This window comes from Podarcis gaigeae, assembly GCF_964106915.1.
Source record: "Podarcis gaigeae genome assembly, chromosome: 3".
NCBI classification, from domain to species: domain Eukaryota; kingdom Metazoa; phylum Chordata; class Lepidosauria; order Squamata; family Lacertidae; genus Podarcis; species Podarcis gaigeae.
In genome coordinates, this window is record NC_139680.1 from 30,247,257 (window position 1) to 30,319,345 (window position 72,089).

The window sequence follows — 72,089 nt, forward strand, 5'->3', positions numbered from 1 at the left end:
ATTGCTTTTATTCCTTGACTAGGGTCTGCCCCACTGCTTACTCTGCTCACCAATTCCCTCCCCTGCCCACTCTACACTTGTGGGGTCCTGTGTGCCTTCTGCCAAGAAAACTCAAGAAAGTAGCTTATTTCTCTCCTTTGTCCTCCCTGCCACTGTGGAAACCAAGGGAAGGATGCAAGCTTTTTCCTCTTGCTCCCACAGCAGCAGGATGGGCTGGGGAGGGGGAGACTTCCTCCCTTCGTTCCCCTCCTTCCACAAGTGGCAGCAGTGATAGGGGCTTGAAGGGCTGCTTAAGCCTCCCCCTTTTTGTCTCATGCCGCCACGACTGCTGTGCATCTAGAGGCCAGCCAACACTTCTGTGTGCCTATCTCATCTCTGGCCACTTGAGGCTGTCCATTCACCACCTCTGGCCATGCTGTAGTTCATAGCACCACCTGTTGGTGACCAAGAAAACTGCACCATGACAACACAAACACATTGTTATTATAAAGTAAGATCATTTTTATAACTTTTTTTTTTAAAAAAAAAAGCTGAAAAAAGTGAAGGATAATTAATGGTTTCTCCCTCCCTCACCTTCAGGGTGGCTCACTACTTTTAAAGGGCTAAGCCAGAGTGGTTAGTAGAAAACATCCTGAGCTCTTTTCCTTTAAGTTGCTGGGTGCTGATGGATTCTGCCACAGAGTAAGACTACAACTTAAACCCCACTTAACCGGGAATTCACCCCAATGAATTTGGTAGGGCTTCGGAATAAACATGGTAAAGGTTGTGTTGTAAGCCCATTTATTCCAGAAAAAACAGGGCTTTTACAGCTATTCTAATATGATGTGCCAAGTTGTTGTTGTTGTTGTTATTGTTTAGCAGTGCTCCTGTGCGTGTAGTGGAGAGGGAAAGCAGAGGAGCACATTCAGAAAGGGAACCAGGTGTGCCTGGGTGATTAATGGACCCTCCTTGCTGTGGCAAGTGAATGAGAAGGCCTTGAAGTTTGTTTAAGGGAAATTATCATAGATGGAGCCAGAGAATGAGAAAAATAATCAAGCAGAGACTGGGTTTTCTTTTCTTTGATGGGGTAGCTATGTACAGCACTGCAGTCATGCTGATCACATTAAACTGTGTTGTTTAGGGGCAGAAGGTGCTGGCTGCATTTTTCTTTAGGGGTGCCATATTTCAAAAAGTACAATCCCTGACACCTGCAAAGTTGTTGAGCTTTTGAGCAAACTCCCCCTATGGCATTTTTACACCCCAAAGCCATGACATTTTCTGGCATATGGCGAGCCTGAATTTTGGGGACTCTCCTCCCTGGTGCTTCGATCCTGGGTAGGTGGACTGCCTGGAAGTGCCCTTACATTTCAAAGAGTGTCGTTCATCCACTAGCTCTCCAAGTGTAAAATAGCTCAATTGGTAGGGCATGAGACTCTGAATCTCAGGCTCACGGGTTTGAGCCTCACATCGGGCAAAGGATTCCTGCACTGCAAGTGGATGGACCAGATCACCTTTCCAACTCGGTGATTCTATGAGAGAAGCAGCTGAGCATCCCATCTCTATGGGTTTGTGTGGAAGTAGGAGCGCCAGTTTGGCCCCACCAGCATGGCTGCCCGGGGCTGTGTGCATGATCCTGGCGCCAAAATGTGTGGGTGCCCGGCCCCTTCACGGGGAATTTGGTGGGTGCTTGGACACATAGGGAGCAGCCACTTATGTGTGCAAGCTTCCCTGAGTGAACGTCCCCTTACCATGCAACTGCGACTGGGAAATTTTATGTCAAGTGTTGCATTGCAGTATACTTGGCACGGATTGTTGCATTCCGACGATCATTTCGGGTGAGGAAGCCAGGCTTTTCATTATAACATTTCGACGTTTATATAACCAAGTTCTTCATTAAAAAAAAAGAAGGAAACCCTCGATGTAGAGATGCACGAGGATGCCGGGAGGAGAGAGAAAGAGAAAATCCCCTCCAAACACACTGCAAACTGAGGCTTAAACGGAAACAACCAGAGGTCAGTGCAACGCCACAACTTGTCACTAGCTGTAGTAGCAGCCGCCGCCACGGCTCACAAAAGCTCCTATTTCACAGCTCGCGCTGCGGAAGGATATTTTACCTTGTTTACCCTGCAGCCGGCTCATTGAATGAGTGGAAAGAGGGAAGGGGAGGGAGAGGCTTGGGCAGGCTTTGCTCGTGTGATTGGCGCTTCGCCGGCTCAATGGGGAGGCACCTCGGGGCTCGGGGCGGGCCCTCTCCGCGGAGCCAGTCGGCTCTGCGGCGGCGGGGACTGGGCAGGCAGTCAGTCTCTTAGCCAGCCAGCCAGCCTGCTCGCTTGCCTGTGCGCTCCGGTTCGGCGTAAATGCGCTGGAGCTGCTGCAGCCGCCGCCGTTTGTGACACCCAGTAAGTAGAGACGCAGCGAGAGAATTCCCAGCGCACGTAAGTAGCTATTAATACATGGTGGGGAAGATGATGCCTTGCTGAAAGGGATTGGCTCGGCCATCCCTTTCCCTCCCTACCTCCTCCTCCTACCTCCAGGAATTAAGAGAGATCGACGCCTGAAATAACTGAGTATATATACATATATATATATTCTACACACACGCACATATTCAACGTGCATCTTTAAAGTAGCAGCATCTCCTCCGCATCTCAGGACTCTCAAAAGGAGGGACAAAGAGGAAACCGGCGAAAGGAGGTCTCCTCTCTTGCAGAGCTACTATTGTTAAGTATTCGCCTTTCATGCTGCTGCTGCTTTTGCATCATCACCACCATCATCATCATCGCCGCTGCAGGCGCGTCGCGCTCCAGGATTTGCTGAAAAGCGAAGGGATTTTCTCCCCCCACTCTTGTTGGAGATAAATAAGCAAATCAGCCCCACGCGAAATGGAAGAGCATTGATCCGCGCCTGTCCTTGATTGCACTTTTTGTCTGATCAAAGGAAACACACGCGAGGGCGCGCGCACACGAGAGCCGTCGTCTCGGGCGCGTGGATCTTCGCGCACCTCTCTCTTTCCCGGTGGTGACGGTGCCTTTCAATTTAGGAACATTTTCCCTCCCGCAAAAGAAAAAAAGAGAGAGAGAGAGTAAAGAAATCGATGACCAAATAGCGTCTTTCTATTTTTCTCTGTGTGTATTTGTATATACATATATATTTATATCTATATATATTATATTTTTCATCTTTTTGTTGTTGTTGGAGCTCCTTGCTGACCCTCTGAAGTTAAATGCTCCCTCGTCGTGGTTTTGGTTTTTTTTGCATATCTGGATAGTCCTTGCTATCAGGGAAAAAGCTTCAGACGCCATCTACAGTTAAAACGTAGGGGAAAAAATTGATTGGGGGGGAACCCAGTCGTCTGGCTGGTTGCTGCACGTTACCTGAACTTAACACTTTTCCAGCCGTGCGAGGATTTTGCAGGAGCGCAGAGGAAGCCAAATACTAATAACGATTCTCACCTCTCTCCGTTCTCGACTTGTTCATTCCATTGTTATTTCTTTAAACAACAACAACAACACAGTTGCATTTCCTGAGAGGCCACGTTTTTGGAAAGACTCACGCTTTGGCTTTGTTTGTGTCACTTTGTTCTCTTGCGCAAAAGCTCCCCGACGTGCCGGGCTTCTCCGGGAGAGGGGAACCCTTCGGCTTGGCCATCCGCTCTCCAGTTTCCGCGCCCCCTACCTCCTGTTTCCTCTCTCGGCGACATAAACTGGACACTAACCCCACGGAAACTTGCCCTCCGAAATCCCCCTCTTTTCTTCCGGCGACAGCACAAAGGCATCGTTGCGGCCGGCCTGATCTTCACAATAAACCCCCCTCTCCAAAACGGTTGTGTGTGTGTGCGCGCGCGCGCTCTGCTGCTGCTGCTCGCTCCCGCCTGCATCTGTGCGTGTTGTGTGATTTTTTTGGGGGGGACCTTTTTTTGGAGGGCTTGCTCTCTCCATCCCCATGAACATACAAAGGTCAACCCCAATCACAATCGCACGCTATGGAAGACCTCGGAATAAAACCCAGGATTTTGAAGAGCTTTCTTCTGTAAGGCCCACCGAGTCCAGCCAGAGTTTCAGCCCCAATCTCGGCTCACCCAGCCCGCCAGAGACTCCCAACTTGCCGCATTGCGTTTCTTGCATCGGGAAATACTTACTGCTGGAGCCTCTGGAAGGAGATCACATTTTTCGAGCCGTGCATCTGCACAGTGAGGAGGAGCTGGTTTGCAAGGTAACAACTTTCCTGCCTCTCTTCTCTTCTCCCACCCCCTGGGATTTTTATTTTTTTAAAAGCCTTTCTCTGTCTAGCGAGTTTATTTTTAGAAAGTGTACTCCGGAGTGGGGGCTGTGTGTGCTGGGGGCGGCGGCGAGCCATTGATTTAAGCACTGGGAGAAGTTTAATTAAAACAAACAGGGAGGAAAAAAAATCCTTGCATAATTTAAACGGCTCTCAGCAACTTTCCAGACAATGGCCACGTTATAACGGTGGCCTGGAGCCAAAGACTTGGGGAGGGGAGGAGGAGGGGAGTTAGGCTCTGAAGGCCACATAGGTAGAAGTACGTATAATCTAATTTCCCTCCTCTCTTTCCTTTCTGACTTCCCAAAAGGGAATCCCTTGCTAATTTTCAACCGGTCCTCCGAGGATATTTCACTTCCCTTGCGTGGTGCTGGATGCAAACTTGGCAAGTTGGCAGCTTTGCCTCTGTGTAAGACTGCAGTCCTGTGTAGGCTTACTTGAGAGGAAGCCTGATTCCTCAGAGAGGGAGTTTTACTTGCAAGTCGACATGTGTGGGATTGGAATGTGGATCCGAGTTCTTTTTTTAAAAAAAAAATGCACACGAGCACCAAGCCTCCTTGCTATGGATTGTTTGCAAACACAATCGCCCACGTTTCAGCAGGAAACAATAATAATAATAATAAAAAATCCTTGCACACTTGCATGCTTATTTTGTTCGAAGGGCATGCAGAAAACAACAACAGGGCTCAGACTTGGTAGGTTGCTGGCTTCTCCGGTCTCTTCAGCTCCCCAGTGAAGGTAAACTGTGGAGAAAGGAAGTCCACATGCTTCTCCTATGGAGGGAAGTGGCGTCCATTCACTCAGAGGCGATACTATTTCCTTTGTTCCTAAACTGCTGTGGTTACTCTTGCTTTCGCTCTCCCTGGTGCCCTCTTGGAGCTCTGCTCCTGGAGCAGCCCCTGGAAAGGCTGTGTGGGAAGATTGCCACACTACACCACCTTTGTAATTACAGAACATTTCACCCAAAATGTGTATTTTTATAGGATTGAGAACAAAACCCAAACAAGCTGCAATCCTAGTGTTGAATCGGTAGGCTGTGATATAGACACATGGACTACCCTTTAAATAATCCAAGCTTTTTGGTCACTGTAGACCAGGTGGATGTTTTTATTTAGATTCATATGTGGTGGCAAAATTAAACTGCAGCCCCTGGTTCGTCCCAAAGAGCTCTCTGTTCAGGGCAGTAAAAAATGTACTGGCCACCCGTGAGTCATGAACCTTAAATCTTAATAAAGATTTAGTTCTGTGCAGTTTATACCTGATTATGGAAAGTAGAGCCTCTCTGACCTTGCAAGGACTTCCACTGCACAAGGAACCAGAAAGTGGAGCGATGGTGCAGATCATTTAAAATGCATGCATTAGTTTGTCCAAAATAGATGCAGATCAAAATATTATCAGCCTCCTCTTGTGGGAGGTGCAGATGAAAGCCAAAGAACGAGCAGCTGAAATGCAAAGAATGACATCTTTATGAAGATGCACAAATCTCACAAGGCTGCCTTATCTGCTTGAAGATTTTCAGGAGCTAGTAACTTCTTTTTACACATCTAGTAGTTAAATTCGATCCAAAACCACCTGTGATTGAGTTCTAAAGGTATAGGAAACTACTGTGCTACAGAAGCAGAACTCCTGTATGAAAGAGCATCTTTGTCCATTATAATGTCTTTGAGGAAATGTTAGGAATTTTCATGTTTTGAGGACACTGGCAACCATTTTTCGTAACTGAACGCCTCCCTAAACAAACAAACAAAAACATTTCAGTTCCCCTCGCTTGCAAAATTGTAACCCTTCATGTTTGCCTTTAAAAAAACAAAACAAAATCTGCCTCTTTGGCTGCTCCTGAAAAAATAGTGCCCTTGCATATACAGCTAATAATAATAATAATAATAATCAACCGACTTGTCTAAGTAAAAACAGGCTTGTGGATTCCCCCCCCCCGCCCCACCCCCATTAAGAGCCAGATAACAAAGGGGGGCTGATGAGGCATAATTTAATTTGGCTGGAACCCCCTGAGTATGCAAAATGCCATTCTAGAATCCAAATGAGCTCTTTTCTTTACACTCGCTGCTGGAAAGAGCTAAACTGGACTACCTATAAAGTCACATGTCCTGACTTTGCATTATAAAGAAGAACAAAGATAAGCTTTGGGGGAGCCAGTCAAAATGACATCTTAAAAAAAGGCTCTTAGGGGGAGATTTGGCTGTTAAGGGGAAACGTTTTGCTTGCATGAGGGCCACATGTTTTTATAGTACTTAGAAGGTGGTCATGCCTGCGATCCTGATCCTGGTTACCTAGGAGTCAGCCTCAATGGATTCATCAGGACTTCAGAGTAGACAAATAATATCATGCAGACGATGTGCTGCAAGATTTCACAAGGAGACTGCAGTTGTGGTGGGAATGTATATCTGTTCCCACAGCTTCTGGTATCATTGATGGGTTCCCCTGAAAGGAAGACATCTGGAGGACACAAAAACAAACACCACCTGCAGTGGTCTTCCCTTTTACAGATATGTAGTTAACCGGTCACCAGCCCCAAGTAAAAGATCTTTTCTCTTTCCACGCATCAGGAATAACAGGAAGAGCTATGGCGAATGCAGTTCATGGAATTGCCGAAGCTTGCACTTATTTATAGAAACTTGCTAGAGAGTTTCTCAACCTGCTGCAGTCCTCTGCATGTTTACCTAGGAGCAAAACCCATTGAATTGGGTGAGACTTAGTTCTGAATGGACATGCATAGGATGTTGCTAGTAGGTATCTCAAAGGTAAGCGCTGTTCCGCTTCAGAGCATTACAGAAGATAATGGCTTCAAGACAGGTTTTGCATGCCTTAAATTAATTTCTGAATTGCTAAGCTACAAGCTATAGAAAGAGCAAGTGGTGAGCCACAGTCATTTATCCTTACGTTGCGCAATATGGTTGGCCTGCGTTCTTCAGCATTAATCTGACTTTGTAACTTCCTGACCTTCATTACCAAGGGACAAATGCATGAGAATCCCGCAGCCTTTGCGAATAATGAAAGCCTTTGTGTCACGCACTGGTTATGCCTTCTTACTGCAGTGCACCCGTTATTCTCAATGAAACGTTTCCATTGCCTGGAATCCAAATGTCTCAAGCACTGATTCATTCATAATCGCTGGATTAGTGGAACATTTTTTTATATCTATATTTGAGTTTCCCAGCATGCTTGGCGATTCCTTGCCATTTCATTCACGAGAACACAAGGTGGATGTGCTTGCAAGGTTAGAGAGCCACTCGTTCTGCTTAAAAAAGATGCACTAAAAATCTCCATAAGGCAAATACAAGTTTGCAAGTCCATTCGAACATTTCCCTAGTCTTAGTAGGGAACTCGCAACCCAGGGGGCCCAACCCCAAAGTGACGTCTCATATGTTTGCCATCATTGCGTTTGCACCTAAGCTCCCCTGTTGCACATCTCCCAGAATTTTCTCCTATGCAAGCCATCACAAGCGAAGGGCTATCCATTTTGCCTCATCTTACAACCGCCCGCCCTGTCACCGTGTGAACAGCAACCGAAACCTTGTGTTTTCTGTTGCTTAGCAACGGAAACACAGCAGAGTCCTTCCCTTGTTTTTTAGCATTTCAGACACAACTCTGAGACGTCACCAAAGGCCTCTTTAACTCCTTCCTTTTGTGAAACAGCAAGGGAGGTGTTTTCTATATCTCCGCTCCAAATTCCTATGTGGCGGTCAACCTTGGGTGCTTTGCTGTTGTTGGACTACAACGCTTATCCTCCTCAGCCAGCTTAGCCAATTGTCATGGAAGATGGGAAGTGTAGCCCAAGAACTGTTGGGAACCTAGGGTTGAAGAGCATGGGGATAGACAAGGAGTGGGGAATGGGATAGACTCTGCCAACCTCTGTTGGTGCTTGGGGATGGAAGAGGCCATTGCCTGTATATTGGAGAGGGGAGGAAGGAATTTGAGAGCCTTCAGCTTCCATATGAGTTGCGGACCGTGGCACTATTTGTATTGCCCAACAAGAATTTTGACTTCCCTCATTCCTTCCACTGCCAGAGAATAGAATCATAGAATTGTAGAGTAGGAAGGGACCCTGAGGACCTTCTACTGCAACCCCCTGCGATGCAGGAATACACAGCTGCCCCACCAGGGAATCAAACCTGCAACCTCAGATGCATTATCAGCACCATGTTCTTTAACCGACCGAGCTATCCAGGCTGTGGAAAAGGAAGGTGGTGTGTAGAAATGGGAAACAAGGCTGTGCCCTCCAGAACTACAACTTTCGCCAACCCTAGGCAGCATGGCCAGTGGTCAGGCATGATGGGAATTGAAGTCTGAAGGGCACCATGTTGACTTACCCCTCTGATAACCAGAAGAAGGCGGTGATAGTAGCACAACTTGGTTTGAAAGATGGGTGGGTAAGGGGGAACCTGTGGTCCTCCAGGTGTTGCTAGATTACAATTCCCATAATTTTTGACGATTTAGACCATGGTGGCTGGGCCTGATGGGAGATGGAGACCAACAATGTATGGTGCTTCAACCCTGGTTTTTAAAAAAATAAAATGGGAATACAGAGGTAAGGGGGAAACTGGGAGACAACTGAGAGTGCAATTATCACATATAAGAAGAGAAAGGTAAATTATGTCAGTAACCAATTTGTGTGAATGGTAAAAATGTTAATAAAAGTTTTAGTTGTTTTTTTAACAAAACAACAACAGCCCTGGTTTACCAGAGAGTATGGTCCTTTTAAAGAAATGTAGCATGCTCTGCTTACTCTTTAAAACCCATGGCAGAGTTTTCATTCAGATACGGAGCCAGTGTGGTATAGTAGCGAGATGGTTGGACTAGGGCCTGGGAGGCAAGGGTTCAAATCCTCTCTTGGCCTTGAAAGCTCACTGGGTAACCTTGGACCGATCACTGCCTCTCAGCCTAACCTACCTTGTAGGATTCTTGGGATTAAATGAGGAGCGGGAGAACTATGGTTGCCACCTTGAGCTCCTTGGGAGGTAAAAAGAAAAAGGTGGGATGTACCAACAACCTGCAATGCAGGAATCACAGCTAAATGAGTGCCTGGGTGCTGGATCCATTGGTGATATGGGTGGACGGACAGATTGGACAGCCCCTCAGAGGCAATGCATAAAAGCAAAACAAGAGTGGGGGAACCCTAAATGTTTTGAAGCATGATACAGTGGTACCTCGGGTTACATATGCTTCAGGTTACAGACTCTGCTAACCCAGAAATAGTACCTTGCGTTTAGAACTTGGCTTCAAGATGAGAACATAAATCGTGCTCCGGTGGTGCGGCAGCAGCAGGAGGCCCCATTAGCTAAAGTGGTGCTTCAGGTTAAGAACAGTTTCAGGTTAAGAATGGACCTCCAGAACGAATTAAGTACTTAACCCGAGGTACCACTATACAGTGGAACCTTGGGTTGCAAACGTGATCTGTGCGGGAGGCACGTTCACAACCTGCAGTGCTGTATCTGCGCACGCGTGTGATGCGATTCAGCTCTTCTGTGCATGCGTAAAGCGCGATTTAGTGGTTCTGCGCATGTGTGAGTGCCGAAACCCAGAAGTAACCCATTCTGGTACTTCCGGGTTCGGCGCAGTCCGTAACCTGAAAACATGGAACCCGCAGTGTTCCCAACCCAAGGTATGACTGTACTTCCCTCCCCTCCCCTTTGCTGTAACTTTATTGGCCATCCAGAATCAGAATTTTCATAGATTCTGAGCTGTCGTCGAATTTTCTTGATGCTTTTGTTTGCAAAGAACCGGATGTTCCTTTTCAAAACAAGCCTATTTATGTTTCTCCCCTCTTATCAGCCGGGAAAATTAGGCCATTCATTTTCCTTTCTCTCGCGGATATAATTTACGTAGGCCGGTTGGAGTGTGTGTTGGGGTGAAAACCCTCGTTTAGTTTTCGTAAGGAAGAAAGCACTTCCAGACTGCTCAGGGCATAGTCTGCTGAAACAGAAGCGCCAGTTTGCAATTTGGACATCTTTGCTTTTGTAATATGCAGAGGGGTTTTTATTCGTTTTTAAATCGGTGTGCCTTTGCTACAGCCTATTTCCTTTCTATCTCTAACCCTTTTGTTTTTATTGCCAATTGCATCTCTAGGTGTTTGATATCGGCTGCTACCAAGAGTTGCTCGCGCCCTGCTTCTGCCTGCCCCCTCACGACAACATCAACCAAATCACTGAAATCATTCTCGGGGAGACGAAAGCCTATGTGTTCTTTGAGAGGAGCTATGGGGACATGCATTCCTTTGTTCGTACCTGCAAGAAGCTGAAGGAGGAGGAAGCAGCCAAGCTGTTCTACCAGATAGCGTCTGCTGTGGCGCACTGTCACGACGGCGGGCTGGTGCTGCGAGATCTCAAGCTGCGGAAATTCATCTTCAAGGATGAAGAAAGGTAAGGGATTTCTCTCCCTTCCTCCTGGCCCTTTGGAATCCACCAAGGAGTGTGTCAGGGATGCAGTTTTGAAAGGGGTTGTTTTCTGAAGGCTCGTACTGTTAGCCCCATATGGAAGTAGAGGAAACATTCCTGCCAGTTTTGATGGAGGATCTCAGAGAGCAGGTGGTGGTTATTCCACCTTGTTTCCTTCTGGTCCCTGGGGTGAAACCACTGCCGCCATGTAGCTGAAGCTAAGCAGGTTTAGGTTGGGTGAGTGTCTGGATGGGAGACCTCGTGAGAATCTGTACGGCGATGAGTTACATGAGAGAAACATGGGATTAAGATGTAATGAAATTACACGCATGCATGCATACACACAGACACACACACACACACACACACACAGTGTTCCTCATAAACTAGAATCTGTACAAGTTAACTTGTGATTTTCCTCTTAAAACCAAAGTTAATATTCCTTCCGCACACACACACACATACAATCTACACTCACAAACATATCTTTTGAACAGTGGATTTCTATTTTCCATTCATTTGATTCCTGGGAAAAAGTGGGTTGTTGTTCTTTGGCAGTTACTGTGAGAGATTGCTTTGTGGTAGAAAAGCGACGGATGGGTTTATAAGATAAATAAAAAGAAGAAGGGATGAATAAAGTGTGTACCGCCCCCAACCCCACCCCAGTTTGGCGACTGCTTAATCTATATTCTGCTTTTTGGATCAATAAGCCCTTGTTGCCACAGTGTTGTAAACCCCAACCTACCCTACCCACTGAACGGTTTGGCCGGGATTCACTTCTGCCTTACGGAGAATCTTGCACCAAGTGACCCAAAGGGCTGCCTCTGTTGATGACAGGTGGGAACATGGCAAAGAGTGTGCCTTCTCATTCAGGTAAAAATGTGTGAATCGCTTAACAGACCTTTTACTGGCCTGTAAAGCTAGGACAGGTGTCGCTGCTGCTTTTCTAAGCGGGGCAAGCATGGGGACGTCTGGGTTGTTTTAGTACAGAAAACTCTCCTCTTAAACGAGTGTTTGGTTCCTGGGGTCCACTCGTAAAACCCAAAAACGTGCAAAGCCAGGAACCCTCCGAACTGCCGCCCACCCCTGTGCAAGGTGTGGGGAGCTGCTTACCTGTCTTGGGGCTGCTTACCTGCCTCCTTCCCAAAGCTGAGTAACACTGCAATAATAGCTGTGTAAGGTGGAAATAAATAAATCAAGAGAGGGTTTCCTCCTCTTTCCATTTATTTATTTTCTCCTCACCTGCAGAAAGCTGTGATCGTGTAAGTAAAAGAAGCATAAGATGTGAGTTACCTGTGTGATGTTTGTTGTTTTCTCTCTTTTTAAGAGAGATGTCATTTTTTAAAGAGAGATGTACTTTTGGAGCAGGGGTTCTAACACACACACACAAACACACACGTTTGCAATGCATTAAGCTTGACTTGAAGGGACCTTTTGTAATTCTTTGTTAATGTAATGAATTAACACATGCTAAGCTGGTGTCTTAAGCTTGCTAATAATATCCACAGAGGTAAGGAGACTGGAGGAGGCAGTGGAAGGGAAAAAAGACATGTTGCCTGTGTGATGTCCCGTAAATACAGCAGGATTCTTAGATGTTTGGGATGACTGGATAAGGCAAAGGGGTGTTTTACCTTTTCATCTTGGCACCATAAGCATGCAAGAGTGAGTGTTTGCTAATCAGTGCTGATGATTAGAATTCCTTCCCTGTGCTTATCAGTTTTCTAGGGTACTTACATCAAGTAAGGTAAATGCCATGGCTGGAGTTGACAGGCACAAGAGGGAATGGTGCTAGAACAATGAGGACCAGAAACAAAAAGTTGCTCAGTCTTCAGGGTGACCTGCAAAACATTTTTTTCCTGCATTACTTGAAATCTCCTTAGCATGTTTCATAAAGTCTTCTTCAAATGCAAAGCGTGAAACAGTACATTCCTGAAACCACAATACAGTGGTACCTCAGGTTAAGTACTTAATTTGTTCCGGAGGTCCGTTCTTAACCTGAAACTGTTCTTAACCTGAAGCACCACTTTAGCTAATGGGGCCCCCTGCCGCTGCCGCGCCGCCGTAGCACAATTTCTGTTCTCATCCTGAAGCAAAGTTCTTAACCTGAAGCACTATTTCTGGGTTAGCAGAGTCTGTAACCTGAAGCGTATGTAACCTGAAGCATATGTAACCCGAGGTATACCACTGTAATTGGTATCTACAAAGAAAAAACTGGCCAGTGCGTTTGACTGACTGGTGAGAGTGTTCAGCTTTCCTTTCCTTTTGCCATCGCTGGATGAATGTTAAAAATGCTCTCACACTTTTTGACTGTTTCCCCACCTACCAAGGAAACCAGGAAAGCTTTTAAGAGTAGACAGAGCATTTGCCTGTTGTGTTATATACACACACACTATGCACGCACCTGTGCTCACACAGGCAAGTCTTTCTCCTTCGCTTCCCATTTTCCAAATACTGGAAAATGCCCAATTCCTAGCTGGCAATATGGATTTGGCAGAATAAAATTGGTGGTGGTTGGTGATAGGAAATGTTAACTGCAAACTTGATTAGTTGGACCGCCTTCTCAAGCTGTGATGTTCAAACTTCCCTAGCATAATTCCTGGGTGACGTGGAATGAACCTTTGATTGTATTCAAACTACTATTGATTTAGAATTCAAACATCTGTAAAGATTTTTTTTTTGGGGGGGGGGATATTTTGTGTTTCTGCTGTCAGGCAACAGTATTTGTTGTCAGGTTCTGTAAATTGATGCAGTTTGAATGGAGTGTTGTTAGAGAGGAAGGGAAAAGACATTGCTTGGTAAAGGTAAAGGACCCCTGGATTTTTAAGACTGGTCAAATTTGACTGTGAGGTTGAGGTGCACATCTTGCTTTCAGGCCAAGGGAGCTGGCGTTTGTCCCCAGATGACTTTTCCAGGTCATGTGGCCAGCATGACTAAACCGCTTCTGGCGCAACGGGACACCATGACGGAAGCCAGAGCACACGGAAACTTGGTGTACCTTCCCACCATAGCGGTACCTTTTTATCTACTCACACTGGTGTGTTTTCGAACTGCTAGGCTGGCAGGAGCTGGGACAGAGCAATGGTAGCTCTCCCCATCACACAGATTCGAACTGCTGACCTTGCGATCAGGAAGCCCAAGAGAATCGGTGGTTTAGACCACAGTGCCACCTGCGTCCCCCATCCCCCCATTGCTTGTAATGTGTTGGTTTCTCCCCCTAACCACCCACCCTGGGCCTACAATAGAGTAACTGGAGTCTTGGTTGAAATGAGAAGTATTTTGAACACAGTTCCCCTGTAGTGGAACATGGAACTTAAATTTAACTTAGGAGACTTAGATCAGTTGATTTGCAGCTACTTTCATGCAACGGCTTTGGGGTCTTTTTCCTTGCACACCTTGTCACAACTATGACTTTGGGAAGCCTGGTTGGGGCGTGTGCCCAAAAGCCTGAACTGGAATACTTATGTGAAAACAAAAAAGCCCCCTTCCATTTAAACACGCACACCCATTTTCGTCCAATGAATCTTTTAGGTCAGTGTGTGTAGAGAGCATGCTCCCTTTTGTGACTGGCATTTGGTTTGCTTTCCCTGTTGTTACACATTCCTTATTTCCTTTCTATACGCCTGTGATCTTGTACTCTCATGGTTGCTTGTTGGCGGGACTTTGTCTCCCTTGATTCTCCTTAGTTCTTAGCTGTTGTGTGGCTCAGGGGGGCTGTTATCAACTGCTGCTGCCCAACTCAGTACTGATGCTCTATTCCGACATTGCAGTTATGTGTGTCCTTGACTCTGATGCCAGTGTGGTGTAGTGGTTAAGAATGGTCTCCGCTCCTCCACATGCAGCTGCTGGGTGACCTTGAGCTAGTCCCACTTCTTTGAAGTCTCTCAGCCTCACTCACCTTACAGAGTGTTTGTTTTGGGGGAGGAAGGGAAAGGAGATTATCAGCCGCTTTGAGACTCCTTCGGGTAGTGATAAAGCGGGATATCAAATCCAAACTTCTCTTCTTCTTCATTAGTTGCCTTGCAAATGCAGCCTTGTGCAGGTGCTTAGGTGAGTCCCAACCTTATTGAACAAGATGCTCATAGACTCTCCTTGTACAAGTGTATACTGTAAATTGTGATCCTTAATGCTTGGAGGTGCAGTTCCCCAGCTTTACATATTCTGCTCTGTGGGTAAGACTGAGTACTTCATGATGCAAGAATTAAGGTCTCTTTATTACCTGAATGGAAGCTTCAATAGGCTGCTATTCAGCAAATGTGTCCTAGATGCTTTGAGTCATTCCGTTGTTTGTTTGCCTGAGAAGCCAATGGGCAGTGCATACAACTTTGCCTACGATATTGTTTGCTTGAAATGGCAACACCTAGATCTCTTGTGTGGATGGAGTTGTCGGAGCAAAATGGATGCAAATAATTTGATGTTGGGGCCAAAGCACAAAGGCATGGTCCCATCTATCTTTCAAGTCTGTTGATAAGGATCGATCTGTGGGTCTTGCATAAAATAACTTTTATGCTCTTTTAAATTATAAGAGTCTAGAGCTAAAACACTGCCTAGGTACAGAGCTTGCTTTGAGTGATAGATTTATTTTTCTTGCCAGCAAATTATTAATGTTTGGAGGGTATTAAATCTTCAATTATATTCAAATATTAGCTGTCACAATATTTGACGCTGAAAAAGTTTGTGCACGTTAATCAGTCTTGTTAACAAGGTTGGGATCATTTTTAAAATATTGAGACTTAAGGCATTCTGTTTACTTATGAATTTCCTTGCATAAAAAGAGATTTGTCTCTAGGTGAGAGTTGAGAAAGAACCTGACTTGCCTTTGTGTTTTGTGCTAATATAAACATCAGTCCCAATAGTTTAAAAAGCCAGTGTGGTACATGAATGCCTACTAGGTCTGTATGTAGTTATGTTGGTCTGTATGCTTTCATTATCTAATCCCACCTGCTCACCTTGTTTAGCTAGGATTTGCATTACAACCAAAATCTGCAAAGGCCAGAGTCAGTCCTAGCAAGACCTAAGCTGATCAATTAGCATAACACTGTAGAAGCAGCATAGGAGTTCCTTCCTCATGGCAGTCATACCTAGATGGAATAATAGTGTAGGTATGATTCCTTCCTATGCCCCTTGTACCTGGACCTCGAGGGAAGACAGCAGCCAGACACAACTGGCTTGCAGGAAAGTAGGTATTGTGCCACTGTGGCGCATAGGAAGTGACCTTGTAACAAGTCATACCATTGCTCCGTCTAGTGGTGCATTGTCTGCACTGGACTGGTAGCAAGTTTCCAGGCAGGATTCCAGGCACGGGACAGTCCCACCTCCTTGGGGATGCTCGGGACTAAACCTGCAAAGCTCTCCCACTGCCCTTCTCCTTAGGAGCTGGACCTAAGGCATAGCCCTATGGAACGCCCTCCCACCAGATGTCAAAGAGAAAAACAACTGGGAGTGGCCGCCGAGACCACATAACACCAGTCTTGAAAGACCTACATTCGCTCCCATTACGTTTCTGAGCACAATTCAAAGTGTTGGTACTGACCTTTAAAGCCCTAAACAGCCTCGGTCCAGTATACCTGAAGGAGCGTCTCTGCCCCCATCGTTCTGCCCGGACACTGAGGTCCAATGCCGAGGGCCTTCTGGCAGTTCCCTCGCTGCGAGAAGCCAAGTTATAGGGAACCAGGCAGAGGGCCTACTCGGTAGTGGCACCCGCCCTGTGGAACGCCCTCCCACCAGATGTCAAAGAGAACAACAACTACCAGACTTGTAGAAGACATCTGAAGGCAGCCCTGCTTAGGGAAGCTTTTAATGTTTGATACATTATTGTATTTTAATATTTTGTTGGAAGCCGCCCAGAGTGGCTGGGGAAACCCAGCCAGATGGGCGGGGTATAAATATATTATTATTATTATTATTATTATTATTATTATTATTATTATTATTATTATTATTGCTAATGGGGTATGCACAGTTCTACTGCATTGCTTTCTAGTTATACCTTCCTGTAGATGCTTGGGTAAATCATTTCAGGTTTTTGCTCTGCTCTGCTCTGTTTTGTTTTATTTAACAATTCAGCGAAAGGAAACTCAGCCCACAAAAATGTGACCAGAGACACAAGCTGTTACATTCCTTACCGGTTGCCAAGTAGTAAGATTTCTCAGAGCAATGAATGACTCTGGTTTTTTAACCGCCTGTCACCCTTTATTGCAGCCAGCTGATTTACTGTGATTTACAGTTGGAGCTAGTAACCTTTTGAGCAATGCTTTGGGTAAGGGGGGGGGGGTGAAGCCATGGAGGAATTATGGGAGGCCCCTGTTTTAAGACTCATCTTAAGGCTGAGCTTATGAATTTATTGGTTCCGGAACGATCACGACATCGGTGATGGGTTTCTGCAGTCATGCTAGGTCACAAAATGCTTTGCAGCTTTCGTAGCATGCTTCATCTCAGAAACCCTGTGTGGTAGGCTGTTGCTTTTTCCATTTGAGAAACTGAGGCTGTAGAGTTTGGGATTTGACAGACTCCTGGTTGCAGAGGTTATGGGGTGGGGTGGGGGGAGTCCCATACTTTTCCCCACACTGAATTTGTCCTAGTTGTCAACATCAAGTGGCAGCACTGATCTGTTAAGTGTCGGCCCAACACAGACAGGACTGAGCATATATTCCAGATTCTTAGATCAGGGTAGCAGATGTGCTGCTCTCCAGAGGTTGTTGGACTAAAATTTCCATCATTGTTGACCATTGGACCCTTGCCAGCTTGGTTTGACAATATCTGGGACCCACCGTGTTGTGTATCCCTGCCTTAGATGCCAATATGAAATTTCCAGGGATCTGTGCACCAAGCTACACGTTGCACTTGATTACAGATAGGTAGCCGTGTTGGTCTGCCATAGTCAAAACAAAAAAATTCCTTCCAGTAGCACCTTAAAGACCAACTATGTTAGTTCTTGGTATGAGCTTTCGTGTGCATGCACACTTCTTCAGATACACTGAAACAGAAGTTTCCAGACCCTTCTATATAGTGAGAAGGTGGGGAGGGGTATTACTCAGAAGCGTGGTGGGAATGGGTGATTGGCAGATAGCTGTGATGAGCCTGTTGACGACTCTTAACGACTGCAATAGGTCTTACAGGAAAAAGCAAGGGGTGAGAAGGTGAAAAGTGGCTTTGTCATGTATAATGAGATAAGAATCCAATGTCTTTGTTCAGACCAGGTCTCTCCATGGTTTTAAGTTTGGTGATAAGTTGCAATTCAGGAGCTTCTCTTTCCAGTCTATTGCAGGTTGGTTTTGAGCTGGAATTGTGTGTATGTGGGGTATCAACCAGAATGATATTTTGCTGAATTTCCTCCCAATAGGTTTTGCCGCCTGCACCCGATTTTGCTGCTCCCTGATCCGCTGTTTCTACCAGCACTCTTTGCCTGGTTTGTGGGTCTGGCTGACTCGGCATAGGAAAGGATATTCATCATTTGGAAGACCAGCCAAAAGCACGCTTAGAGCTTGGGTAGAATGTTGGAGGAGGGGAAAATAAAGATCTGCATTTAGCTTTAAATTGAATTGCATGCTTTTACGGCTATGTCATATGTGACCCCATCCTCTGCAAGACGACGTCAGTTGGTTTTATGGTACTGCAGATCTCGCTGGTAAAAATTGAGTGGTGTTCCATTTTCCTTTGTATTCCGGATTCTTTCCTTTATCCACTTTGATATCTGTGCCATTCCCTCTTGCTTTCTTGTGTAACTCTCCCCCCTTGAGGTGCACACATGCTGAGAAGCCATGTTTATGTAACTATGGAGGATGATAGTCCTTATTAACTCAGAACCGAGAAGAAAGTCACAAGGTCAAATGAAGGGTCATCTTTGCTGTGGCAGGTGAAAGAAGAGATCAGTTTTCATCCCAGAAGCACCCCGCTTTTTTCTCATGATTTTGGAACTTGTCCATGTGTAGAAAGACTGTGGGAGGGGTTTTTTGTTTGTATTTTCGTCCCCTTTGGGCAATAACTCTCATTTATCAAATAACAGAAAGGGAATAGTTATGCAACTTCCTTTGGCATCAGAGTTTAGACTACTCTTTTTGGATTTCAACATCTACTCATGTTGTTGTTGTTTAGTCGTTTAGTCGTGTCCGACTCTTCGTGACCCCATGAACCAGAGCATGCCAGGCACTCCTGTCTTCCACTGCCTCCCGCAGTTTGGTCAAACTCATGCTGGTAGCTTCGAGAACACTGTCCAACCATCTCATCCTCTGTCGTCCCCTTCTCCTTGTGCCCTCCATCTTTCCCAACATCAGGGTCTTTTCCAGGGAGTCTTCTCTTCTCATGAGGTGGCCAAAGTATTGGAGCCTCAGCTTCAGGATCTGTCCTTCCAGTGAGCACTCAGGGCTAATTTCTTTAAGAATGGATGTGTTTGATCTTCTTGCAGTCCATGGGACTCTCAAGAGTCTCCTCCAGCACCATAACTCAAAAGCATCAATTCTTCGGCGATCAGCCTTCTTTATGGTCCAGCTCTCACATTATTCGCTTATATTGTGTAACAAAAGATTCAGCAGTGGAATTGATAATCCTGATGAATGTTGGTGCCTGGAATCTTGAGAAATGGTACATGTAAGGGTTTGACAAATCAAGTCTTGCATCTGCTCCTGATTTTTTACTCCTCCTTTCCAAAGTGCCACATCGCCAAAGACCCAGCAGGTCTACAGGACTGTGAATGCACATAGTGGCAAGGATGTTGTAGTTCCATGCTCTAGAACTCGATGTGATTGCATATACCCCTTGTGACATGCTCCAATTGACTCCTTTGTTTGAATCCTACCCTCCCATTGTGATGGCCCCCACTGACTTGCTTTGGGGTTTGTAAAGTCATGTTGCTTCATTCTGAAAACATAACATTCCACCATCCCTGGTCGGGTCCCAGTCATGAAGCACCATCAGATCCTGACTAACTTCAGCTCCAGGGTTGAAGGGACCTGTGGTTCTCCAAATGTGTTGTTGGACCACAGTTCCCCTCATCCTTGACCATGCTGACGGGGGGTGATGGGAGGTGGAATCCAATAACATCTAAAGAGCTGCAAGTTCTCAACCCATCCTGTTCCTTCCTTATTGTGCCAGCAGGGTCACCGTGTTGTCTCCTTAGCCCTGGCAGAGACTCAAGGCGTAGGCTCTTTCCAGATCAAGTGTATTCTGCTTGCGCGGTTACCCACTACTAGTGTTGCATAGTGCTCTGCCAGCATGCTGGGCGAGTGGAGCGATGACATTGTGCTCAGTGGGTTTCATTTCAAGGATAGGATTTCCCTGTGCATCAGAATCTCCTTTGTTACCCTCGGATTCATCAGGGAAGAATAATGTGAACCGCTGTAGAGGGGGGAAACGTGTAGGACAGGCTGATTGTTTGCCAGAAACGGATGCTAACTCAGGAGTTTTCTTTGAAGGTCCTTCTGGAAAAGGCTTAATTGATCAGGTTTTGTTACATTGCAAAAGGGCCAAGTCTGAATGTACTCGAGTAATGAATGGCATATTGATAAGAAATTCAGAATGGTATTGTTTTTCATGGGCTTCCCTGACGGTTTCTATGGGGACAAAGACGCATTTCCCGTCTGAGTGCTATTTGCTGCCCTCTGATTGCACTTCTGTGGTTTCATTCACCAGTAATGGGAAAGCATTCACAGGCAGAATAGCTTCCCCTTTTTAAATAGCAATGATTCAAGCTTGCTTTTTTTTTTTTTAAGCATTAGACTAATGCAGGGTTCTGTCAGTGATCTGAGAGCTGCATAATGCTGTCTGCCCAAGTGCTTCTTCTATCTCCTCTTCCGAACTGAAATGATATACTCTAATTACACTGGCTCTGACAGAAGGCTTTGCATTATATAGTAAGTTTTATAAAGCGGATCTTATCTAGCTGTGTGGAAGCCCCTATTTATCTAACTAATTTCAGCGCAACCATTCCCATGGCTAAGGGAAACAGCAAAACAATTGGTTCACAGGATGTCTTTAAAAATGGAAGCTCGTGTTAGGAGAATATTTTTCCCCCCTTCATTCCGACTCTAAATCTAGATTCTAATCTAAAACGTGATGCTGGCAACTTGCTGCTTGAAATATCCATTGGAGTTTTGTGTCCGTTCTGCCTGTGGCACTTTGTTTAGCAGCTGGGTTCAAAAAAAAGAATTGCAGGCGATGCCATAAATACAACCCTAGTCATAAATGTAACCCTAGTCACTGTTGTCTGCGCCTACCCTGCATGCATGACACAATGTGGCTTATTCTTTATACATTGCAGATAATTTGGAAATGACGTGTTTCTCTCTCTCCCTCCCCCCACCCCCCATTTCCTACCATGTGCTAGAGGCAAAGAACCACCCTCTGGCATTCACTTCTACAGACTTGGGAGAGAGGTGACAATTCATTGTCCTGGGCTGTCATGCAGGTAGTCTCTCTTTCCCTGCATTTGAGATTGTGCTGCCAAGCCAACCAAAATTATGGACAATACCGCTGTTCCTAATCATAATGTGTCATGCTTTTGTTTCTCTTACTCTTCGGATGCACTAGGGTAGCAATTGCCTATGCTAAATAATTTTAGGGTTCTTGTACTTTCCCCGTAATCAGTTTTATGAACAAATGAAGCGCCTCTCTCTCTCTCTCTCTCTCTCTCTCTGTGTGTGTGTGTGTATAAAAAGCTACCCAGACATTGATCCACGGTGTATTTGCTCTGGTCCAATCCATTCAGCAGGATGAAAGCATGGCTCCTCCTCCTCCTCCTCCTTTTTTCTTTATCCTGCGAGAGATTATAGTGGAACATGCAGATAAAGGCCAGCTGTTGTTCAGTGGCCTGGTTTAAACAAAATCTGCTTTGCTGTGACTGCAGGTCCTTGATTCTTCAGTACAGTATAGAAAGGGTTGGTTTGTGCGCGTGTACTGAGAATCAAACGAAGCCAAGATTGGTATTTGTGGCAGTCTTTGTGGCAGGAGTCAGACATGTAACAAAAGGACACCCTTTTGTTCAGAAAAACCCCGGAGTCCATTAAGCAACAGATATCTCAGGAAGGGAGACGAGAGTTGAGGTGGGGAGGGTTCCTGACCCTCCAATGTCAGATTTTCTGCTAAAGAATAAACAGAAGAATAGAGAGAGAGAGACATGGGATGTGCATAAATCTTTTGGAAAGGTAACCAAGGCAAGGACAAAAAGCACGCTGCTTTCTGGTTTCTTATCTGTGGCAGTTATGGGCATTGCATGTTGACTGACACAACAGCAGAGATAATTGAGGGAAAGCAGGGTTGGCAAAAGGGTGGGGATGATGATTACATAAATTGCCAGGAGATGAACAGAATAAAGCAAATACCCTGTATGCATATTCAGCATGACACATGCTTAAGCTAACAGGGTGTACAAAGGAAAGGCAGCTTCTATATTCTTCAGAATTTCTGTGTTTTCTAATTCTCATTCCGGAGACCCAAACCAACCAACCAACCCTCCTAAGTTGATAATAGATCTGTTGCTGGGGTAGTTCTGACTATGATAAAGCTAGCAACACTTTGGTGGTAGGGATTTCACATACGCTGAACTTGTGCTAGAACTGTATGGGAACGTCATTTGTGGGGACTGGGAAACAAATATGCTTCCACAGGTCTCAGGCATGGAGAAGAAGTATAGCTCAGTGATACAGCACAGGACCTTTCCCCCGTCCCCTCAGATTGTACGTGAAATATAAATGGTATGTGCTTCTGAGAAAAATCACCTCAAGTGTCATTGTTTTGTATTCGGCATTCAAAATTCGCCAGGTGCCAGGGTGCATTTTGCACCTGGTTATCAACCATTTTGTGACCAAGCGCCAAGATGGCGCCTGACGTCTCCCACCATCTGGCGGTGCATGTTTTCACACATCAGCAACATATCCTGTAGTATTCTATCCATTGTATTTAATTAGCACAATCAGAAATAATTTCAGGAAATGAAAGGTTGTGTTGAAAAATACAACTTTCAAGCCGTCTGGCCCCAAAACAGCAAACAGGTGTTCCTTTTTGGTGACTGTAACCCTGGTTTAAGGAGCCATTTGGCGCCTAGCTTATATATCTGAGTTTCTAGCTCTTATTTGTTTGCTAGTTATTTGCATCTGTAAACCTCCCCATATCAAGGAAGATCTCAGGGAGGAGAGCATACATAATAAAAAGCATAAAGCAATTAATTTAAGGATCGTTAAAATCACATTAGATCAATAAAAACTATCCGGAACAATTCAGCTGCAGCATCTGAAATGGTCATATTCACTCCCAAAGCTCCGCCAAATGCCTCTGTAAGCAGATGTGTCCTAAGCTGTTATCTGCAAAACAATCAGTGAGGGAGGCTGACTTAAAAGAGAAGCTGCGAGCAAGTTTTTAAGTATGCCTTGATTAAGAATTGGAAGGGTCAGGGCTATATGCTTCAGATCTTCCTTGCATCCAGTTGCTCATCCTTCGGGCAAGAAGTGCCTGACTGCAGCTAAAGAGATAGTGGCTGTGCCCCGTAATAGTTTATTTCTGTGTTTGTTCCCGGGTTTCACTTAAAGCTGGTCTGTGTGTTGCCCATTTGGAAATGGGTGCATGTGCAGTACTCTGGCAGCACCTCCATTGTACATCGAGCGAAACGTGCGACTCAACGTGCGGCTACAGCTGCGCTTACGTTGGCCTGGATTTCTGCAAACCTTCCACCTATTTTTGGAAGCGGACAAACAATGGAAATAGGCCATATATCTCACATTGTGTGTTGCTGGGTAACACACACACACATAAGGTTAGGTGTCTGTTGTGCACATAGTATTTCTAGATTGTAAACGTGAACCGGCCCTCCAAGAGAGACAAAGCAGTCAAGGGCAGCTTTTGCTGCTGCTTTTTAAAAAGCAAACAGTTGTTTCTGGAAGTAGTCACGTTATATAAGAATGGCATGGAAGTGAAAGCAAAGTACAGTGGTACCTTTGGTTATGAACTGAATTCATTCCGGAGGTCCATTCTTAACCTGAAACAGTTCTTAACCTGATGTACCAATTTAGCTAATGGAGCTTGCTCCGCCGCCACTGCACAATTTCTGTTCCCAACCTGAGGTACTACATCTGGGTTAGAGGAGTTTGTAACCTGAAGCGTTTGTAACCCGAGGTGTTTGTAACCCGAGGTACCACTGATGATTATGATTATTTATGAAAGGAGTCCAGGGTTGCAAATGTAATAAGGGCCCTGCTGGATCCAGGATTAACAATATACCAATATATCACTATGTCTGAAATAAGGATGGAACTACGCAGAGGCATTGTCTAGCTTCACGGTTTTCCCCGTACACACACATATTCAGTCATACCTCATGTTACGTTTGCTTCAGGTTGTGCTTTTTCAGGTTGCGTCCTGCGGTGACCCGGAAGTACTGGAAAGGGTTACTTCTGGGTTTTGCCGCATGTGCAGACGTGCAAAATGATGGATCCCGTTCGCAACCAGAGGTATCATGTATCATGATTCATTATATATTGCCAGGTCAAAAATTATGAAACCGATATCACAATATGGACTCCAAATCGGCTTGGGTCAATATATCACCCAGCCCTACTTTTGCTCAACATTGCACCTGGGATTTAGTTCTCAATGATGTAGCATAATTTTTGTTTGGGCTGTATGTACCACTTCAGATGGTTTGGTGGGCAGAGAGCTCCTCATGGGGCAATGCTCCTTCATTAATTATTTTTCATATCCTTCTACATGGGCAACTACCAGGTTAGGGAGAAAGTTTCTAGTCTAGTTGACTCAGTGGCATACTGTATATTAGTTTTCTATGTAGAATAAGTTTTGTTTAATGAATAAGAATTCAATCTCACAATCCACATCTGAAGTGGTATAGTCCAGACACAGGTTTATCACCTCAGTTAGGCCTTGGACAACATCAGCAATGCACATGTGTACCTGAAGGTTTTCCAAATACTGTTTTGTTGCATTCCCACACTGGTTTCTTAAATTACCGGTATAAAAGATCCCCTTTGTGATTTGATAGGATAAGAAGCATATAGTATGTCACTAGGGCTTTTGAAAGCTGGTGAGTAGCATCCCTTAGCAATGGCTTTTCCCACATTTTATTATTATTGACTAGCTGGGACATTATCAAATCAAATTTTACTACTTCCTTACTGACACTGAGAACTGGAAGTTGACTTCCAGTGGCATGCAATGGCTGCTTTTGAGAAGATTTTGGAATATAGAGGATGCACTGAGGGAGAAATCAACAATAGCTTTTTAGCCGTGGTGAAAGGCTAGCTTCTGTCCTGTTAGGTAAGAGCTAGTGAATTAAACAATTTATGACTTCCTTGTCCAAAGGGTCTTTGTCAAAAGGACTTGCTGGTAAATATGGTTGGATGCTTTTAGTTTTTTTATTGGCTATCTGTTTTCTAAACTAGAACCTAACAAGCTGGTGGTAGAATATTGAGCTAAGCGCTCGGTTGTCTGTGAATATGAGTGGGTGTGGGTGAAACCTTGAGGAAAGGAAGATTCAGTGAATAAATGAACCCTTTTGGGGTGCTAGATTTCTGGGAAACTTCCAGAGCTCACGAGGCTACTGCAGAGGCCACTTGCAATACTAAACAAACACATGACTTTGCATCACTTGTGTTCATTTTCTGTACTTAAGTGTGAGAGTCTGGTTGACTTCTAAGGCATGTCTATATACTATTTTTCTTACACAAGTGAAAATGCTCCTGTGAGTCACCATGATCTGAAGTTACTGGGGTTTTTTTTGCCCTTGTTACTGTTTTCTTCTTTTTATTTTAGGGGTAGTCTTATAACTGTTTGAGTTAATAATAATAAAAAAATCACTTTCTGTCAATTTTTAAACAAATACCTTAAGCAAAATGAAACAAATACCTTAAACTTGAGAAATGGGGATTGTGTCTAATGGGAAAACCATGCCTTGGAGGGAAAACTTACTGGGTTACATTGGTATCTTTTCAGTGTAGTCTTTAGCTGTGTTTATGAAGCATCTCAAGTGTTGTTCTTTTTTTAAAAAAATAATGGAGACGATAGGCTTTGGTTTGGCTTATGTAGTTCTCTGCAAGCCGTCGGTTTTCTAAACTAAAAACCACTGGTGTTCTGCTTTCCAACAAGTCCAATGAAATGTGTGAAAGGAAACTTCTGAAATAGTCAGTGCCTATCTTAAACTCCCTGGATATTCATTTGCCGGACCAGCTTCTGGCATTTTGGGAAATACCTGGGTCGTTTCCCAGTTTTGTGAGCATTCTTGAATGTCCTTTGTCTTGGCGCAACAAGGCAACAGCGTGGGTATTTGTCAATGAGTCTAACTGTGGCCTGTCTCTTCTTGCCCTACAGGACTCGAGTAAAATTGGAGAGCCTTGAAGACGCTTACATTTTGCGAGGGAACGACGACTCCCTTTCCGATAAGCATGGATGCCCCGCCTACGTGAGCCCAGAGATCTTGAACACAAACGGCAGCTACTCTGGCAAGGCGGCCGACGTGTGGAGTCTAGGAGTCATGCTGTACACCATGCTTGTTGGACGCTATCCCTTTCATGACATTGAGCCTAGCTCTCTCTTCAGCAAGATCCGCCGCGGGCAGTTCAGCATTCCAGAGACTCTATCCCCCAAGGCGAAATGCCTTATACGTAGCATTCTGCGCCGGGAGCCCTCAGAAAGGCTGACTTCGCAGGAAATTCTGGACCACCCTTGGTTTTCTACAGATTTTAATGTGTCTAATTCAGGATATGGTGCTAAGGAAGCAACGGATCAGCTGGTGCCTGATGTCAACATGGAAGAGGACTCGGACCCGTTCTTCAACTGAGCGTCGGGGACTAGTGTTTTGGGTGCTGCATGGCCAGGAAGGGACAACATGAAGGGAGTCCTTTCTGGCCGTGCAGAATTATATCTGTGTCTCAGCCTGGCTTGATAGCAAGAGAGAGAGTGAGAGAGACAACCTGGAGTTCTTTTTTTTCCTGGTTGGAGAAGGAACGCCCAATAAGTGAGCTAACACCACAGATGTAGCATGTGGATGGTTTAGATGGGAGGAATCGTTGCTATTCAGTTAGATTGACATAGAAAATAACGGAGGCGGCAGCACACAGAGAGACTGTAGCTTCTCATCTTTATGGAGCCAAGGACACTACGCATCCCAAGTTCCAGTGCAGCCACTAATCCACTCCTGATTCCGTTTCGTTTCCTGTATTTACAGTTCCCAGTAAATAGAAACTTTTGCCTCAACTTGCATCTTGGCATCGCACTGTTAGATATTTAACTTCAGCCATTATTCAGGGAAGGTACAACTAGCTATTATTTTATTCTTTGTTTTCCTGGATTATTCACCCCCCCCCCCTCCAAAAAATCTGATGTTTAATAGTTACAAGTGGGATTCATTTTCGGCGGGCGGGGTAGCGCACAAAAAGGAACACACGAGAAGTGGGTGCTAAACCATGCCTTTTGATAGGTTGTTCTAAAGTTGACATTTCTCCTTATTTTATTTTGGGCCAGGAGGAATTAACATTTAAAATGTTCTTTTCCACGTCGCTTGAAGGAATGAAAACTCACAAGTTGTTCAGGGTTAGTTTGATTATTGTTATTATTATTGGTCAAATGGCTTTGTGGCAGGAAGCAGTTACAATTCAGACGTATTTGACTGTTTTATTAGCAAAACTGACAACAACGAAAAAGGATAATTGTCCATATTTGGGGTTATGTGTTTTTCTTCTTAACCGGGATTGAAAACACTAGCTTCCACTATACTGCACATGAATTTTGACCACAATATTTGGGGAAGGCCACCTTTGCATCACCTAAAGAAGAAAAAGGGGGAAAGCCCTAATCCTGTAAACAAATTTTCATCTGACACCCCTGAACATGATCAGAAGAGCTCTTTTTATTTGAAGGGAAAAAGGCACCCCTACACTTACTTTGTGGAAAGGCAGTGACTTGGGTTTTCTTGTTTTCGTTTTAATTTTCTTCTCATTGATCTATTAATAAGCTGAATATTACCACAACACAGATCTGTCTTCTAAAAAGTACACGGTAATATGCACCTTTTTGTATTGTCAAGACTTATTTATTGATTAAACTGTCACAGTTGTGATGAATTAAGCCAGTACTTAATTACGGGTTGACTTGGGGGTGACATGTTACATGCTGTAGTTAACACACTTCTGTTTTGCTCTTCAGGTATTCCTGTCCCTAAATGATAATACTTTATTTTTTACTCTTATTTTAGCCCACCCACCCAACGCCACCACCTTCCTTAGAGAGCTTTCATTTTGATTTAGACTGGCAAATGATTTTTATTACTGCTTTTTATATTGCTGTATGATATTGAGGGGGTGTTGGGGTGGGTGGGGACACAAGAAAACAAACAAAACAGAGATCTCTTGGCATAAATATTTGTGTTTCCAGTACCTCAGTTGTTCTGATGTTACTGCCTGTATGCGTTTTTTGTGAAGTGGTCATGTTTTTTGGATAGGTACACGTGGACTCTGTAGTATGTAAATGTTACTTGAATTTCGTGCTTAATTATAGTTATGTGGCATGTGCGTACTTGGCATTTGACGTATGGATGCTATACACCTGCTCTTGCAGGGAAGGTTTCAATCCCACTCTCAAGTTGATAGTTCCACAGTTCCTTATCAAGAGACAAAGCTGCAGCTGACCTGCCTAGGTTCTATTTTGGTATCTTAAGAATATAAAGGAGTAATGTTTTTACACTCTGAAGATGGTGCTGTGTTGAGGGATTTCTTCTTTTTTAAAAACAAACAAAACAACAATGTTTATTATTTTATAAACTTGTAGGAGGAAAGATTGGTGATGTGCATGGTGGGATTTTACTGCCTCTGGTGCTTTGTCTTGTATTTGGTTTAATGTTTTTTGTCCTAATCTCTTCAATAAACAAAATTGTGCATATTTAACTAAATTCAACTTGTGAAGGCTTTATTATTATTATTATTATTATTATTATTATTAGTTTACTGCCCTATATACACGGGTCTCATTATTAACCCAGGTAAATGTAAAGGACCCCTGGATGATTGAATCCAGTCAAAGGCGACTATGGGGTTGCAGCGCTCATCTCGCTTTCAGGCCAAGGGAGCCGATGTTTGTCCACAGACAGCTTTCCGGGTCATGTGGCCAGCATGACTAAACCGCTTCTGGCGCAACAGAACACTGTGATGGAAACCAGAGCGCACGGAAACTCTGTTTACCTTCCCGCCACAGCAGTACCTATTTATCTACTTGCACTGGTGTGCTTTTGAACTGCTAGGTTGGCAGGAGCTGGGACAGAGCAACAGGAATTTACTCCGTCACAGGAATTCAAACCGCCGACCTTCCGATCGGCAAGCCCAAAAGGCTCAGTGGTTTAGACCACAGCGCCACCCATGTCCCTTCTTAACCCATGGCTAGAGGCATGCAAGCACAAGATTCTGAAAATATAAAGGGGGAAGGCCCATAGGAGTAGGGCACATGTTTTGCATGCAGGAAGACCAAGATATAACCCCTGGAGTCTTACAAGGACTCCTTGCCTGAAGAGTCACTGCCTGCCAATGTAGACAATGGATAATCTGATTCTGTATAATGCAGCTTCCTGTGAATTTTTCTTTCTTTCAAAAAAACAATCTTAGTTCTGAAGTCAGACTTGAATACTAGACATAAAGACTTGGAATATTTTACTGAATCTGCATTAGTGTCCGAATTAAAAACGTTGGATTTTAACTCTTTGCTACATACAAGCTTGATTTGCTTAGAGATGCTGATTTTAAAATGCTTTCCTTTTATTTTAGAGCATATTTGCTGCATTTCAAAACAACACAGTCCTGTTTATGAAAGGTGCAATTTAGAATTACACACAGAGACCTTTCCTCACGAGATGGCTATTAGGTTAAAATTAGCCAGACACATTGTAGTTGTGTGTCGAATATTTTGGCAATAACTGTTGATGCAGAGATTCATTCATTAATTTAATTTATTAGTCACTTCTTACTGGGTAATCCCTAGGCAACCGACAAATAAGTTAAAAAATTTCTCAAATGTCATCACTTCCGCCCTTCACTCCAAGGACAGATTGTTGTAAGCACACAATAGCTACCATTCCTCAGGTAATGACTTTTTAATTTTAAAAAAGTGTATAAAGTCTCACTTTCAGAGGTGCATTCTGCATCCAAGAGAAACTGACAAGATGAGATTCCTCCCAGAGTGTTTCCTTGTGGCTTTTGGCACAATTACTGCTGCCTCTGCAGCGGCCGTCTTGCAGTTTCATATTGTTCCTCAGAACGGCAACAGGGGGGGGGGAAATCATTAATATGTAAACTTGGAGAGAAATTGGTTTTTAAATGCAGCCAGAGTTTAAATTACCAGAAACTCTTTCCAATTAAACTCCTACAATAAATGTGCTTTAGAAAAAGCCCTTAGAAAAAGCAGGCTGCGATTCCTTCCTTTTAAGAAAAAAGGCAGCTTGGGCAAGAGGAGTTGAATTTCACCGCCACCTCTTTCCAACTTCTCTTACTTCAGCCCACCTCCCTTTGGAGCCTCTGTGAGCAGCTTCTGTTCTGTTTGGGTGGAAATAGTTAGAGGTGTGCCTGTTTCCTTTGCACTGCCAATAATTATATAAAAATGTGGCTGACTAATGGTTGCTCATTTGCAGGGAATTATATTAAACACGGAGGCCTGCTTCGTGCTGGTGTGAGGGAAACCTTTTGGCTGAAGGAGCCAGTTTCCAAATAAGAGGCAGGTTTATTAATGCCTTGGCCTTATGTAGGCCTGAACTTTCCTACGTTGAGATCTGAGTTGCCACCTCTTTTTATTTTCAAAGGTCCTGTGAGGACATGCATCATACATAACTAATGCTGATTTTCTTCCAGGATTTTTCCAGAAATTCTCATCACCACTAGGTTTCCCAAACTTGAGTCTCCAGCTGTTTTTGGACTGCAGCTCCCATTATCCATAGCTAGAAAGACCAGTGGTCAGGAATAATGGGAATTATAGTCTGAAAACAGCTGAAGGCCTAAGTTTGGGAAATGCCACATTCACAGGCAAACAGTAAAGTTTACAGGAGCCTGATGCAATAAGTGTCTTCAACTGCAAGTTAATGGATGCATACCTGCCCTAGTCCTCAGCACTGTAAATTGAAGCAGAAGAGAAGATTTGGTAGGGCTCAAGAATCTTGAAAAAAGCATAGGCTAAGGTGCCCTTCTCAGTACTGCAATGGCATGATTTTTGCCACAGGAAAGCAGGAGACTTTATCAGAGACCAAGGACCTCAGTGCTTTTTCTTTTTTTTTTTTAAGAACAGATGAGGTTCTGGTACTCATATCTTCATAAAAGTGCTGTCAGAACATGATGGGCAACAAAAAAAAGAGAGAGGTGACGAAATTGTGTACTATCACAAAAGCACCTTCTGTATATATGTGTAGACCGACATAACACACTATTTAAGCCTGCAACCCTTTTTTGTTAGTTTATTTTTTTTTAAAAAAAATTAAACAATTTTAACAAAACCAATTATCAATCAAAATAACCAATTACATTTTTGCCCCTTTACCCCCCCTTCCCTCCCTCTCCCACCCACTAAGGACTGCCCTCAGCTCCCCTCTCTGATTTGTTTGCACATATTATTCTCTGCATGTTAAAAATGGTACATATCATTACCTTATCTATCATATATTGTATTAATAAATTTGTGGGTGTTTATTCAAAACCTGCCAAGGAGTCCAAATCATTTTGCTTTTTTTTAGATACTTTGTAAAAAGATCCCATTCTTCATTGAAGTCACGACTGTCCTTCTCACGTAATTTAAAAGTTAACTTTTCCAACTCCCCATAACTCATCAATTTTCCTTTCCACTGTTCTTTCATTGGAGTTTCTCATTTTTTGTATGTTTCAGTCAATATTGCTTATGCTCTGCTGGCTCATGGCAGGTTGCAGATGACTTACAGTAATCCATTCAGCATGACGGCCATTTAAAAGGCATCAGGACACAGCTGAGTTGACTTTATACATAGAAATACATGCCACTAAATAAACTGAAAGAAACGATGGGCTACTTCCAAACCCACACCCCATATTTTCCAGGCAGATGGCAGAAAGGGGAAAGTATTGGGCAAGGAAGCAAAATAATCTTCAAAATCTTGAAATGATTCTGCACAAACTCTAAAACGGCTGAGTGAAACTCCATGACTAACAGCAAATACCAAAGACGTTACTGGACATCAGTGTTTTTCTTAACCTTTTGTTGAAGTCTATGAAACATTCTAGCAAACTCAAGTATTCCAGCAGCTCTTGACTCATCTGTGCTTTCCTTGTCCCCCATTGCAGCAGCTGTGAGGGGATGTTGTTAAATCCACATCCTTAGAGATGGCCAGGAAAATGAGAGGCAGATATATGTGATTAGCAGGTACAAGATGGATTGTATGTTGATCTAATGAAACCCAACCCTGCACCCTGATGATCTGTACTGGACACAAATATTAATTCTAGAGTCCACAGGTGGGCAAGACCTTTATTAGGACCAACCAAAATTTCACAAAAATGTGACAAGCTTCTGAGATCTCTAGGAGTCTTCATCGGGAATGAAGTTTCACAAGTTTGAGTGTGGATGGAAGAGGAAAAATAGTAAGGCTGGATGTTAACAGCCATGATGTCTGCTTACAGATTAAACAAGGCAGAGATTGCAGTCTGTTTACGCATCTGCCTAAAATGGAGATTACAGGCGAAAGTGAACCTAGAAAATGCCCAGGTGCTGAGATATCAGGGTACGCACTCGGGATTCTGGGATAAAGAATGGCTACTCCACCCATTTCTTCAAGAAAGCAAAGCCCAAGTTGTAAGTTAAAATTCCACACCTCATATGAGACCCGAAGTTCTTGGCAGGTAGAATGTGAGTATGCCACATAAAGCCTATTTTACCTCTAATCCTATGCAGAGTTGACACTGGGTTCCATATCAGGTTGCCCCTGAGCCAGAATTTCTCATTAGAGTCTGGATAAAGGAAAAGGTAAAGGGACCCCTGACCATTGTGTCCAGTCGTGGCCGACTCTGGGGTTGCAGTGCTCATCTCGCTTTATTGGCCGAGGGAGCCAGCGTACAGCTTCCAGGTAACATGGCCAGCATGCCTAAGCTGCTTCTGGCGAACCAGAGCAGCGCACGGAAATGCCATTTACCTTCCCGCAGGAACGGTACCTATTTATCTACTTGCACTTTGAGGTGCTTTCGAACTGCTAGGTTGGCAGGAGCAGGGACCAAGCAACGGGAGCTCACCCCGTTGCAGGGATTTGAACCGCTGACCTTCTGATCGGCAAGTCCTAGGCTCTGTGGTTTAACCCACAGTGCCACCTGCGTCCCTCCACAGGTCAATATTGGTGACTATTGGTGATTATATTGGGAATAGTCTGGATAGTACTTTTCTAAAACCTCTGGATCCAGGAAGGACTTTGGCTGTCTGTGTGTTTAAGCTGTGCCACCCACCTACGCTCAACCTGTAAAACAACAACAGCAACAACTCCTGCAAATATTACAAAGCACCAATAAACCTCCAGCAACAAAGGAAAGGAAAGCTAGAAAAGTGCTGCCGTTCCCCCTCAAAAACATAACTATGAAACTCTTCACTGCTTGTAGAAGTGCCATGAAGAAAGCACAATATTCTCGTTGCTTAATGTTTGGGAGTTCAGCCAGTGGTGGAGCTAGCCGCTTGAGCACTCGGAGTGGCACACATGCCGTGCAGCCAGGGGGCAGGGCAAGCCGCCCAGGGGGAGCGATTGGCACAGCGATTGGCTTCCAGGGGGGTGGTTCGGTGATCCGGAAATACCTTTGAAAGTGACCCGGAAACTTCAACTAATCCAGAATGCGGCAGCTAGACTGGTGACTGGGAGCAGCCACCGAGACCATATAACACCGGTCTTGAAAGACCTACATTGGCTCCCTGTACGTTTCCGAGCACAATTCAAAGTGTTGATGCTGACCTTTAAAGCCCTAAATGGCCTCAGTCCAGTGCCAAGGGCCTTCTGGTGGTTCCCTCGCTGCGAGAAGGCAAGTTACAGGGAACCAGGGAGAGGGCTTTCTCGGTAGTGGCACCCGCCCTGTGGAACGCCCTCCCACCAGATGTCAAAGAGAAAAACAACTACCAGACTTTTAGAAGACATCTGAAGGCAGCCCTGCTTAGGGAAGCTTTGAATGTTTAATAGACTATTGTATTTTAATATTCTGTTGGAAGCTGCCCAGAGTGGCTGGGGAAACTCAGCTAGATGGGCGGGCCATAAATAATAAATTATTATAATATTATTATTATCCTCCCAGGGGAGATTTTGTCACCCCCCCCCCCAGGGATGACAAACCAGGGTGGACAACCCCCGCCCCCTTCCCCCTTCCTACGCCCCTGAGTTCAGCAGATTAGATGCTTTTTGTGAGGCTAAACAGTCTGGATACTGCTACTGTGTGTTAGTTTTTTGAAAAACAAACAACAACACAGCAGCATGAAATAGTACTTTTACATTATTTATCCTAACCTTTGAATTATAATTTACTTTTAGTGTACCACTGGGTCGCTTGACACGCATGCATTTATAGCAGTTTTCCAAATTGTTAGAATTAATGTTGCAATACATCATTTATATTGCACTGCTCTGTGCTTCTGGTTTTATTCATCTTCTTAACAATCATGTGAAGCCAGTCCTACTTTTTTTCCTGATCTGGGGCTGAGACAGAGGTGAGTTGCTTAAAGATCATTCCCCGGTGTTTTGCAAGTCTCTCCCTGCTTCGTTCAACTCATGAGCCAGACCTAGTTCACTTTGCCCTTGGTCCTAAGTTTAAACTTGGCACGTTGAACTTGGGTACCAAATGCATTCATATTTCAGTGGCAAAGCACATGTGTAATTGCTGACCCCAACTGTGAAGGATGTGCACGCATTCACATTTCCTTGCAATAAACAAAGTGCCCTAGATAGTTTCACAATTTCCATATTCATTGCAGGGAAACATGACTGTAAAACACTGATGTGCTGTTCACAATTCTTACCATTGTGCATGGATTTTACCATTTAAACTTGAGACCTTTTTATGACTCAGCTAAAAATACAAGGTATGAAACAGCCTTACAGATGCTAGGCCAAGAATCTGGTAGCGGTTTAAGTATAACTGTTTCTGACTCACAGGTAGGCACTTTCCATTTTATTATTTTTCTGACTTACATGTCAACACTTCCCATTTTATTATTTTTGCCCTGGGAGCAATTTGCCAAAACATTCTAATGTGTGAAAATTAAAATATGGAAATCACCTCTCATTACGTGGCAGGTTTCACATTTGGAGAAAGAACCAAACTCAGTCATGTAGCTTGTATGTGCTTTTGTAACACAGGAGAAAAAGTGATTTTAAAAAAAGTTTTCTCCCATATTAGTTCAAATGAAGTTTTCTCTTTGGTTTTTTAAAAACTGTTTCATGGAGTTTGGTACAATCTAAATGGTGCAATAAAGGATGCTTTTTGTTCCATAAACTCATACACAGGTGAGAAAGAAACAAGGAATGGAAACAAAGATGGCATCACATTAGTTCAGAGGTCGGCAACCTAAGGCCCATGGGCCAGAAGGGTCAAGGGTCGCTTAACTGGCCCATGAGCTTCCCTCGAACTGAGCCGCCCGCTCAGTGAGTCCCCGTGTGCTGCACTAAATCGGCACAGCACAGCACGGGGACTCTCTTCCGCAGCTCCGGAAATCACTTCTGCGCATGCCTAGATGCTGGAAATCATGTCTGTATATGTCTGCGGTGTCAGAAATCACTTCTGCGCATGCTCCTGTGCAGAAGCGATTTCCAGCGCCGCGGACATGCGCAGACATGATTTCTGGTGTCGCACTGCACGGGATCTCCGCGGGAGTGATCGAGCCCATGTCCGGTAAGCCTTGTCGACCCCTGCACTAGTTTATCAAATCTCTTTAGAAATATTGTTCTGTTTGTGACTAATCTGAAGGGAGCACATAGCCAGGAATGGAAGGAAGCAAGTGCTCCTTCAATGAACTTTTTCTTGCATCACATGACCCCTTCAGAGAACATGTGAGCAGGAAGTGGATCCATGACAGTCAGCTATGAACCTAATGGTACACCCTTCAAGCCATGACCCCAATGCATGCACATCCAACAAAACACATGAAAGGGACTTGTACGCACATACCACTGCACCTACACCATGGAGCATCTACACCATTGGGAACCTACTTCACACAAGGTGTCTGATTGTGTAGAACCAACGATGTGTGTGCAGCTGTACATGCTGATGTTCGAGGTGTGGCTAGGCAGCATGATCCCAGACATGCGTTCTCAGAATGGCCATTTTCACACGTCACATCAAGCAATGGTCACTGGCCAGCTTTAAACTAATGCTTGCTGTTTGCTTACAAATCCTGTTTTGTTAGGCAGCAACAAGCCATGTCCTGGAGTTTGGACACAACAGAAAGCCAAGTTTATTGGTGGCTTCCTGGCTTGTTCCTCCCATTTGTGCCATAGGAGGAGCAAATTGGAGTGCGCCAGCACACTGCTCGTGCATCATAAACCATACTAAGCCATCAGCCACTTTTTATGGAGACATATAAAGGTGGGCACTGTGTGTGAGAGTGAGTGCTTCATATGAAGAGGTCTACTGCCTGGAATAAAAGCATTTTGAAAAGGTCACCTCTAGCTGACTACCTCTTCATCATTTGGCCAGAAGAGACTTCAAAACGCACTCCATGCTCTTATATATTTCGCAGGTCAGAATCCTCCTGCTAAGGACGGTATTGACTGAAAAGGATTGTTGTCGAATGAGAGGAATTAATGATTTTCCTCTTTCACAGTGAACAGGAAGCTTTCAAAGGGCTTTGGCTCAGCTCATTGACTGCTGAACCTCTGTGGAAAACAAAAAGGTTATGGTTTCAGTAAGAAAACCACGCTCTTCCTCTCACGAGTTTGCTGACTTGGTTTTCTTAAATTTTATAATGATGAAGGAGCAGTGTTTCTTTTCCAAAAAGTCCTGGATCCAGCCCCTAAGAACATGGAATATAACTACCTCAGTTCATACGGTGGTTTTTGGGCTAATACGTGCCAGTTGTTCCAAGCCCCAGTATTTTCTCTTTTGAAGAGATTTGGGAAGGAGCTTAAACAAAAATTTAATAATGTCCACATGCACAAACTTCTTCATGTGCCTCCTCCATGGGAGGGTGGCAACACGAGTACAGGTCTTTTCTATAGGGGCTCCCTGTTAATAATAATAATAATAATAATAATAATAATAATAATAATAATAATAATTTATTATTTATACCCCGTCCATCTGGCTGGATGGGTTTCCCCAGCCACTCTGGGTGGCTTCTAACAGAATATTAAAATACTATTAAGCATTAAAAGTTTGTGGAATGCTCTCCCCTGTGAGGTTTGTCTGGCTCCTTCAGTATAGATATATTAGGTGAAAACGTTCCCCTTCCACCAGGCCTTGGGCTGATTGATATCCTACAGTCTTTTAAATTGTATCTGTGGAAGGGGTGGGGTGGGGTATTGTTTTGCTGTTTTGGTTTAATTATTTACTTGTGTTTTATCTTGTATTTTATTCCGTGAACCGCCCTGGGATCTCTTGATGAAAGGTGGTCTATAAATTAAACAAGCAAACAAGCTGAGTAAGTCCTCTTGCTAGAACATGTCTCACATCATCACTATATAAAGCAACATGGGAAAAGCTTAATGTTACATGACAGAAAGGATTAATGAGTTGCAAAAGTTGAGGCTCTTTTAGGTTTCAGCCCAGGCATCTCTAGGACTTTAGTCTGCAATCCTATACGCTTACTTCAGAGTAAGCCTCGCTCAGCTCTGTGGGACTTACACCAGGAACATTGGAAGTTCCCTTATAGAGTCAGGTCATAAGTCCATATAGCTCAGAATTGTCCAAAGAGACTGGCATTGACTGTCCAGCATTTCAGATAGGGAACATGACCAGGCGTATCTGGAGATCCAGAATACAGTGGTACCTCAGGTTAAGAACTTAATTCATTCTGGAGGTCTGTTCTTAACCTGAAACTGTTCTTAACCTGAAGCACCACTTTAGCTAATGGGGCCTCCCTCTGCCTCTATGCCACCGCCATGAGATTTCTGTTCTCATCCTGAAGCAAAGTTCTTAACCTGAGGTACTATTTCTGGGTTAGCGGAGTCTGTACCCTGAAGCGTCTGTAACCCGAGGTACCACTGTAATGGGTTGTAGCCAACGAAAAATGGCTCAGAGTAGCTTTTAAAGCTGCATCATACCACTTGTCATGGCTTCCTCCAAAGAACCCTGGGAAATGTAGTTTATAAAGGATGCTGGGAGTGGCTGGGTGACCCCTCTAGCCTTCACAGAACCGCAATTCCCAGAGTTCCCTGTGAAGAGGGATTGACAGTTAAACCACGCTGAGACTTTAACAATGACAGCAACAGAGTGAACCACCTCCTCCCCTTACTAAATTATACTGCTGAACTGAAGAAAGTGGGGAGGCAGGGCTTTTTTTCAGCTGGAACTTGTCGGAACTCTGTTTTGGCACCTCTCAGTTGGGCACCATTGCCATTATAAGAGGACAAGGGAGGCGTTCATGTTGAGTTCTGGCACCTCTTTTTCTAGAAAAATAGCATTGAGGACTGTTGGAGGACTGGCCGTGAGAGTTTGGGTTTCATTTCTGCATGGATGTACTTTGGACCCAAATCAGTTGTGGTACTGAAAACAAATCCCGGGGTCTGGAATTATTTAACGCCCAAGTCTATGTCTTTTGTACCTGGGTCTGGTTGGTGGGGCCTAAAAAAAGCAAAGGAAATCCCACAAGGCCTGTGCATGCCTGCCCTATGACATGTTGCCAACTCTGCAATGTTGCCCTGGGGCTTCATGACAGATTCTCCAGACTTCCACAACAAATAAATCAAATGAAATGATGGAGGTGGAAGGTTTGGGCATCACCGAAACCATACTTAGCAAGAAGGAAAACCATGTTGTACGCTGTACAGATTGCCATCTACCTAAATAAATGACTTCACTGCGTGGATGCCTATTGCTTTGATAACTTGGAGGCCCGTGACTCAACATGTCTGAGAGGTGAGAGTTACTCAGGTGTCTGGTTTGTCAGATGTGTTAAAACATGCATTAAGTGATTTTGATCAAAGAACAGATCCATGGTGCATACTCAGCATAGATTTGCATCTGGGATATTATATCGACTCTCCGATAGTTTTAATAAAGAGCAGGTTTGATTTTTAATAGCCTGAAAACGTAGGATTGGCACCCTGAGCTTCTTGGAGCTGAGAAGAATCCCGACTGAATATTGTTACAGATTTGAGAGGGGGGGACCCCATAATCCAAAATTTAATAAATGGTAGGTTTTTGATTATTTGGGATGTGAAGGGAGAAATACAAGCTGCAGAGGAATTCCTAGATTAGCCTATGCAAAACAACTTTGCCAAGCCAGAACCATTAAGAAACAATACAGGGTTATTGAGGGCCATCAGCCATGCAAGAGAACTGTCCTTCCCTGCTGCCCTGAGCTATGAACAGAGGAGTTTGGAAGGTTGCCAGAGTAACTGTGTGTTTGAGGCGATAGGAAAAGGAAGTCTGGTAGCAAGGGATTCTGGGAAGAAGAAATGAGGTAGAGAGACTGGGATCCATTTCTGGGCAGGCTGGCTGCAGAACTGAGTGGGAGAGATGTCTGGGACTCCATAGCTATGGCAGACAAGCCCCTCTTGAATTGACCATGCTGTAAGATCTGGATGCCCTCCATGCAGACTGAGGGTGTAAATAGGTGTATAAACCATATTTCTTAAAGCTACGGCTGTCTCTGCTGTGTCTCAATTCTCTAAAGGACCACAGACCCTGGAACCCCATGAGCTCTTGCCACCACTTGGAGGAGGCACCCAACATTTGTAACAGCATTACAGTGGTACCTCGGGTTAAGTACTTAATTCATTCTGGAGGTCCGTTCTTAACCTGAAACTGTTCTTAACCTGAAGCACCACTTTAGCTAATGGGGCCTCCTGCTGCCGCTGCACCGCCGGAGCACGATTTCTGTTCTCATCCTGAAGCAAAGTTCTTAACCCGAAGTAATATTTCTGGGTTAGCGGAGTCTGTAACCTGAAGCGTCTGTAACCTGAAGTGTATGTAACCCGAGGTACCACTGTAATAGCTAGGAATTAGCAGAGCTTGAAACTTGAAGGAAGCTAGAAATTCTTTCCTCATTAGTCTAGTCCTTCTTTCCTACATTCAATTGGTAAAAAAAACACAAACCACTTCAGAGGACTGATTCACACATGCAACCTTACCTTTTTATGACTACAGCACTGAGTATCATTTGCATGTGCTAAAACAACCAACACAGGTCAAAGACAGAACTTGTATAATGTTTCATTTAAAACTTAAGTGGGAAGGAGCTGCTGATTCAATGATTCAGGATGGGGTCAATTGCATGTGTTCTTTTTTATGCATTCGGCCATTCTTGGTAGTGCCGTGAGTTCATGGTTATTTGTGCAATTGCTTCCCAATTGGTATGAGTGAGAAATTTGATTTGGTTCACATTTAAAGGTGAGTTGATCAAACATGCACTTTCTTTTTCTTTTCTTTTTTTGAATATTTTATTTGTTGAATATAAGAACAACATATAATCAAATACAAGCAATCGAATACAGTTTTCTTCTAACGCCCCCCAAAACAGACCTAACTTTCTAAAACAACGTAAGAACCAAAACACAACCATCCTTTGAAATTCACACTTATCTGAATTTTGCAATGAAGTTCTTCAACTAAATAATGTTTGCAAAAATGTACATATTAGGGGGGAAAGTGCATAAAAATTAACACATTAGTGGGAAAACATGAGAAAACGCATTGTATTCGGGGAAAAAGATTGCAAAAGTGTGCAATTAATCAAAGCTGCATGCAAAAATGTGTTTATTAGGTGAGATTACCAATAAAATGCTGAAGTTGATTTTTTTTTTTTTTAAGTTCCAGATTGCTGCAGAGATATGGAGAGCTGCATCTGAGATTGGAAAGATGAGAAAATGGAGGAACCAAACTTGCGAGCGTCTTCCCACCCAAATGACTGGATCATTTTAAAAGAGGCCCCTAAAGGAAAAGCTGCTTTCATGTGACTGAGGCAGTATTTAAAAGGCTCCTCAATGAAACCACTTCACTCATTCAGCAAATCACTCATATCTCACTGTGGGATGAACCATTTTGTGGCTAAAGCACACCTATATGAGTCAGCCCTCTCTGAACCATTCTGTTTTTGTTTTTTTAAAAAATATTTTTATTAATTTTAAGAAATACAGAAAAAAGAATAAAGGATAGTTATAAAAAAATAGAATAGAAGAATAACAAATTTCCATGTTCTTTTTCCATCCAATCTAAAGGACTTCCCCACATCCTCCAAACCCTACGTTCCCTGTCATATAAAACATCAGCAATTTGTTAACTTATTTCAAATCTTATTGTATCTTCCATTTTATCATGTTCCCTGATTTCAATTTTACTGTAACCCAATTCTTGTATGCTTTGTATTAAACACAATAAAGTTATTTCATTATTTTACCTCTAAATTCTTGTGTCTTAATTTTCATTTCATTAACTTACATTTGCTGAAGCTAGAGTTTCCTGAAAGGTGCATTTTTTTTTTAACACCTCTCTGAACCATTCTGAGCAGACAACTAATATATTGAAACTACCACAAAAATCATTTCTTAAGAAAGAACAATAATTGCATAACGACCAGGCAGAAGACATGTTGTTGCCTGAGGTGAAAGTGAAGATGGCGTACCTCCATTTTATGTGCAAAATCTGACCAAACTGTTGGTGGAGTCTTCCTTGAGCACTGGTGATGGGACATGTCACGGCTAAAAATTGGCCGCTGTTTCTTTAATGCTTAAAAAGCTGGGTCAGCATGAGTCAGCGGCCTGCACCGGGTTGTATATATAGAGTGAGAAATGTTAGTTTGTTGTTGGGTTGGTTGGTGAAAGCTGGTAGTGTTGATGTGTGTACAGTTGGTCAGTCGCTTTTGCAAAAAGACTTTTAAGAATAAAAGCAGAAAGTACTCTGCAGGGATACTCTTCTCATGGACTCTTTTATGGCGACAAGGACCTGAGGACCAGGCTGAGGCGACAAAGGGAGGTCAGAACCTTTCTCCCCCCCCCCCAACAATAACTGACAGGACAATGCCTGCATAGCAAGATAGGAAGTTGCCTTATATAGACTCATGCCATTACTCCATATACATGGGATAGCTCAGCTGGCAGAGCATGAGACGCATAATCTTGCATTGCAGGGGATTGGACTGAATGACCTTTGTGGTCCCTTCCAAGTCTACAGTGCTTTGATTGTCTACATGGGTGGACAGTGGCTCTCCAGTGTTCCAGACTGGAGAAATTCCCGCCAGCTCTACCTAGATTAAACCAAGTACATTTTGGTATTCATGGTCTACGTTCACTCCTGACAGGTCCTTCCAGTGTCTAGTTATGATGTTTCTTGCTGCTGAGAGTGACTTATGAGTTCCTTGTCATGTATGTGTGCATTGTCATCTTGGAAGATATTTAATAAGGCTAACTAAATACACCCCCCCCCAGGACCTTCTGTGTGCAAGGCTAGAACTCTTCCCCACCATACCTGAGGGAAGCAGGTATGATAAGTCAGGGGGATGCCCAGCCCCACCACCACTTCCTGCCTCACAGCACCTGCCTAATGAGGAGGCCGCCTCACTCTGCCAAACAGCAGAGCTGGCCTAGGTAGTCACCAGTCATTTCAGTGATGTGCAGAAAGGATGTGTTCACAACCAGGAAAATGGACTAAAAGTCTTGGCAATTCCTGCTCTCAGCATGTCTCTGAGGCTGCAATCCTGTACCCAGTTTCTACTGAACTTGCACTGCAAGGGCCAACTGCATTTTTTTTTTTTGGCTCTGTTTCTCCATGGCTTTGTTTTTATTTATTTATTTACAGCTGTTGAGGGGGACAATTGTTATCAGGATCACAGCACATAGGGAGGGGAGATTTATCCCTTCCTCATTCCGGACACTGAAAATTGCAATGGTGGGGGTGATCTCTCTCTCTCTCTCTCTCTCTCTCTCTCTCTCTCTCTCTCTCTGTGTGTGTGTTCCAATTGATGCCAGTGTCAAAGAAAGCACTCATACAAATGCAAAATCCTCACTTTGTGGTGTATTCAACAGTGGGCCGTATCCAGCGCTTCTCCCCCCAGCCCAAACTCACCGGACCACAGTTCCGGCACCTCTCAGGTGGGCGCCATTGCTATTCTAAGAGAACAAGGGAGGCTTTCATGGTGAGTTCTGGCACCTCTTTTTCTAGAAAAATAGCACTGGTCATCTCTGATGTTAGCCTACTCAGAGTAGACCCACTGAAGTTAATGGATCTAAATTAGTCAAGTCTATGAAAAGTGCAAGTAGATAAATAGGAACCGCTCCGGCGGGAAGGTAAACAGTGTTTCCGTGTGCTGCTCTGGTTCGCCAGAAGCGGCTTAGTCATGCTGGCCACATGACCTGGAAGCTACGTCTGGACCTAATGGTCAGGGGTCCCTTTACCTTTACCTTTTTATGAATTTCAATGGGTCTACTCAGACTGGGATTAGGATTGGCCACTACCCCCATGTCTGCTATGTCTTCAGGATGGCTGCCTGAATAAATTCTCACAGAGGAAATTGCAGACTTCAAACGCAGCTCCATTAACTGCAATCAGGCCCTCAACCATTACCCATTCTTAGTGCCCTTCTACAATATAGTGAAAGGTTTGTGCTACCTCCCCTCCCCACCTCAGAAGCTCATAATTAAGTGGATTTGCAGTTCAGCAGATCATAAACTCCGGCTCCAGCTGTGCAGAACAGTATGATTAATAGTGAATATGATCAACCAATATAACTGGGCAGCACTGGGGGTATTGAAATGATTTGCAATGTTCTTCCTGGAACTCAAAAACAACATCAGACATAATGGAATGATTGATTTATATATTTTTTAAAAATAATATTTATTGAAGTTTTAAAGGTTACAAAAAGAAAAGAAGAAAAAACATCAAATTAAACAAAAACAATACAACACATCACAATAAAAAAACAGAAAAATAGAAACAATTAAAAAAACAAATCGAACCTTCCCATAACTTATCTTTCATTTGCTTGTTTCCTTGACCTCCTCACACCTCCCTTTTTTGTATTCTAGTTCAGTCAGCTATTTCAGCAAATCCTTTCCCTCTTTCCCAATTTTTGTTCTATAATTTATCTTAATATGATGTAACTTTACATTCTCTCCTTTCACCAATTAACAATCTATTTTTACTTAATCCTTTATAACATTTCCACTAAAACCACATAATTTCATTCCAGCATCCTTCTAACATTCCTTAATTTTACAATGTTTCTGCAAATAAACTTTAAATTTCTTCCAATCTTCTTCCACCGACTCTTCTCCCTGGTCAATGGAATGATTGATTTAGCAAATTCCAATGGAAGCTTGGTTGGTGGGACTGTTACTAATAAGATTCAGCTACAATTTGCCCGAAACCCATCGTCCACTGTTATATCATCAAACGGACACAAGTTCTATATGCAAGTAATGAAGCCAGACTCTCTAAGTGTCCCTATTTTCCAGGGACAGTCCTGGATTTATGGAAGCCGTCCTGGTTTCTAATTTGATCCTGGAATGTCCTGCTTTTCCTTAGGATGTCCCTATTTTCATTGGAGAAATGTTGGAGCGTATGGAAAAGGACATCCCCAGGGCTCCATCCCCCCAGCCAGAACTCACCGGAACTCACCTTCGTTACCTCTCAGGTGGGCACCATTGCCATTATAGGAGAACAAGGGAGGTGTTCATGGTGAGTTCTGGCACCTCTTTATCAAGAAAAATAGCATTGGATATTCCTACTTTCATCGGAGGAATGCTGGAGTGTATATTTCTACAGTGGTACCTCAGGTTAAGTACTTAATTCGTTCCGGAGGTCCATTCTTAACCTGAAACTGTTCTTAACCTGAAGCACCACTTTAGCTAATGGGGCCTCCTGCTGCCGCCACACCACCAGGGCACAATTTCTGTTCTCATCCTGAAGCAGAGTTCTTAACCTGAAGCACAATTTCTGGGTTAGCGGAGTCTGTAACCTGAAGCGTATGTAACCCGAGGTACCACTGTATTTTCCTCAAAGAAATGTTGAAGGGTATGGATGAAGCTACACTGGGAATGGGAGGGAGGATCTAATTCAAAATGCATTAGGAGTTTTTCTACACATTTCATTGCACTTTAACTAGTTCCCTTGGACTTCTGTTTCTTGCATGACAAGTAACTCTTTATTTTAGAGTGAAATTTAAATGCTCAGAAGAGAGAGAGAGGTGGTGGGGATTTAGATCAGGCATGCAGAATTCACATCCCAGTTGCAAGTATGTTTGGTTTAAGCAACTGGGGAATAGTGGTGTGTGTGTGTGTGTGTGTGTTTTCACTGCTAACTTTTAGCCAACAGCTCTCCTTCCTGACAAATATGTTCATAAGACACCCCCACCTTTTAAAAAGTCAGCCATGGTGTGGAGCTGCCTGGGGTTCAGCAGTTGCTCACTCAGGAGAAAATCCTACAGCAACCTATAAGTGAGAGCCAAAATATGTTGCAATATTATTTTAGAGGATTCATCAGCTTATTTCCTGCTAGTCTTGCATAACCCTCATTTATTTCTGAAGCCTGCCTTATGTGGATTTTTGTTGTTGAAAGTGTTCCGCTTTCAGCGAACGCTTGGGTAATTCACGGAAACAGATGACTCATTAATACTTTCCCCCTGATGATATTATTCTGATCTTCTATAACCCATGGCTTTCTGTATTCTTTTTAGAAGAGTGCTATTTGTTTTCTCCTGAGCAAAATTCCAGCTCTGAAGTACAGAATGCACATGATGAAAACAATACTTAGAAAGAGTTCTCCAAAGTCTCTGTGAGCCTCCAATTCCTGGGAGCGCATCTCCAGGAATGCTCTGAGATCAGAAAGAGAGCTCTGACCTCAGAGAGGTAGATCTGATGTCAGGTTCCTCCTCACCCCTGTGGCAACTACCACAGAGCTCTGATACTGGTAGGGTCTAAAAGGGGTGTGTTTGTGTCAGAGGAGGACCAGAAGTCGGATGGATCTGAAAGCTCCAACACCTTCTTAGTTCCCACAAACCAGGAAGGAAATCACACTGGACCAGGAGCTGAGGTGATTCAATCCTGCTTATTAGTTTGAATAGGAAGGAAATTGTGTACAAAAGAATTGTGGGGAAGGGGAACCTCTGGAGAAAGAAAAAACTGGTGCTCCTCTAGGCAGTCCAGCAGGGCAATGAGCAAAGCAATGTCAACAGCCCTTTGAGCCTTAGGACTTCAGCCTTCGTGGATTTAAATAAAGTGGCTCATATGTTGAATGATATGCACCCGTGAAATACAACAAGTTTGCAAGTCTACTCTCCTGATCTTTAGGGAAAGATGAAAATATATATGAATTAAATGTTTGTGTCTTAGTTTATTTCTTTTTAAAGCACACAATCTATGGGGACATTGGACAAGGAGGGGTAGTTCTGATGGTGGAATCAGTCATTAAAAACTGCAAAGTTAAGAACTCACTCGGTTTTGGGTGTTGTCTTGTATTGTTCATTCAACCTGAATGTGGCAGTTGGTGATGGCATTAAGGGGTTGTATCTTGCTATAACACAATACTATGTTTGTTTTAAATCTTCAGGTTGTTGTTGTTTCTCCTTCTTCCCATCAGCAGTAGACTATGTTTCTCAGCACATCACCTCCAGAGCAGATAGAACAAGCTAATTGGAACCCTTATAGACATCATCAGATGACGGTGGTGTGTTAGTGACTAAGCCTGAAGGAGAAAATTGCTTCAGGTTGCTTCAGGTAACTAATCCACACCTCTTGAAATGATCCATGACCTGAAACACAGCTATCCTCTGAAATTTGCACTTATCTGAAATTCGCAGCTTAGTACAGAAGTGTATTTATTAAAGGGAGGTATGCAAAAAAATAAATAAATGCATCTGTTGCTGAAAAAAGTGATTATATTAGGGGGAAATCTTGAAACAATTTGTATATTGGGGAGAATCAGATTCAAAATGTGTACATTAGGGGAAATGTGCAGTAAAAAAAACTTGTGCATTTTCATGAAGGCATTTATTTATTTTTAAAATCACAAACTGATGCAGAAATGTGGTCGACTGAACTTGATTAGAAAAATGAGTAACCAAGAGAAACCAAAATTGATTTGCCCATCCTTATAGTGAAGGAATGGGTTTCCCAAATCTAAAACCTGTCTGTGCAGTCAGTCTGAAACAGGCCCCAAAATCCCCATTTTTCCTTCTCCAAGGGTGCATTAGCTAAAAACCATTAACTTGAGCACTTGAGCAAATGTATAACTGGAACCCAGCTGTATAAACTGGCAGTGAATGCAACTCATTAATTGCACAACTTCAGTCAATCTACTGGATGATGATGAGCCTGCGCTCTTAGGAAAAGTAATATATACTTGAAAAATGGAAAGAATGGAGCCTCAGATGTCAGCTACAGTTTCTACATCTCAGACCCATCATTACTAAGGCTTCAGTTACTGGAAAGAATGTGTATCAAGATCTAGTTCTGTAACTGTTAGCAGAGCATGCTGGTACCACAAGTTTATCCTAGGCCAGAGATTTTCAACCTTTTTGAGTCCATAGCACCCTTGACCAACTACATTCTTTCTGCGGCACACCCCATTGCCCCAAAGAGAAGTGCTGCCTCATGCTGCCCCACAGGGGCCTGGGAAGAGGATGCCCCCAGTCTTAGTGACCCAATGAAGACTGGCCAAAGGTCAACATGAGGCCTGCACAGGGGAAAGATTCTCCTTCAGCACCAGGCACTCAGCTCCCAGACAAGCCTTGCACACAGCAAGCCCAGGAAAGGCCAGTGCAGTGACTGCCTGCCTGGCCTCCCACTAGTCTGTCCATTCCCAACAGCAAGGGCTGGAGGGCTGGCTGGCTGGGCTCCCTTACCCACTTCCTTGCTTACTCTGAGGCTGCCTCAGCTTCGGGCAACCAGCACCCCCTGACCAGCCCCAGAGGCACCATTCGCCTGGGGAGCTGTTGCAACAAACAGCCACACAAGCCTTCGGGAGGCAAAGACATGAGAGGGCATCAGAGGAGGGAGAGAAGGAAAGAGGGACAGAGACCAGTGTTGCCCACGACACCCCTGCCCATCATTCAAGGCACCCCAGGGTGCCACGGCACACTGGTTAAAAACCACTGTCCTTGGCCAATGCTGACTGGAACTTGATTTTAATAATTGTACATCCTGACCACCATCTGACCTGTGTCTCCTTTATGCCACCATGCAGGAACTGCTGCAGGCGCAAACCCTACATGCAGTTGTAGTTTTGAAATTTGTGCCAGACAGGAACAGTGCCAATTTTGCCTGCGTCATCAGCAAAAGTAGCGTGTGGGTGGAAATCCCTGGCACTGCACATCGTGAATATGATGCTGATCCTCTTCTTCCTCATTCATTTGGACTCAAAACGGAACGTGGGTGGGAAATGCCTTTCCACTATAAGAATTTTTAAAAAGCATTTTCCCATCGCTAAGTGCTCAAATGCATCTCAGAGAGACTGGACAGACTGTCCAATTGTGAATAGATGGAGCCTACGAGGAAAAATATGTACCTGTACAAGCTATGAGAGGGGTGGGGTGGGATGCCATTCCAGTGATAGAGAATCACAAAAATGACGCTTCCCTTAGAAGGACCATGAAACTATTCATTATTCTTATTGTCTTTCCAGAGGCAAGATATATTTATTTTTCTTTTCATCGAGCTTTTGGACAAAAATCCATTTTTAAGGAGCCCCTTCTTTTAGGAATGATATGTATGTATGTATGTATGTATGTATGTACGTGTGTGTGTGTGTGTGTGTGTGTAGTGCTTTTTTCTGGGGGGACACAGGGATACACATACCCCTAAACATTTTGTGAATCTTTGTACGTTTGTCCATTTACTGTATTTATTTTTGTCCATTTACTGTATTTATTTTCCCCGATTTGTACTATAAAATGGTGATTTTCTTGAGTCAAAATGAGAGTACCCCTAAACATTTTTTAAAGAAAAAAAGCACTGTATGGATGTATTTTTCACTCATTCTCATTCTCATTCTCATTAAAATCCTTGGGCAGATGACAATAATATTAAAACAACCAACAATAAGATACAATAAAATATGTTGTCATTGCAAGAATGCCCTTTTCCTCCCAACCAATCAGATACTTAGTGCAAGCCTTTGATAGTAAAATCTGGACCTGCTTTACTGCATACTAGCGTGTAGCGTCAGATCAGATCAGGCAGCGATGCCACAATCTTGGCTCTCATGGGCAAGACTCCCACCCTGGGCCTCAGACAAACTCTGCACAGGCCTGGCTGAAGCTAATCACTTTTTAAATAATAAAAAAGCCAAAATAAATATCTGTGAGTTTCTGATGTTTTGGTACCACTATCCACAGCGTATCGTGCGTGTACGCATATGCAGAATGGTTGTGAAATATATCTCTGTATGTGCCTCAAAGCCTTTTGCGTTCTTCCAGAACAAACACAAACTTAGATACATTTTTGGATGAATGGTTTGTGCATCAAGGGGGCATGAATGTAAGTAGGCTGTTCTGATTGAAGCCACTTGACATTTGAGCTCCTGAAATTGTTGTTGTTTAGTCGTTTAGTCGTGCCCGACTCTTCGTGACCCCATGGACCAGAGAACGCCAGGCACCTCTGTCCTCCACTGCCTCCCGCAGTTTGGTCAAACTCATGCTGGTAACCTCGAAAACACTATCCAACCATCTCGTCCTCTGTCGCCCCCTTCTCCTTGTGCCCTCCATCTTTCCCAACATCAGGGTCTTCTCCAGGGAGTCTTCTCTTCTCATGAGGTGGCCAAAGTACTTGAGCCTCAGCTTCACAATCTGTCCTTCCAGTGAGCACTCAGGGTTGATTTACTTCAGTATGGAGAGGTTTGATCTTCTTGCAGTCCATGGGACTCTCAAGAGTCTCCTCCAGCACCATAATTCAAAAGCATCAATTCTTCGGCGATCAGCCTTCTTTATGGTCCAGCTCTCACTTCCATACATCACTGCTGGAGTTCCTGAAATGCATAATGGTAATTCTTAGGGTGCATATACCACATTTAAATATCTGAATCAGGACTCACTTTTGGGAACTACGCAATATCCATGCTTGTGAAGCTTATGTTGAACTCATTTTTATTTTATTTTTTTGGTCTTCCATCTTTCATGGACTTCTTGGGGTTTTGAATTAATACCACAAATATGGTATTTCAGAAGAGAAACAGACGAGAAGGAGTGATTGCTTCCACTTATTGTTTTTCTTCCAGCGCTACTATGAAAGTACAAAAGACATGTCATCTTTTGCATGTAGTCATCCTCATTCAAATTGTGGTTGTTGTTTCTAAAAGCATCCAGAAAGAAGGAAATAGACATGGCCTACATCATTCCCTCGGGAAAGCGAATAAGGCCTTTGAAACACATTGTTCGAATACCAAAGAATATTCAAAAAATGTTGTATGAAGGCTGCAGAGCTCCTGCTGCACTTTTGGAATATATATACATACACACACATCAAACCGGTAAGCGAGAATCGTATATTAAAAAAAATCACAAAGTCCTTTTCTCACAAAGACTAAGCAGGATTTAACCCAGCTCCTGAGAGGAAAACAAAATATTAATCTATGTCAGTGCCAAAGCAACAGGATGAGGATGCTATATTAAGAGTAAATGAAAAGGCTTTTCTCTTTTTTCTGTAATCTCAGTGTACACAGGTCACCTGCCCAGTCAACAAATCTTTTTTGTATTTCCTGGTAATTTCTTTTCCAATGTACTTGGTGGCCAGTTTTTGTTTATTGTATGAAACCATGTCACATGTATATTTTTTTGAACTTGCTTTATCCTTCAAAGAATTTCAGAAATGTGGCTCTGAGCCAAAAACCCACAAAGCCCACACAGCAAGCAAAAACGAACCAGATTTGGGAACTTCCATTTCCAAAATTTCCCATTTTAAGAAATGGGCACAGGGAAAGGGGGGAGATTGATTGATGCTTTTACATTTGGTTATTTCTCTTCAGAAAACAGCCCAGAAAGAAAACATCACAAACAGCATGCAAATACCATAAAAGAGAAGAAATACCATTCAGTTATTTTTAACAACAAAAAACCTTTTAAAAATCATAAATTTATTATATATTTAAAAATCTTTAGAGCTGGGCATGATCTGTGCGGACCCACTGGTAATGTTAGTGTATATGGCTAACTTCATTGATTTCAATAGGCCAAATCTGAGCAGGGATGGTACCTGCCTGATGTCTAATGTGTTTATAGTATACTTATAGTCCCCTCCCTCCACCGATGAGCTCAATGGTGAGCCAGAGACATTTGAGATTTAGGTATGGATGCAAATTTAGAAATAACTACTATAATTGAAATAGAAATGCAATGCATCTCTCCAAAGTAGGGTAAACTGTGGCCAGGTGACTGCTACTCATTCATCTGTTCAGGTATTTAACTTCTGAAACCTTTCTGTTATGTACTAAGCTTGGATCTTAGAACAATAGGCAAGTAGGACCCTAGAATGCAACTACTGATTGGCCTGCAGTAGCAGCCCAATCAGGCTCCAGGAGGAAAGCAGAATCAGCCCATCAGACGGGACTCATTGTGTAAAGAATATATATAAAAGCCTGAGGTTTTGGGGGAAATTCAATCACTGTTTTACAAGCTGAAATAAAGAGCATAAAATCACTGCAGGACTCCAAGTATATTTCACTTACCTTCTTATCGTTCTTTACGTTTAAACTGGATTTCTACCTTTGGATTGAGAACATGTGGCTACCATACAAGACAAAGCCTTGGAATAAACTATTTTGGTTCAACAAAGTTCACTGAAATATCTTACCTACTCCTAAAAGTAGTTCCCATAATTGCCAGGTGTACGGAATGTGAATTAAGTTCATTTTGGGGTAGAACTTTCATCTTCAAGTTCTTTCCCCTTCATGTATTTTTCACTCTTTAAACTTAAAGATAGTTGTTGTGAGGAAATAAACAATTTGCATTTCACCGTGGGTTTTTAAAAAAATGTTTCCTTTGTCTTCTTAAATATGCTTTGCACTTTAGCACAGTGGCTTCTAACATTCTGAATGCTGAGAAAATTTGCCGAAGGTGGTCTGAATGAACTGTAAACTGAACAGGAACAAAACTGGTTCATTTTGTAAAGGGAGGAGCATGAATTGGAACAGGTTCATTTTGAGGGATGTTGAAATTGATTGACACCTAGTTCCTTTTTAAAACAAGCACCACAGAGGAGTTTAAGCAGGCCTCTCTTCACATACACTGTTACCTCGGGTTACATATGCTTCAGGTTACAGACTCCACTAACCCAGAAATAATACCTCGGGTTAAGAACTTGGCTTCAGGATGAGAACAGAAATCGTGTGGCAGTGGTGCGGTGGCAGCAGGAGGCCCCATTAGCTAAAGTGGTGCTTCAGGTTAAGAACAGTTTCAGGTTAAGAACGGACCTCTGGAACGAATTAAGTACGTAACCAGAGGTACCACTGTATCTGGAAAAGACGGATGCAGAATCCAGCAAAACAACCCAGAGTGCCCTTTGACTATACTTCCGGAACATGGACCATAGGAAATATTTTCAGGACATACTATTTTTGGGCAGCTGGAGAGAGACAGCATGCTATCAGTGATGTGTGTGTGTGTGTGAGAGAGAGAGAAAGAGAGAGAGAGAGAGAGTTCATGAAAGTGAGAATGATCTTTAACTGAGTCTCGTTGTCCCACCCCAGACATTTATATACATCAGTGAAACTCAGCTGAGTCATTTTTCACATGGGTGGAAGCAGCTGCTGGCCACCTCATTATACAGCAGCTCACAATGGAGTCGTTCATTTTCCAAATAGTGGAGCTTTTGTGGCGGAAGAATCCTAAGAACCGAGGGCCATGTTTGCATGTTATAGTTCAAGTATACTGTGTGGCTTTATAATCACAGGATAAGGGAGAAGGCACCCACTGGCTGTGAATGGAAGTATTTTTCATCGCATTTGTATCCAAGTTGCTGAGATTGGTATGCGCTGGGTTTTCCCTTGCTTTATCCTCAAGACAACACTGTGAGGCAAGTGAGGCTGAGAAACAGCACATAGCCACCAGCATCTCACCGAGGAAAACAGGGCAAGTTTTTGTGTCTGCCGAGCTGAGCCAGAAGTTGGAATTGGAAGCCGGTGGAATGAAATGCAGGGTTTCTGAAACCAGGGGAGTGTCCTTTCTGGAAAGAAATTCCTCAAACATTTGTAGGTATGGGGCCTACCATAGAGGTGGTAGTGGTGGCAGCAGCAGCAGCTACAGTGGTGGTCTTTCTATCCTAAACCTTTTAAAATTCAATTCTGGTGCCTCAGGCAGTAGCTGAGATCCACTCAGTGGCCATTAGTCACCATTTTCTGCCCAGATTGTGAATCATTCTAGGGGAACTGGGGAGGGAATTCTTCATAATGAGGCTTGTGCCTCTTCCTTAAGTCTCTTTTCCTCCTACCGAATGCTAAATCACCACAACCATTTACAAAGTTCTTTATCTTTACATTGGATTTGGGCCACACAGCCCTTCAAACAGAGGACTCCTTCAGTCAGAGCAGTGTCCTCTGTAAATTAGGAGACCTGGTTCTCCCTGCACTGAGGAGGAATGAAACGTATTGTGGTGAATTATATTTACAACTTCCATTTGCATGAATGGAATTAGTCTGAAGTCTAATTCTTCATTTCCATTCCCACTCTCAAGCTCTTCTGCGGCTTGCTTGGTTGTGTTCCAAGTCCTTGATGGGGGACTTGTTTTAAAGCAGCCTTTCTCACCCTGTGGGTCCCCAGATGTTGTTGAACTACAACTCCCATCACCCCTAGCTAGCAAGGCCAAAGCTCAGGGATGATGGGAGTTGTAGTCCAACAACATCTGGGGACCCACAGCTTGAGAACCGCTGTAAGTGTGCTCTGGGAATAACACAATGCTGGAAACTTTATTATTATTATTATTATTATTATTATTATTATTAATGGTGCACACCGGTCTGCATCACTGGTGAATGATGTAGTCCCAAACTGCAGTTTAGTCTTTGTGTATTGGTCCTGCACCATGAAAGGCAATATCCCATCTACATTTAATGGATGGAGGAACTAACCTTTCTATGGGCAACTTCGTTTGCCCCTTGGTTTGCATACTAGTCTCTGAAATACAAACAATCTCTGGGTCAACATGCACACTAGCCCTGCAAGTGGGTAACTATATCACAGCCTTCAAAGAACTACATGAAGTGATAAGGCAAAACACTGAGGCGACAGGGAGGAGAAATCGTTTGACTGGTGGATATCAGCTCTCAGGTTCTGAGCCTCAGGGAGGGACACAGCAACTCTAAAGTCATGCCTCTCCAAGGCAAGCCTCTAGGCCAGTATTTCTCAAACTTGGGTAGCCATCTGTTGTTGAACTACAGTCCCCATCATCCCTGACCACTGGACCTGCCAGCTAGGGATGATGGGAGTTGTAGTCCAACAACAGCTGGATAACCAGGTTTGAGAAACACTGCTCTGGGCTGTCCTGTCTGTAGGAGCCACTGCCTTGCTATCTAGGGAGCAATTGCCAATATGTCTAGGATCCTGACTCTAATTGCCTTTTCCTGTCTGGGAAACTTCCTATGTCATAATTAATATCTGCTCATTCACCCTTATTTTGTATAATTATGACTTCCTGGCCTGTGAGTCTCCTGGTGCGGTGAAGAAGGATGGGTCTGTTGCCTTTTGTGTAACTTCCAGCTCAGCTGAGGGAGTTTACAACTCACAATTTATCTGTGCCTCCCCTAGCTTCTAATTTGGGAAGAGGGATGGGTGGGTATGAAATGCGCATTGTGGGTCAAAGCCTGTCCCATTCTGTGAACCCTGAGACCTCCGAGTATAGGGTAGTATAATAATAATAATAATAATAATAATAATAATAATAATAATAATACTCTCCCCCCAAAAGAGGGGGTATCTGTGGTTCCACTATACAAATGTACACATTTCGGCTCTGCAGGCTAAAAGGCTACAGACTTATTTGTCACAACTTGAGAGTTTGTGTTCTTTTCACAGCGCAATCCTATGCTTGTTTAGTCTGAAGTCAGCCCCTTATGTTCAACAGGGCTTACTTCCAGATCATAGGAATGTATCACAGGACTGATCATTGGACTGTAGCCCAAACAGTTATTTTCTATGTTAATATATGTATTTTTTCTGAAGGAAATAATGTTTGTTTGAGTCTGACTGTGTTGTTCTGAGATTCAAGTGGATCTATCCAGTCACTGCTTTGCTGCTTGGTTCATGCTTGAAAGAAGCTTCAGTTAGTTTGGGGAATCTAAAGACCTCTTGACCAGAAATGACACTGGATATAATAATAATCAATAAAAAATATTACTTGTACCCGGCCAATCTGACTAGGTTGCTTCTAGCATATACAAAAACATAACAAAACATTAAACATTAAAAACTTCCCTCTATGGGGCTGCCTTCAGATGTCTTCTAAAAGTTGTATCTCTTTGACATCTGATGGGAGGGCATTCCACAGTGTGGGCGCCACTACTGAGAAGGCTCTTTGGCTGGTTCTCGGTAGCTTCAATGTCTCGCAGTGAAGAAACTGCCAGAAGGCCCTTGGAGGTAGACCTCAGTGTCCAGGTGATGGGTGTGGAGCCGCTCCTTCAGGTATACAGGGCCAAGGCCATTTGGGGCTTTAAAGGTCAGCACCAATAATTGTGCTTGGAAATGTACTGTGAGCCAATGTAGGTATATGATGTTTTACTGGCAGAATCCAGCATAGGCACACTTACGTCTGTTTGAAAGCAATGAGTTTAAAGCTATAGATACAAGGGGCTTATCTATGCTGTACACAATGCTGAATTGTGGCTGCTGTTTTTCTCCAGAACCCAGAGTTCCCTAGGTTCTGGTTCTGTCTATGAAATCATCTGGTTGAAATTTCAGACCGCTGATGCGTCTGTCAAGATTGGGTCTCATGCTAAAGCCTTGCAACAACACGACACTCTCAGGAAATCTCCCTGGCAGTTTTGAAAAATGGAACTTACAAGTCATTTGCTCTCAAAAGTCAATTGCCTATTGTTTAAGAGGCACACAACCCAGCGACCTGGAGCATTGGGGATGGGGTGGGGGCTTCGACTGGTTCATGATGCTCATCGCAAAATGTGCTAATGTAATGCAAAGAGGCATTTATTTTTCAATTGAATTCCTAACCCTGGAAACTTGGACGCTGTTAATCTTGGTTAATAAATGCATTGCTTTGCTCCCGTGCAAATGGCTTCAGCATTTATTGGAGCAGAACAGCCTTTGCAGCAGCTTGCGTTCAGTGTGCTGGCGTGGGGGGTGGGGATACAAGATTGATAGGGACACCTCATTTAAGAATACATTGCCTTGAGCTATGCTATAACTAATGTACATACATCAACATTTATTGAACATACTGTGCACCCTTGGTAGAATGTTCTGGGATAAGCTTTTCCTCTGAATTATCATAGTATATGTTAAAGAAATGCTTACGGCAAGCAGAGATCTCTCGGTGTTAGCCTTTGCCCGCAGTCCCCTGTGGCCCCACATGTGCTTCTCACTAGGCAGGATTACACTTCCGTTGCCTGCGATGCACGTCAGTCAGCTTTCCCTCTGCCATGTCCCTTGGAGGGGGGGAGGTGCACTTTGATTTTACACTGTTTACCTCAACTAAGGCTTGTTTGAATTTTGGAACTGGGGCAGGGAGATGGGCATGGAAAGCCTTTCTCAGCCTTGCAGCATTGTCTGTGCCCTTGAGCAAATCACACCTTACAAAGAAGCTTGAGAAGAACATAGTATATAACTGCTCTTCTGAGCTTCTGGGAATCGTAGCATCATCGGTAATTGTAGAGTCAGAAGGGACCCTGAGGACCATCTGGTCCAACCCCCTGCAATGAAGCAATATGCAGCTGACCCATACGGGGATAGAACCTGCAACCTTGGCATCATCAGCACCACGCTCTAGCCAACTGGGCTGAGATGGATGGGATACAAAGAAATAAATGAATTAATGAATAATCTTCCTATAAGCTGGAAGGGGATACTGCAAATGCGCTTTGAATTAATTTATTTATTCTTTACATTTATATCCCGGCTTTTTCCTCCAAGGAGCTCAAAGTAGTTTACATGGTTCTCCTCCTCCATATTTAATCCTCACAACAACCCTGTGAGGTAGCTGTGGTTGAGACGGATTTCCCATCTTAGTCCAGCCCTCTAACTACTACAACACACTGGCTTTTCGATTTTGTGTAGCCAGTGGTTTGGTTCTAGTCAATTTCCTTCTTTGCTGTAACATCTCTGCTGGATTATTATCTCTGCTGTTAATCTTCATTGGTTTATGAAAAGATTCTTCTCTGTCCATATATACCTGGTTGGACCCCATGATAATCTCCAGAACCCAACTTTGGTGATGTTGGTGCCTAAGTCTTGTTTACAGCAGCGACCCAATTGTATAATGCCTTCTCCAGAGAGGTCCGCTTGGCACTCACACTGTGGTCCTTGGATAAAAAAAGAACACAAAAGAGCCCTGCCCCACACATTCCTCAAAAGTTGCAGGGATCACAGGCTGCTCATGGACTGCCTTCATGCTTCTCGTGAAAGCAAAGGGTAAGTCAGTAAAGGGTAGCTTTGGGGAGGAAGGAAGCAATTGAGAAACAAAATGTCCACGGGGGAAGAGTTAAGCAACCCACTGCCACAGTCCCTCCTGAAGATCACAAGCTGCTTTTGTTTTTAAAACAAGAACAAACCATCAGGAATATGTTCAAATCTGCATGTGAAGTCTAGCTTTGCTCTTTACTGGGAACTAAAAATGGAAGGAAACTGATTGGTATGTCCTAAAGACCAAGCAACACTGAGGAGGAATGCTGGCCTGGCCTCAATTTATTCCCTTGGGGGTGGACCCAATTGGCTGGTTGGGCTCGCCCCCCGGGGAATCCCAGCCCCCAGGCTGGCCTGCCATTGGCCATTCCACAGGAAGGCAGGCAGTCTTTCCCAGCTTGGCTGCCAGATCTTGGACCTGGGCAACCTCACCTGACCATTGAAGTTAAGCGGACTTTTAAATCATTTGATAAACAGATGAACTCTTGAGGAAAGTAGTAGCTAGCGTGAGTCAGTGAGACCTTATTATCCCAAATGACTTCACATGGATGTTGTGAAAGTACAACGGGGGAGAAAACCCAATGTTCCTTAGAAGAAGGATTGGATTTAAAAAGAGAGAGAGAGGCTGTTGATGAAAAACAATTTAAAATTAGCAATTTCTTCCTGCAACATCCTATGCCAAAGCAGCCTTTTAGCAGTGATCTCTGATCATCCCACTCCATCTCCTAATTCAGGGTTAATTAGTGCAAAAGTTAGATAAGATCGGAAGGCAATCGTTTCAACATTTCCATGTTTTGCTTGAAACCTCTCCCAGCCCTGTAGCTGATGAAGTTGGATGTTAAAATGCTAACAGCTTTTAATAGATTCAAGATGAGTGGGATCATGTAAAGAAATCATGAGTAATATGAGTAGGTTATATATTAAATATTTGGCTTTAATATTGCTAATATCTTAGAAAATATGTTCCCAGTTGAAATATGTTATTTCATCAGCAAATAAATGAGACAGTGATCTCTTCATCTCATAATTCTGTGTCCCCCCGCTTTATCTTCCGTAGTTTTTATATTTGATTGAAGAACTGTGATTTCTCTTGTGTTGGCTTTACATAGAAGGGTGCAGCACTGTGAGATGCAGTGCAGATAAGGGAGAGCAAACGCTGACCGAATTAGCCATGTGGTCTACAGAGGCACATCTATGGAATTTCTATATGTAAATATTTAATACGGCAGCCTTCTTGGCTGGTATGCTATGCTTGCAGAAAAAGGTGATCTTGAAATATATTACATGCACGGCTAACCTCTATAATAATAATGCAATGCAGACAGGGATTGGTTGGCATTTTGATATGACTCATAGGAACCAACTTCTAGGGGGCAAGGTCCATTTGTGTCCCCATATAATATTTGAGGGGGCTGAGCCCCACCCACCCAGTTGATGAGCAAATAGTATTCATGTGCCATGTTTCATGATCAATTATGTGGGGGGATTACCCCACCCCCAATATTTTATTCAAGTTGGCACCCCTGGTATGTCTACTGAATTACACCAGTAGCCTTCAGGTACATTGCAATTTGTTGTTTAGCCATTTAGCTCTTCATGACCCCATGGACCAGAGCATGCCAATGTCTTCCACTGCCTCCTGCAGTTTGGTCAAACTCATGTTGAAAGCTTCAAGAACACTCTCCAACCATCTCGTCCCCTGTCGTCCCCTTCTCCTTGTGCCCTCCATCTTTCCCAACATCAGGGTCTTTTCCAGGGAGTCTTCTCTTCTCATGAGGTGGCCAAAGTATTGGAGCCTCAGCTTCACGATCTGTCCTTCCAGTGAGCACTCAGGGCTGATTTCCTTCAGAATGGAGAAGTTTGATCTTCTTGCAGTCCATGGGACTCTCACGAGGCATCTTGCAATAAGCATCTTCAAAATGGAAAGAGTTTAGCTTATACAGTATGCCTTTCCAATAACTACTTTCTAGTAGTTTGCAGATGCAGCTCACTGCATGGGGCAGAGCTGCTGCACTAGTTTCATGGCAGGCGGGTCAATGTTGCTTACCAGGAGAGAGAGGGGAGAGGGGTCAGTGCAGTAGAAGCAAACCACCAGGGATGCCTGCTCTTGTCAGTGGGTTCCTTGCTGGAGTGTGAGCCCTCAACCAATGCCCACCATACCAACTCTTGACTGGGCTTAGATTAGCTGGTTGGCTTCCCTGCAGCCTGTGCAGTTGCAGCTGAATTTTTAAAGATGCATCCCACAGTTGATGGACTTCAAATTTCTGGCAGTAGCCACTGTGCTGCCAACACGAATGCTGAAGCGAAAAGGGCTTTTACTATTGAGACAGAAGAGCTTTTCTTCACCTCTGGACACAGCACAGGGCTTTCATGACACTCCTGTGATGTCATCTCCCCTTGTAGCCAGTAGGAGCCTGCGTCATCTGTGTGAGCCCATACAGCAACGATGTAGATTATTTCACATCAAACGTACCGCAGATGGTGACCAGCTGGGGAGCCAGATTTATTATTTCTTAAAATGTATCATCCCTTGTAAAATATCTTAATCGCTATCAGCCTCTGCAAATGCCTGGCTGGTTGACAGAGCGAGCCAACTTCAATCTGCAAAGGGGAGCTACAAGTTGTATAAAAATGCTGCAGCTCCCTACAAAATTCTCACACCTTTTATTTTGTGGACGGCTATTGCTGCAGTGTTTTCTTCCCGCACTTCCTTTTCCGTAACTCAAAACAACGCTGTAACCAAGCATGCAAAGGAGCAGACATGGATCAAAGTTCACCTTCTGTTCAGTCCATTGAACTCATGTAAGGATATGATGCAAGCCCCAGAAGAGTTTCGGAATTGCTATTTGTTTTATCTGCCCTTTTATAACCAGAATGGAAAACTACTATTATTTCCTTTGCAGAGCTCAGTGGTTAGAAAACAAAGTAATCAGAAACTGGGTGGTTCACTCCCCAAAGTAAAATCAAGCCGGTAAATGCAGTAAGAGTAAGCAGTGCAAATGAAAAGAATGAAGGTTAGGAATTTTGGAGGAGGGGCAATGAGAGGGACGCTGCGCTGCAAGCCAAAGAGCTAGGAACTGTATTCATTGTTGCAGCAACATTAAGGAGGTGAATGTTGAGCCTCAACGAGGAGGAACATGGAGAATCCATTTTTGGCATGGTTGCATATAGTGGTGGATCGCTGAACAACGAGCACCCTTATGGACCTGGTTGGTGCTGTTGGTGCTGTTGTTTTTTGCTGCCAATTTTCAGCCGCACTTGCAGCACATATATTTAAAGCACTTTACAGCATCACTTTAACTGTCATGGCTTCCCACAAATAATCCTGGGAACTGCAGTTTAAGCATGTTGAGAGTTGTTAGGAGACAATTATGCCCCATGCAGAGCTACAGTTCCCAGAGTGGTTTAGCAACCAATCCCTCTTCCAAAGGAACTCCTTTTAACCTGACATCTCACCATTGCCACATTCAAGCACCGCTTATTGTGCAGCATTTATTGAACAGCACTATCGGATCACTTACTTTATTTAGTGCCCTCAGTGAATTAACTCCCTTTGCTGTCTTAAAAAAAATATGCTCGTGCTATATGGTTTGGGAACCAACTCTCCTAAAGACTGTCTACTATATGGGCATTTGAGGAAAAGAGAAGGGTGCTCAAATAGTTAAACTCAATTTCCTTGAGGAGAATCCCAAGCTGGTTCTGCTCCTAGTCAGTCTCACCTACAAGGGCAAAAGCTTACTTTGGGATCTAGGTAGGTGGAGACCGATCTGGCTTTCTATAAAAATGAAACAACCAAAATTCAGTTCTTCCCACAAATTTAAATATGCCTTAATATAAAAAACCACTGGGCTTATTTCTCTGCAATTTGGCAGGTTTCTTACTCAGTAGTACTTCCGTTGTGTCTGTAATTTCCCACAAAAAATATGGGCAATTCACTTGCAGGTCAATCTTCTGAAATTTGACAGGTATCATATCCTCAGAAGGGGTGACCTTTTCTGCAAATTTCATCAAAATACTTTTTGAAATAAACACATAAATAAATTAAAATGAAATAGGCAGGCTTTGTCCTCTTCGGAGGGGCTTATAGGTTGCTTGCCTGCAAATTCCATCCACTTCTGTCAAAATGAGGAAAATGTTACAGCCATTTTTTTAAAAAAAACTGTCCTAATGAAGTGTGTTTGTGTGTGTGAAGTTGTTTCAAATGGATCCTGCATCTAATGAGCCAACCTACAAAGTGCCTTATACCAATAGAGACTGTTTTCTGAAGTGCTGACTCAGATGAATATTGTGGTTGGTGCACACGCCTATTACCTATCACCCTTGAAGTGATATCTAAAGTGAAGTGTGACTGGTGAAATCTTGTGAGACATTGAACCAAATACAGCCTGCTGGCCCTGTATTGTGTTCTGACCAAGTACTTGACATCCTTAGTCCCCCAACCAGTTATGCTGCAAAAATGAGAGGCTTTCAAGCCTCTGGGAGGCCACAATGGCTGGAAGGTTCATAGCCCATATATTAGCAAGTACTAATACAAATCAGAACACAGCATTGCACAGTAAAGCATACAGTGGTACCTCGGGTTACATACGCTTCAGGTTACAGACTCCACTAACCCAGAAATAGTGCTTCAGGTTAATAACTTTGCTTCAGGATAAGAACAGAAATTGTGCTCCGGCAGCGCAGCGGCAGCAGGAGGCCCCATTAGCTAAAGTGGTGCTTCAGGTTAAGAACAGTTTCAGGTTAAGAATGGACCTCCGGAACGAATTAAGTACTTAACCCGAGGTACCACTGTATATCATTGATATTAAATCACATTTCTTTCCAGTTGCTTTATTGGAGTAGAATTTCATACACTTTTATTATTGGGTTGAAGAAACTATTTCACTTCTCTGCTGTCTCCCACTACATGTTTGCCATGATTTCTATTCCAGAAATGGAAGCTTGGAAGAGAGCATTGGGACCCTCTCCCACCCTACCCTGGGAGAAGCAGTAGAGGCTGAAAGTGGGTAGCAGGGTTTTGCTAAGCAGGCTTCCCAATGCTGCACATTACTACTAGTTGCTGAGAGGAGGTTTAAGGCAGTGGGGAGCTAGGTGAGGGTGTGTGGTGGAGCCAATCCAATGCTCCTGCCACTGCGCCCATATCACACTCAGCTCCCTGCTGCCTTGTCTCCTCCTTTTCCTCCTCTTCCTCTCGGTAACTGGCAGCAGCCTGCGGCATTGGAAAGCCAAATTTGCAATGCTGTGCTGCGCTGCCAACTATTACTGCTTCTACCCCCTCCTGACTACATGTTTAAAACTCTAATTAAACTGTGCAAGACCACCCCACTGGCAATTCAATTTGGGGCCCAGGTGCAGGTCAGATTTGCTCCACATTGGGACTCATATCAGAATGCGGCATGCGCATCCCTAAACTTTGTTGAGTGTTGGCCATGTTCCCCACACTGTACAGATTCACTGTGTGTTTGTTTGTGTTTGTGTGTGTGTGTGTGTGTGTGAGAGAGAGAGAGAGAGAGAGAAGACACCAAACAAACAGACAAAATTAGAATCCTCATAACAGCAAGACTCTGTATCTTATACATAACTGTGCCATCTTTAGATACAGAGTCTTGCTGTTATGAGGATCGAACTGCTTCTTTTTTCAGAAACCACATTAAAGAACATGTGCTGGACAGCTGCAACACTGAAGCTGATGAGTTTCCTTATGATCCTGGTGGTTGGCACATAGAAGGAAATTCTTGGATCTGTTTGAACAGCAAGGCTCAAGCAACAGATCCACGAATATAATTTAGTGCCGATGTCACATATTTGAACAATAGTAATGCACATTGCTCTTCCCAAGTTATCCAGAATTCAACAAGTGCTAATTGTTTATTGCACTTTGCTTTCTACATTTCATTACATTTCCCTGATGAAATCCTTTTCTTCTGGAAGCACATTAAATGACTGTGTTGACAGGGCAGCTTAGAAAGGCAGGAAATCAATCTTCTGGTGAGTTAGTCAAGTGATACGTTGCTCTCCACACTTTGAGGAGACTGCAACAACAGCCTATTTCGAGATAAAATATTGTTGTAAAGTAATAATGCACAAATATGTTTGTCCTTTACGTTCCATGAAGCTGAGCGGTAATTTGATGTTACAGTATTAGCATATGGGACTGTGATCCATCACGGCAATATAGTATGTGCATGAGACTGGTGGTTCATGAACAGTTCCATTGCAATTTTCACATTGCTAAGTACTGAAAAACATTGCTGCATCAGGGCAAGAGGGTGTGGAAGAATCATTAAGTGGAACCTCTGAATGCAAATATGATCATCTGCTGGAAGATTACACAGCTTGCTGGAACATGGCCCAGTTGTGTGTGTGTGTGTGTGTGTGTGTGTGTTTAAATGATTTAATCATAGATGCAGACCACTGGTGGCCCTCCACACAGATATGAGTGTCATAAAATCATGCAGGGTGGGATGCTGATATATGGCTCTGGTTGGCTCATCATTTGGAGAAGCCCTGCCAAATATTTCCGTATTGTATCAATTTTGTTTTAATACAGGCAACCACAAAAATGTGATGGATAATTCTGATACAAAAACATAATAATTTTAATGGCCAAATAAAAGCAAATGGAACATCTGTGGATTTTTCTAATCTGTCATCATCTAAGATTAGATTTATGGGTTTAGCAGATTGTGACTCACTAATGGTTGTGTATTTTGCTTATTTACCTGCAGCACACAATTTTTTAAAAATGTATATATACAAGATTTAGGGAGCAATGGGATGAGTGGATATCATCTTCGGTACAGCTGGAGATATGCCGGCATATCTCCAACATCTTGGCTCAGCTGGGACCCAGCCTGGTGGATCTTAAGATGGTGTAAGCCCTGAAGAAGAGGCATGTTTGGTGCAGGACCAGAGAGGGGGGAGATCTATCCATCCATCTATCTATCATCTATCTATCTATCTATCTATCTATCTATCTATCTATCAATCAATCATCTATCTATCTATCATCTATCTATCTATCTATCTATCTATCTATCTATCATCTATCTATCTAATCTATCATCTATCTATCATCTATCAATCATCTATCTATCTATCTATATCTATCTATCTATCTATCTATCATCTATCTATCTATCTATCTATCTATCTATCTATCTATCTATCTATCTATCTATCTATCTATCTATCTCTATCATCTATCTATCTATCTATCTATCTATCTATCTATCTATCTATCTATCTATCATCTATCTATATCTATCATCTATCTATCTATCTATCTATCTATCTATCTATCTATCTATCTATCTATCTATCTATCTATCTCTCTCTCTCTATCTATCTATCTATCTATCTATCTATCTATCTATCACCATCTATCATCTATCTATCTATCTATCTATCTATCTATCTATCTATCTATCTATCATCTATCTATCTATCTATCTATCTATCTATCTATCTATCTATCTCTATCATCTATCTATCTATCTATCTATCTATCTATCTATCTATCTATCTATCAATCTATCTATCTATCTATCTATATCTATCTACCTATCTAACCTGGCTGACCAATTCTGCACTAGCTGAAGTTTCTGAACCATTTTCAGAGGCAGCCCTGTACATAACACGTTGCAATAATTAAACTGTTCCTGTTGGGGGAATGCCACTGCCCCCACTCCACATTTTATGAGCCCTCTCTGGCTGCAGAAAGCAATGCAAGGACCCTTTCAGTTTAAATGACTAGTGAAATACCCCCTTGACACAATGATGGTGGGAAGGGAGGGAGTAATACCGGTCTTGAAGAACACTACCTCTGAGGCAAGTTTGCCCCCAAACATTACTTCTTCTTCTTTTAACACCCACCCACTTGGAAATAGTATATTTCTTGCAATTCAAATAGTGGGACTTGGATGTTACATTCCATAAGTAAGACACGTTGGTTCTTTTTAAAGAAATGGTTGTAAATACAGCTTGAAATTTCCCCTATCCATACCAACTGATGGTATTTGTCCAGCTCTATAAATATTTGACTTCTTGTATGGGCAGTTGGCTTGTATGCTGTTGCCTTTTACATGATGCGACAGAAGCCAATTATTTTTTAGTGAACATGCATCTTTTATGTGGTTGAATTTTTTATTAGTCTAAATACAAAATATTTATGTTCCATTACATATTTACAGTCCTGTTCATGAAAAAATAATGGTAATCTCAAAGCAGTAATTCCCCAGAAACTGTTTAAAGGAATGTTCTTCTGCAATTTCCTGTTTCCCACAGTGAGTGAAACTATTTCTCATGGATGTGTGCAGAAGATTGTCTACAGAGTGGTTGCCATAGTCAGCTTGCAAGGAACGCACCTTTGTTGCCTGACTGTGCTTCAAGCAAACACAGCTGGACCTTTGGCTATTGACCTGTACTTTCCCCCTTGAATAAAAATGGATCTAGCTATTTTCTTTTCTTTCTTTGCAACTGTCACATAAGGCTCCATCATAGGAGCCAATTCCTATGGGCCATGGGGGCTTCGGCCCACATAATAAAATATTTGAGGGGGCTGGGCCACCACAAAGTTGATGGGCATTCTCATTCAAATCAAATGTGTGCACTGTGTCATGTGTTTGAATATGCAGAGCAGGCCCTACCTGGGCCCCCACAATAATTTATTCAAGTTTGCACCCCTGGGTTCCATTGTGTATGCACGGGTCGCGTTTCGCCGCTTCCGCGCATGCACGTGACATCATTTTGGCCGTCTGCGCATGCGCAAGCAGTGAAACCCAGAAGTAACGCATTCCGTTACTTCCAGGTCGCCGTGGAGCACAACCTGAAAATACTTATCCTGAAGCGTATTTATTCCGAGGTATGACTGTATTGCCTGTTGTCTTTGTCCATGGAGTTTTGTCCATGGACAGCATCTTAAAAAGTAGAGACATCACCTTGCCAACAAAGGTCCGTATAGTAAAAGCTATGGTTTTCCCAGTAGTGATGTATGGAAGTGAGAGCTGGACCATAAAGGGAGGCTGATAGCCAAAGAATTGATGCTTTTGAATTATGGTGCTGGAGGAGACTCTTGAGAGTCCCATGAACTGTAAGAAGATCAAACCTATCCATTCTGAAGAAAACCAGCCCTTCACTGGAAGGACAGATCCTGAAGCTGAGGCTCCAGTACTTTGGCCACCTCATGAGAAGAGAAGACTCCCTGGAAAAGATCCTGATGTTGGGGAAGATGGAGGGCACAAGAAGAAGGAGACGACAGAGGACGAGATGGTTGTATAGTGTTCTCAAAGCTACCAGCATGAGTTTGACCAAACTGTGGGAGGCAGTGAAAGACAGGAGTGCCTGGCGTGCTCTGGTCCATGTGGTCATGAAGAGTCGGATACAACTAAATGACTAAACAACAACAAATGACTGTATTAATATACTGCCCTTCTTCTGAAGGTCTCAGGGCGGTTCGCAAGATAAAAATACAAGATAAAAGCACACATAAATAATTTAGAACAAAAACAAAACAGAGCAAAATAATAACTCCCTTTCTCAAACACATTTAAAAGCCAATAGAATATTAATCAGCCAAAGGCCAAAATATCCTGGGTCAGGCCTATAAATAATTAGCATTGATGATAGCCAATGTTATCCATACTCAGACCCATTGAAATAAAGGGAGGAACTTTCATCTCATTAAATTTCACTGGATCTGCTCTGGGTATGATATCACCCCAAACAATTGACTAGTTTTGGAAAGAGATTTCAGTTTTCTGACCCTGGAACATCTTTTAAATATTTGGGGTTACACTTCCAGTGTCATAACTTGAAGTTGAGCTGTACCAATGACCCATTTTCAATTTCTACAACCTCCCCGTCCTCCACCCCTGGGAACAGTCATTAATTTTCAAACTATTTCCCACCATTGTAATAATTTTGGGATACTATTATAAACTTAATTTCTGCCTGATATACTTTGGTAAAGATTCTAGGAAACATGTTTGGGGCCTCTTGAATTAGCTGGCCCTTATTCAAAAAAATCAGTTAAACTTATATCACAAAGCAATCTAATATAATAGCATTGTTTAGGTGCATATTGGGGCCCATAAGCAAATGTGTATGTGTGTGTTTTTAATGAAATTGACAGATGCTATTAGCAAAGTGGTCTTGCTCATACCATTAACGGAAAGCTTGGTATTTGGGGGATTACACTTCCGTTGCCTGCGATGCACGTCAGTCAGCTTTCCCTCTGCCATGTCCCTTGGAGGGGGGGAGGTGCACTTTGATTTTACACTGTTTACCTCAACTAAGGCTTGTTTGAATTTTGGAACTGGGGCAGGGAGATGGGCATGGAAAGCCTTTCTCAGCCTTGCAGCATTGTCTGTGCCCTTGAGCAAATCACACCTTACAAAGAAGCTTGAGAAGAACATAGTATATAACTGCTCTTCTGAGCTTCTGGGAATCGTAGCATCATCGGTAATTGTAGAGTCAGAAGGGACCCTGAGGACCATCTGGTCCAACCCCCTGCAATGAAGCAATATGCAGCTGACCCATACGGGGATAGAACCTGCAACCTTGGCATCATCAGCACCACGCTCTAGCCAACTGGGCTGAGATGGATGGGATACAAAGAAATAAATGAATTAATGAATAATCTTCCTATAAGCTGGAAGGGGATACTGCAAATGCGCTTTGAATTAATTTATTTATTCTTTACATTTATATCCCGGCTTTTTCCTCCAAGGAGCTCAAAGTAGTTTACATGGTTCTCCTCCTCCATATTTAATCCTCACAACAACCCTGTGAGGTAGCTGTGGTTGAGACGGATTTCCCATCTTAGTCCAGCCCTCTAACTACTACAACACACTGGCTTTTCGATTTTGTGTAGCCAGTGGTTTGGTTCTAGTCAATTTCCTTCTTTGCTGTAACATCTCTGCTGGATTATTATCTCTGCTGTTAATCTTCATTGGTTTATGAAAAGATTCTTCTCTGTCCATATATACCTGGTTGGACCCCATGATAATCTCCAGAACCCAACTTTGGTGATGTTGGTGCCTAAGTCTTGTTTACAGCAGCGACCCAATTGTATAATGCCTTCTCCAGAGAGGTCCGCTTGGCACTCACACTGTGGTCCTTGGATAAAAAAAGAACACAAAAGAGCCCTGCCCCACACATTCCTCAAAAGTTGCAGGGATCACAGGCTGCTCATGGACTGCCTTCATGCTTCTCGTGAAAGCAAAGGGTAAGTCAGTAAAGGGTAGCTTTGGGGAGGAAGGAAGCAATTGAGAAACAAAATGTCCACGGGGGAAGAGTTAAGCAACCCACTGCCACAGTCCCTCCTGAAGATCACAAGCTGCTTTTGTTTTTAAAACAAGAACAAACCATCAGGAATATGTTCAAATCTGCATGTGAAGTCTAGCTTTGCTCTTTACTGGGAACTAAAAATGGAAGGAAACTGATTGGTATGTCCTAAAGACCAAGCAACACTGAGGAGGAATGCTGGCCTGGCCTCAATTTATTCCCTTGGGGGTGGACCCAATTGGCTGGTTGGGCTCGCCCCCCGGGGAATCCCAGCCCCCAGGCTGGCCTGCCATTGGCCATTCCACAGGAAGGCAGGCAGTCTTTCCCAGCTTGGCTGCCAGATCTTGGACCTGGGCAACCTCACCTGACCATTGAAGTTAAGCGGACTTTTAAATCATTTGATAAACAGATGAACTCTTGAGGAAAGTAGTAGCTAGCGTGAGTCAGTGAGACCTTATTATCCCAAATGACTTCACATGGATGTTGTGAAAGTACAACGGGGGAGAAAACCCAATGTTCCTTAGAAGAAGGATTGGATTTAAAAAGAGAGAGAGAGGCTGTTGATGAAAAACAATTTAAAATTAGCAATTTCTTCCTGCAACATCCTATGCCAAAGCAGCCTTTTAGCAGTGATCTCTGATCATCCCACTCCATCTCCTAATTCAGGGTTAATTAGTGCAAAAGTTAGATAAGATCGGAAGGCAATCGTTTCAACATTTCCATGTTTTGCTTGAAACCTCTCCCAGCCCTGTAGCTGATGAAGTTGGATGTTAAAATGCTAACAGCTTTTAATAGATTCAAGATGAGTGGGATCATGTAAAGAAATCATGAGTAATATGAGTAGGTTATATATTAAATATTTGGCTTTAATATTGCTAATATCTTAGAAAATATGTTCCCAGTTGAAATATGTTATTTCATCAGCAAATAAATGAGACAGTGATCTCTTCATCTCATAATTCTGTGTCCCCCCGCTTTATCTTCCGTAGTTTTTATATTTGATTGAAGAACTGTGATTTCTCTTGTGTTGGCTTTACATAGAAGGGTGCAGCACTGTGAGATGCAGTGCAGATAAGGGAGAGCAAACGCTGACCGAATTAGCCATGTGGTCTACAGAGGCACATCTATGGAATTTCTATATGTAAATATTTAATACGGCAGCCTTCTTGGCTGGTATGCTATGCTTGCAGAAAAAGGTGATCTTGAAATATATTACATGCACGGCTAACCTCTATAATAATAATGCAATGCAGACAGGGATTGGTTGGCATTTTGATATGACTCATAGGAACCAACTTCTAGGGGGCAAGGTCCATTTGTGTCCCCATATAATATTTGAGGGGGCTGAGCCCCACCCACCCAGTTGATGAGCAAATAGTATTCATGTGCCATGTTTCATGATCAATTATGTGGGGGGATTACCCCACCCCCAATATTTTATTCAAGTTGGCACCCCTGGTATGTCTACTGAATTACACCAGTAGCCTTCAGGTACATTGCAATTTGTTGTTTAGCCATTTAGCTCTTCATGACCCCATGGACCAGAGCATGCCAATGTCTTCCACTGCCTCCTGCAGTTTGGTCAAACTCATGTTGAAAGCTTCAAGAACACTCTCCAACCATCTCGTCCCCTGTCGTCCCCTTCTCCTTGTGCCCTCCATCTTTCCCAACATCAGGGTCTTTTCCAGGGAGTCTTCTCTTCTCATGAGGTGGCCAAAGTATTGGAGCCTCAGCTTCACGATCTGTCCTTCCAGTGAGCACTCAGGGCTGATTTCCTTCAGAATGGAGAAGTTTGATCTTCTTGCAGTCCATGGGACTCTCACGAGGCATCTTGCAATAAGCATCTTCAAAATGGAAAGAGTTTAGCTTATACAGTATGCCTTTCCAATAACTACTTTCTAGTAGTTTGCAGATGCAGCTCACTGCATGGGGCAGAGCTGCTGCACTAGTTTCATGGCAGGCGGGTCAATGTTGCTTACCAGGAGAGAGAGGGGAGAGGGGTCAGTGCAGTAGAAGCAAACCACCAGGGATGCCTGCTCTTGTCAGTGGGTTCCTTGCTGGAGTGTGAGCCCTCAACCAATGCCCACCATACCAACTCTTGACTGGGCTTAGATTAGCTGGTTGGCTTCCCTGCAGCCTGTGCAGTTGCAGCTGAATTTTTAAAGATGCATCCCACAGTTGATGGACTTCAAATTTCTGGCAGTAGCCACTGTGCTGCCAACACGAATGCTGAAGCGAAAAGGGCTTTTACTATTGAGACAGAAGAGCTTTTCTTCACCTCTGGACACAGCACAGGGCTTTCATGACACTCCTGTGATGTCATCTCCCCTTGTAGCCAGTAGGAGCCTGCGTCATCTGTGTGAGCCCATACAGCAACGATGTAGATTATTTCACATCAAACGTACCGCAGATGGTGACCAGCTGGGGAGCCAGATTTATTATTTCTTAAAATGTATCATCCCTTGTAAAATATCTTAATCGCTATCAGCCTCTGCAAATGCCTGGCTGGTTGACAGAGCGAGCCAACTTCAATCTGCAAAGGGGAGCTACAAGTTGTATAAAAATGCTGCAGCTCCCTACAAAATTCTCACACCTTTTATTTTGTGGACGGCTATTGCTGCAGTGTTTTCTTCCCGCACTTCCTTTTCCGTAACTCAAAACAACGCTGTAACCAAGCATGCAAAGGAGCAGACATGGATCAAAGTTCACCTTCTGTTCAGTCCATTGAACTCATGTAAGGATATGATGCAAGCCCCAGAAGAGTTTCGGAATTGCTATTTGTTTTATCTGCCCTTTTATAACCAGAATGGAAAACTACTATTATTTCCTTTGCAGAGCTCAGTGGTTAGAAAACAAAGTAATCAGAAACTGGGTGGTTCACTCCCCAAAGTAAAATCAAGCCGGTAAATGCAGTAAGAGTAAGCAGTGCAAATGAAAAGAATGAAGGTTAGGAATTTTGGAGGAGGGGCAATGAGAGGGACGCTGCGCTGCAAGCCAAAGAGCTAGGAACTGTATTCATTGTTGCAGCAACATTAAGGAGGTGAATGTTGAGCCTCAACGAGGAGGAACATGGAGAATCCATTTTTGGCATGGTTGCATATAGTGGTGGATCGCTGAACAACGAGCACCCTTATGGACCTGGTTGGTGCTGTTGGTGCTGTTGTTTTTTGCTGCCAATTTTCAGCCGCACTTGCAGCACATATATTTAAAGCACTTTACAGCATCACTTTAACTGTCATGGCTTCCCACAAATAATCCTGGGAACTGCAGTTTAAGCATGTTGAGAGTTGTTAGGAGACAATTATGCCCCATGCAGAGCTACAGTTCCCAGAGTGGTTTAGCAACCAATCCCTCTTCCAAAGGAACTCCTTTTAACCTGACATCTCACCATTGCCACATTCAAGCACCGCTTATTGTGCAGCATTTATTGAACAGCACTATCGGATCACTTACTTTATTTAGTGCCCTCAGTGAATTAACTCCCTTTGCTGTCTT

The 72,089-nt window shown here is 43.4% G+C and overlaps 1 protein-coding gene and 1 long non-coding RNA gene across 2 annotated transcripts; both read left to right on the plus strand.

Moving 5' to 3' along the window:
- Nucleotides 1–2,240: 2,240 nt before the first annotated feature.
- TRIB2 (tribbles pseudokinase 2) lies at nucleotides 2,241–28,527 on the plus strand. Its single transcript, XM_083730744.1, has 3 exons — nucleotides 2,241–4,191; nucleotides 10,342–10,634; nucleotides 25,953–28,527. Exons 1-3 carry the CDS (start codon nucleotides 3,922–3,924, stop codon nucleotides 26,419–26,421), a joined length of 1,032 nt encoding a protein of 343 aa, XP_083586870.1. The 5' UTR covers nucleotides 2,241–3,921; the 3' UTR covers nucleotides 26,422–28,527.
- Nucleotides 28,528–44,740: 16,213 nt separating this feature from the next.
- LOC310841230 lies at nucleotides 44,741–48,480 on the plus strand. Its single transcript, XR_014562422.1, has 3 exons — nucleotides 44,741–45,787; nucleotides 46,337–46,470; nucleotides 47,939–48,480. It is a non-coding gene; the product is annotated as an uncharacterized lncRNA (long non-coding RNA).
- Nucleotides 48,481–72,089: the final 23,609 nt, after the last annotated feature.

Bases quoted from the DNA above. Each gene is read 5' to 3' on its own strand.
- TRIB2 (XM_083730744.1), top strand. From the start codon at position 3,922: ATGAACATACAAAGGTCAACCCCAATCACAATCGCACGCTATGGAAGA. The intron at 4,192-10,341 runs GTAACAACTTTC...TTGCATCTCTAG, and splicing joins AGGAGGAGCTGGTTTGCAAG to GTGTTTGATATCGGCTGCTA. The intron at 10,635-25,952 runs GTAAGGGATTTC...CTTGCCCTACAG, and splicing joins ATCTTCAAGGATGAAGAAAG to GACTCGAGTAAAATTGGAGA.